Genomic DNA, 72089 nt, shown 5'->3' on the forward strand with positions numbered 1-72089 from the left:
GCATATTAATCTGGGACTGTATCCGACCTGCACCCAATCTCGGTTGGCCTAAACTGTTGACTTTGACTTAGGTGGCTCTTTTTGTTTTAAGCGGCTATTTAACAGTTTATTCTTTAAAAATGTTACTGATTGGATTTTAACTGTTTTGTTATTGTTTTAGTTAGTATATTCAGTTCTATTTTTCCAACCTAGTGTGGGTTCCTTTTTGTATGGCGTCTTCACTGTTTGACTGTGGTTTTACACAAAAAATGTGCACATTGCCTTTAAGGTAAGTATTGATGCTCTGTGCCAAGCTACCAGGGGCTTGAGCACAGGTTAATTTGGGGATTGCTTGTGCTGTGCCAAGAATTATGTTTGCTGCTTGACCAGGACCCAGTGAACCAGACACCCAATTTCTGATCCCCACCTAGTACAACCATCATTTTATGATTGTCCTAAGAGAGAAGCAGATGGATCCAAAGTGATAAAACACTTAACAAAAAAAGTAAATCATGAGTTCTGTGATGGATAAAATAGAGCAGGTAGCAGGCAATGAAACAAATACATCAAATAGATAGACACTCACATGACATAGATTTTTTCCCAACCTTGATTAATAGCCTAGCACAGGAAAATAATCTGCCACTCCACAGGATTAGGAGAAACCGTCTTTTTGGTAATCCTGGGTGGAGTTTGCAGAGTTCTGCTATGCGGAACTCCACGAAGTGCACAAAAAACTCTGCCGCACTACGCAGAACTCCATGAGCGGCAGAGTTTCTTTAGATTAATGCAGTTCACCGTGAGTGTCAGTGCCAAGTGCTTGTTTGCACTGTGCAATCATCGCAAACGGCATCATGCATAGCGCAAGCCGGCGCTGCTTCTTTTCTGCCGCTCAAGTACATTTTTACACGAGCTGCAGCTTTCTCAATGCGAGCGGGCTGTTTCTTTGAGATGTCATCAGTGATGTCATGAGTGATGTCACTGACCATGTCATGAGTGATGTAATATGTGACGTCATCAGCAGAGCATTGCGGGCGCGCAAGTTATAGTTAGCTGAACTAACTATAACGGGGGAATTTCAAAGGTTTTATATGAGTAAAATGACCAGCTAACTATAACTGGTGTGAAACCTATGTTTTTTTCGGTGCATTTCAAAGGTTTTTAAAATGCTAATTCCTAACTATAACATGTGTGAAACCTATGGTTTTTTCAGTGAATATATATATTGAAAATAGGATTTCCCCTCGATCAACAGCAAATCATCCAGCACTCCAAGGTAGGATTAAACACAGTCCGTTATTATTAAAAAAATGACGAATACATCGACGCGTTTCGGGAGTCGTGCTCCCTTGCTCACCATGTTCTACCATTGTTTGCACCTCGTTAAAATACACTCTACAGGGGTAGTAGATACAGAGAAGGGACTCATCACATATAACACAATTGTCTGGAATATGGCGGCCATCTTTAATTATGTTCCTAATAAATACTCACAACGACATTTCAATGTAGCGCAGCGATTCTCATAGTGTTTGCTACACAAATACTTGATATTGCGCTAACCTTTTTTCTCCCTCCCGATTATGTATATTATTAGTGAATGATCATTCCTCTAAAAACTCAATCCAGGAAGGTTTTTTTTATCATTGATTACCCACATGGGAGAAGCAAATAATTAACCTGCAAGTGCAATTGAAAGAGTTCATGCTTGAAGTCTTTCCATCAATGGGGGATGGCAAGTGCCTATTCCAATAATTTATCAGTTCTTGGAAAGAATAAAAAGAACACAACTACATCATTCCAATGAAACTTGCATTCAAATCAAGAAAAATAAATTCAGAACTCTGTACGGAATAAATAATTACTCCTTTTCAGATAATTATCTATTTCTAAAAAGAGATGGTACTCACTTCAAAAAAGTGCATGTGCGTATAGAAAAAAGTGCTAGTGCTCATGTAAACTTTGATTTTTTCTCAATGTAAACATTCCACGCATTTTCAATACAGTACCACATATAAAGTGCAAGTGCTTATTTACACTAGATTCATCTCTATTATAATAAACCTTTCCACTTAATAGCGGCATAATTTCTACTGATAAACCGTACTAGAATTCTGACCAAAAAGTGCAAATGCAAAAATATTTCAAAAATTGCAAGAACAATCCAAAACAAGATATTGCTTTTAGTCTCCATCTCATATATGTTAACACAAACCTACCCCTGTAAAAAAGGGAAACATTATTCCCAATTCAAAACACAATTCATTAATGGTTACAGATGTGCAGCTAAATTCAAACTCTACTTCATGTCGCCTTCACAGTTCTCTAAATCAGACATGTATATAGATCCTCGTCCACATTGAGCCCATACGGTTCTTTATAGTTGAAATCTAAGATGAAATTAGTTTCTAACTTACGGAGTTCCCTTTCTCTATCCCCCCCTCTCTTCCTCTTGGGGACTTCTGCTATACACGTGTACTGCAGACTCTCAGGATTACTCTGATGATGGGTCTCAAAATGTCTTGCGATGGGATAAGTTCTATCTTGGTTGACAATCGCTCGCCTGTGCTGCAGGATTCTTTAGTGGACGGGCACAGTTGTGATCCTAATATATATTTTGGGACATGAACATTGCAACAAATAAACAACAAAGCTACTTTTGCAAGTTATGAAGCTGCTGATGGTGCCAGTTTTATTAAAAAATGTTTTGAGGCTAGTTCTATTCATGCCATGTTGGCATGCCTTACATTTGGCAAATTTTTTAAAACCTGGTTCTGTTTTAACCAATCAGAGGAACTCTTCCTATTTTCCTGGAATTCACTACTTACAATTAGATCCTTTAAAGATTTAGATTTCCTATAGGTGATTTCGGGATTTTTCTGTATCTTAGGACCAAGCACCAGATCATTTTTAACCAGATACCAGTGCTTCTTTAAAATGGCTTGTACGTCTCTGTGTTTCACTTGAAGGTAGTGATAAATCTGGTGTTTATCTGGTTCCCCTGTAGTTTTTTCTGTGCTATATTTATAACAGCTCACTTCCACTCCATTACAGGTACCAGGATAGGAGGTCTCACTGAACATTTATCTACCTTCACTGATTCTTTTCTTTTCCCTTTGGTAAAGACTTTACCAGCATACATTAAAGACTCCCAGGACTTTATGATGCATGTAGAAAGCCAACAGCGGAATTCAGAGTATAAGCTAATTGTGTTGGACATCACCAGCTTATACACTAAGATCAGACATGAGCAGGGCCTAGAAGCTGTGGCACACTTCCTACGAAATAACCCTTTGCAGTTCATGGAACACAGTTCAATGATTCTTCAGTTCACCAAATTTTGTTTAAAAAATAACATCTTTGTATTTGACGACAATTATTACCACCAGATATCTGGAACAGTGATGGGCACCTGCTTCACCCCCAGCTACGCAAACTTGTTCGTGGGCTGGTGGGAGGAGCAGGTGTCCAAAGCGACGGGAGACATTGAGATGAGCAGGGTTATCTCCTGGTACCGTTATATTGATGATTTATGTATAATTTGGAATGATTCGTTAGAATCGGCCTCTAATTTCATCAATTGTCTTAATAACAATGTGGTAAACCTAGAATTTAGTGGTGCAATCAGCTCTGAAACCGTGAATAATTTATATCTCAAGGTTAGTGGGTCTGATAACCCCCTACATGTATCTCTCTACCACAAACCAACTGTGGGTAATTCTATTTTACACACGGCTAGCAACCACCTCTCAGGACTGGTCAAGAATATCCTCTACAGAGAATTCCTTAGACTAAAACGCAACAGTACCAGGGAGATTGATTTTGTGACAGCAGCTAAAGATAGTGTAGATAGATTTGCCAACAGTGGGTATAATAGAGAATTTTTACAGCAGACCCTAAACAAGGTTAAAAAGATACCTAGGGACACTTTGCTGAACCAAGAGAAGAAGAGAAGAGAATCAGACGATACTAACAAAAACAGTTTTAGAATGATTACAACTTTCTCAAAGAATGCCAATGAGTTTAGACAAATCATAAGACGAAATTGGCACATTCTTAAAACTGACAGTGTCATCGGTCCTGACATCCCTCCTGCCCCTTTGATTACATTTAGGAGGGCTAGATCATTGAGAGACAATTTGGTACGTAGCCATTTACACGCAGAGAATAAGAAACAGGGGACCCTAGGAGAGCTTAGGGGATTCTACCCTTGCAGTAAATGCAATGCGGGTGTAAGTAGCAAGCGAACACTGGCCTTCGTGATAACTGGTCTGTCCAAACCTAGATGATAACTAAGTTTCTCACATGTCATACCAGCTATTTGGTATATTGCCTTCAATGCCCATGTGTCTTGTACTACATAGGCAGTACTATTCATTCTGTCAAAATAAGAATTTTGGAACATATGAGGGCAATTGCAAAGGGGGTTGTTAATTACCCAGTTGCAAGACATTTTGCTGCGAAACACAATAGCAATAGGGATCTATTACGCTATTAAGGTCTGGACCATGTCCCACAGAATATAAGGGGAGGGGATAGAGTCAGGACACTTTGCAGAATGGAGTCACGATACATAATAGACCTGGGTACCAGAGCCCCCAATGGAAAGAACATGAGTGAAGAAAGTTTATTTAGGTGACCAGAGATCCAGGTGCTATTTGTAACTCTGTTTTCTAATATCTGTCAAATGTATGTAACAAAAAATGGATTAATTATGATTAGTTTGTAATTTGAACTTTTGTGTTTGGGGACCTGCCGATATATGGCTTAATATTTCTGTAAGAGTAAATGCTAACTGGTTAAGCCCATACACAGTGATAGCATCAGTGATGTCACTGACCATGCCATGAGTGATTTAATATGTGACGTCATGAGCAGTGCATTGCGGGGGCACAAGTTATAGTTAGCTGAATTAACTATAACGGCGAAATGTATATGGTTTTGTACGAGTGAAATGTCCAGCTAAATATAACACCCCTGAAATCCATGATTTTTTCAGTGAATTTCTAAGGTTTATTAAATGCTAATTTCTAACTATAACTGTCCTGAAACATATGTTTTTTTCAGTGCATTCCAAAGGTTTTTTAAATGCTAATTTCTAACTACAATATCCCTATAACCTATAATGTTTTTAAAGTAAATTTTAAAAACACTTGTGTACTTTTTATAATAAAAACAAACTTAACAGCCGTCTTTTATAACTTATAATTATGGCTCCTGGTTTTATGGTATTTATTATTTGGGCATTTCTGTCTGTATTTTTTTTAAATAATTGTATCTGTATTTACCCATATATATTTTGGGTTTTGTGAAAAAAATAATCTGAAATGAGTATAATTCCACATTTATTTGTCTGATACATATGCACTCACCGTTTTCAGTCTTATAAACACTCTTAGATGATAAACTATACACAACCTTGATATAAAAATGTGTTCATATCCCTAAATGAGCATATATATTGCTCTTTAACCCGTTTACGGCGGTGCGGGCGTTGTACACAGTGGGTGGGGCTGCGCCGGCCTTTGGTTGTGCGAGGCACGTTGGCTGATGCAAGCAAGGAACGGGTTAAGGCTCTAAAATTCTTTTTTTGTTTTATCCCTTTTACTTTTAGAACGACAGACCTATTAGCCTGGTACTCATTGACAGCATTTAGAATCACTCAAAAAATAACCCAATTTCCGTTTTTATCCACAATTTAAAATAAATACAGAGAGGAAAATAAATACTTTTCTGTCTGTATTTATCTGTAAAAATCAGTAAAAAACGGAAAAGAAGGAACCCTACTTATAATTCAACGATGTTTTCAACTTAATTAGCAGTAATTAACAAATAAGTGTAGTAAAAGTATGACGCAGCATCTATAATACCTTACTTCAAACAAAAGCGTTCAAAGTTCGATTCTCGACTCCAGCCAGCATCTTAGCCCACCACTATTTCACTGTGGGTAACACCTTCCTTAGTCTTCCCAACGCCCCCGAGCGCCGGTACACCTTTCTGGAGGTAGCTTTACGCTTTACAAATGCTGGTATTTTTTAATTTAACAGCAGAGGGATGACAAATATTAGCACGTTTTTTTCTTCTATTGTGAATGATATTTTTTTATGTCTTCTATTTAGATGTTTTTAATTATGAGAATGCAAATTACACAGTTTGCCGGGTAACAGTTTATAAACTCTCCAACGTATGTACATAAACGTTTTACGATTGAAATCGAAACCTTTACAGCTTCACAGTTTGTAACTTTTCCCAACACGTGCACAAGTTAAACAGTTAAAATGTGAGCATGTGTGAACTATAAAAGGTGACATCTAAATGGGCAGAGCCGCATCGTCCTTCCATAGACTACTCAATAACGAAAAACTATATAAACCACACCCACTGTGCGATTAGTTTCGTTTTCACAAGTTATTTCTCTGTCCCATTCTGTGATGCAGGTTCCATTTTCTAGCGTCGGATTCTTGTTTTGCGTCAACAAAACATATTCCAGAGTTGTAAGTTCTTTGATTATGGCATAGTAGATATTTATAATACGTAGCTATTTGTCAATATTTAAACATTTATATGCAGAAAAAAGTGTTTTTGCATGTTTTTGCCTTTTTTTCTGTAACGTCATCAGCTTGTTTTCAGAAATAGACAGATTACAGCAAACATTGCTCCTTTTCTGGCTCCTTTCAGCTCTTATACTGTGACTTTGTATATTATAATATTGACACTGTACTTGACCGGAGAGGTGTTGGTGACCCGTCAGCGCAAACCCATAATATTTACAATTCACGTCACCACCTTCCAGTTGTTAGTCTGTTTTCCCCTGGGGATAATAAACTGTCAATATGTATATTATAATATTAACAGTCATTGGGATCTCAGAGGAGTTCATGACCGGTTGGTGCAAAAAGTAAAGATATACAAGCAACGTGACCAGCTTCTAGTTTTTAGTATGTTCCCCCCTGTTGATCATATACTGTGAATATGTATATTATTATTTTCACAGTTTAATGATCTCAGAGGAGTTTATGACATGTTGCCACGAAGATCAAACTTTTCGACGTCCCGGAGAAAAGCAGCTCAGAAAATAATTACTGCTCGAAAGTATTTCGTTATAGATCTTCTGTTCTATGGATAACTTTATTTTCCTTTTCTTGTTTCTGTAAGAATGGTGTCATTCGTTATATTGTATTATATTGTCCTATTGTTACAGAAGAGGAATTGGAGATTTGTCGGCGCCATCTGTAACACAGCTTACGAAACATTATAATATACTTAATCAGATATTTTTTCAGTGACGATACTTTACAAAATTGCAGTATAAAAAATATAGCTTTCATACATGCTTTGTTACTTACAAATTTCTGAATGTTATTTTCTAATTTCTATTCATCTCAGTTGCGGTTCCTATTCACGATCTCCCTATAGAATATATTGGGCGAGTACTGTATTTATAATAGTACTATCCTATATATTCTTAAATGAGTATGTGATTTGTTAGCGGAACAGTGTGCGACCTCTCAACACTGTGACAGAACGTTCCCGAATTCTACAAAATATCAATTTGAAAAATGATAATGCATACCTTTCTATCTAATATGAAGTCATTTGTGTTTAGCTGTGTTTTACTTGTTCTTCTGACCTCAGATCATGAAGTGCGGGAGTGTTTGTTGTAGCACTTCTTTTCTACTTTATCTAAAAGTAACTGATGCCCTCTTATATTATCAGGAATATGGTCCAACACTTTTACAAACTACAGCAGAAAAAAGTAGGGTATTGCCACGCTTAACTGATATTTTATGAAATTCCATTTTTATTTGTCACCCCTTTGATAAATACAGCGTCAGTTTGCAAAGAAAGTTTATTTGTAATTGCTAAAAAAAAAAGTTTCAAACCTAGACTGACATTTTTGCTGCACAACCACACCTCCCCATCAGAAAAGTAAACACCACATTATAAGTAAATAGTGCTCCTTGGAAGTATCCCACCCATACACTTGATAAAAAGAAGACCGCAAGACAATGTTATTATTCTGCTGTGATTTGTACACCCCACGGCAATTATATAAATGGCCCTTAAAATATATCAAAAACAATTTTTCCCTTCACAATCCCTGTCCACCACCTTGTGAGCACTTGTAAGAGTTAATAGTGTTCCTACCCTCCCCTCTACTACTTTGTTTTCCTCTACTCTTTTGGAAGTGCGTCACAAAATGACTGACAACAGCGAACAGTTCCCACCCAATGAGGAGCAAACATGTGCTCGGAACACTTTAGCCAATAAAATGTCCATGTTGGTCCGCGGAGGAGGAGGGAATGGCTGCCAACACTTCTACTTTTAATGCTTCACAGCCAATAAACATTAAGCTTTGGAAGGTCCCACTTGGAACACGTTACCCAATGAAATGTCAGTAATACTCAGCGGAGAGGGAAGGAATCGCTGACAACTCTTCTATTTTCAATGGTTTACAGCCAATCAACATTAAGCTTGGGAAAGTCCGCCTTGGAACACATCAGCCAATCAGATGTCCCTCCTACTCCGCAGAGCAGAAGTGAATAGTGGCCAACACTTCTACTTTCAATAGTTCCCAACCAATCAACATTAAGCTCTGGAATCTCCTCCTTAGAACACGTCAGCCAATCAGATGTCCCTCCTACTCCACGGAGAGCAAGTGAATGGCTGGCAACACTTCTACTTTCAGTAGTTCCCAACCAACCAACATGAAGCTCTGGAAGCTCCTCCCTAGAACACGTCAGCCAATCAGATGTCCCTCCTACTCCGCAGAGGAGAAGGGAATACCTAGCAACACTTCTCCTTTCAATAGTTCGCAACCAATCAACATAAAGCCCAGGAAGGTCCTCCTTAGAACATGTGAGCCTATTAGATGTCCTTGCTACTCTGCGGAGAAGTGAATGGCAGGAAACACTTCTACTTCGATGGTTCGCACCCAATGAACATTAAGCTTGTTGATGGAGCACCTCATCCAATTAAATGTTCATTTTGTTCTGGGCACACATACAGAACACACCCTCCCACATATTAAGACATTTCCTGTAACAAAGTGACTCTATTCATAACAAAAGTGAACACTGCATAATAAATAAACATTATTCCACATTATATAATTAGGAAAGGCTGCAATACGGCGCATTGTTGTTTTCCCAATATAATTTCCACAGCCTACTGCACAACCCTCCCAACATGAGTGAAGCCCCGGGACTGCAGGGGCCCCAGCGAGCCCCCGCTATTATTTTTTTTTTAAATATCCCCGAGACCTATTTCCACAGCCTACTGAACACCATCTCCCAACTTAAGTGAAGCCCTGTGACAGCGGGGGCCTCAGCGAGCCCCTGCTTTCATTTTTTTAACAAATACCCCCAAGACCTAACCCACCCAGGGGCCTCATCAAAATAAAATGCAGGAACCAGCAACCCCTGCGCCAGTTGCAGCATTTTTTTTTTAATTTTTTTTTTTTGCCCTGGTGGTCCTTCTGGGACCCCCTGAGCAGACTTAGGGGATCAGGGAGTTTCTACCCTGCCCCCTACTCTTATTTTATACCTTTGTTTCTCAGTTTTCTGGTGTTCTCGCTTCTACCGAGCCACAAGATGGCTGCCAACACTTCCTGGTTTGGTGTGCTGGCAGCCAATCACAGTGAAGCTCGCGCAGATATCAAAACTTGTATTTTTTCTTATTTCTCAGCAACTACTGAACCGATTTAGACAATTTTTAAGAAGGTCGCATTCTGACCCAAGCACTACCTTTCTGCTAAATTTGGAGTAATTCCGTTTAGTAGTTTCGGCTGTAGCCTTGCCCAAAATTTCCAATGGGAAATTGATTTTTTCACTCTTATTTTTTGAACTTCTCAAAAACTACTGAACAGATTTACACCATTTACAAGACAGGTCGCTTTCTGAAACAAGCTCTACCATTCTGCCGAATTTGGGGTAATTCCGTTCAGCAGTTTGGGCTGTAGTTGGTCACAAAATTTTCTATGGAAATTAACATGGGGAAAATGCATTTTGGGACCCTCCATTTTTCTCAGACCCCACTTGACGAATCACCCCCAAACTTTCAGTATAGGAGTTGACCTGGATAGGCCTTTTTTGGGGGGGAATTTCACAAAGATTTGTGAAACGACGCCACAGTATTAGCAAACCAGAAAATGATTTTCCTATGGAAATTAGGTTCTAACTATAACTATCTACAGGCGACCGCCAGTAGGTTATATATATATATATGTGTGAGGAACGCGGGTCATGTGACCAAGAAAAACCAGGTTTGTTCGAAACGCGTTATCCTCGTCTGTTTGCTGTGCCGAAATAAATAATTGAAGAAAGGATTACGGGCTCGTCTGGATTCTTTTTCATTAGAATTCTGATATATATATATATATATATATATATATATATATATATATATATATATATATATATATATATATATATATATATATATATATATATATATATATATATATATATATATCAACAAGATCCCGGCTTCCACAGATCACTGCTGCAGCTTCCAAGGTACGGACCACTCCACGCAAGTTTAGAGTTCAGAAAGTGCTTTAATCAGGCAAAGTTTCATCAATGGAACAAACTAACAAGGCAATTGCCGTCCATGATGAGTTTCAACCGCCTTCTCACAGTCTTGATCGCACACACACACACACACACATATATTATATATATATTCACTGAAAAAACATAGGTTTCACACATGTTATAGTTAGGAATTAGCATTTAAAAAACCTTGGAAATTCACTAAAAAACCATAGGTTTTACACATGATATAGTTAGCTGGACATTTCACTCATACAAAACCATTGAAAATCCCCCGTTATAGTTAGTTCAGCTAACTATAACTCGCGCGCCCACAAAGCACTGCTGATGACGTCACATATTACATCACTCAAGACATGGTCAGTGACATCACTCATGACATCACTGATGACTTTCAGTTAAGGAGCGGAGCAGAGCAGGACATTTTCTTGGAGAAATTCGTGAAGATTCGTCCACCGGTGCCAAAGTTATTCCAAATAGAATGTTGCGGATTTCCTATGGAAACTAGGTCCTAACTATAACTACCTACTGGCGACTGTGAAATTTTACATTTTCTGAGTAAAGGCATGCGTGGTAAAGGCAGAGTTGTTGTAAAATTAGGCATAGTAAATTCATGAGTGGTCAAGAGGCATGCATTGGTTCAGCTGTTGTTGTAAAAGCTATTTCCTTGTCAAAACTGGCACACATTTAGAGCTACTAGGAAGCCCTACATTTGTTAGATTCACAAATAAATGAAGATCCTTTTGTGTTCTTGAATCCAGGTTCTTTTATTGTGCCTCAGCATTATGTCACAGCCCCAGCACTCAAGAAAGACTGACTGCCAGATGCATCATTTGTCTACTGTGATACAGGTGTTCCTACAATACTACACTTCCCTCCACAATGTGTAAAGTGCATCCCCTTTCTGTTCAGCTACAGATGTGCTGTTGTTACTCCACTGTGCTTTAACAATTATTCTTTTTATCTGAGAACCAGGCAGCCTCCTGACAGAAGGAACATATTCTGCCCCTTTTAGCCGTCCAACTGGAATGAATGAAAACATCTGAAAAGGGAACACAAATAAGCCTGTCTGTGAACAGTGCAGCTTTTTTTGGTTTCATGTTGACTTGAATGGCATGACTGCAGTAGGAGATCACAGCTTCGTATCAGAGGAAGCCTAATTAGAAAGGAAAAGCGAACTAATTTCTTGAAAAGAAGACAGAATATGGAGAGGAAAAAGCCGAAATGATGATAAAATAGAATGTTAGATTGAGAGCGAGTTTTAAAAATACAGCATGCTCTAATATGTGTAGGGGCTTCTTATTTATTTTTCTTTGCAGTTCGATAAAGCGCGAACTCGACCTGAAGGTATTGGAACGATTTACAAGACCACTCGTTACATTATACAAGCTCACATACATTTTTAGGCACGGAAAGATTAAATGATTTGATAAGAACCACAGAATGTTGAGCGGATGCCAAACTCGAACCTCGATACCCAATTTCAAAAGCTCTAGCTGTAATGCCACATCCTCTGTTGCTCAACATTTTTTCAATTTTTTTTAAAGATAAGCAATATTATGATCACTTTTACGTCTTGATATTATTATATTCTTTCATTGCTTTGTATTGAGCCTGAAACCAATAGCCGATTTACTGAGCAAAAACAGTCTCTATGCTATTATATGTGCACATTTTTCTGCGACTAAGTGATGGAACAAATTCCTACAGCTTGTTTAGCTTTACCTTAAACAATGTATTACTTTTTTACAGACATTGGACCGATGTGTTAGTGAAAGAATATACGTTCTTCTTAAAAATATTGCACACTTTTTGTGAGTAATCATCTTGCTCTGGCAAAACAGATACATTTAAAGATGGCCTAGAGACATGTATTATTTGTGCACACTTTCATTCCAAATAACGTCTATATATAAAACCTGCATAGAGTTTATAATTTTCACTGCCCGTCAAAGGTAATTCACCAGATGCATTTGTAGGTAAATTTTAAAGACCTTGAAAACGTATAGGAGTGTTGTTTTGAAGGGCGTAGGAGTGTTGAGTGGAAGGATTTGGCAGCACAGATTGACAGCTGCAAATCATTAAGCCTCCTATCGGATCACCCCGTGATTTTTCTACCAACCACAGTTAGTTGTGGGGAAACCACCTCCTTTCCAAACATGGGACCTCAGCTAGCTTCAACTTCAGAAACATTTGACCACTGGCCAACATATTCCAATTCCACTAGCTGCTGTGCCTTGCTTTGTCCACAGTATTTAAAACCGGCTTTCCGAAGTAGGTTTTACCTACCCATGACCAACATGTGATAAATGGATCACCTGGCAGGAAAAAGTATGGCCAGACAAGCTCAGAGAAATCGCCATGCGAAATAGAGCAGTTTTGTACTTCAAAAACAAACTCCCGTGTTGGTGGTTTGTTACTGATATACAAAAAATGCTGACCAGTACCGCACAGGAGGAAGCTATTGCAGCAAAATGATTGCAATGGAGATTAATTTTACTTTACGATTGTTTCTTGGTTTCACAATTTGAAGATAAAGGGGTCTAGTGATAAGCTTATTCTTACATGTTAAAGGAAGGGGACACAAGACTGAAGCATGACCCTCGTGACCAGCATCTGGTCTTATTATGTCATCATTAAAAGTTCATATGACAGTATTAATAGCATCATGGATTACATTATGCATTTTATTATTCTGGAAACAAGATTTGTATTTAACTTTGAATACATCCTTTTAACATATCTTTTTGCCCTGTTGCAGAATTCATTAAAGGCTCAAATTTAGAATTTGTTCACCCAAACTGGTGCTGGAAACTTGTACTCAAGGGGGCTTATTTACAAGGAACAGACATTTCTGTATATTGGCTTCAGTTTCCCTGCGCCTGCGTGCGAAACCCTTGCCCCACTATGGATTTGCCGTATTTACAATACGGTGCACCTTGGCGCAAGGAATAAAAGACGCGTCCTCATTTTGATGCATCTGTTGGCGCAAACGTCACACATTGCAGGAGTTGAGTCGCAAGCACAACACAACTTTATTGGGGAGGCCTATTCCAAATACACTGCATCACTCCTTACGCCTGCTCCAAGCAAGGGTTTTGATGCAGTGGTGTCCTAGAAGTTGTGCAGTGAAATCTTGTAGATTTCCCTGCGTCACTTATACAAAGCTTTCCCACGTGGGAAGGCCTACCCTGCATACATTACTCCTGACACAGGTATAATGTGGCACAGGGCTCTACAAAGAGACGCATTTCCCTAGATGCGTCACATTGTAAATGGGCCCCAATGTGGCGCATTGTTTAAGCCGCTGCTGCATCACAAAAAGTGACACAACAGCAGGGCAAAAGTGTCACAAGGGACTTGTAAATCGACCCCAAGGTTTATTGCAACTTCATTTATCTTTTCTTGACCCAACATATATCTCAGTAGAATAGTCCCTACTCTCTTGGCTTGAGAGTTGGGGGGCTTGATAGACATAATAAGTATGTCCTAAATTTGCCTCTTTCCCACCTCTCGTAATTGGTCACTTTTCTTTCACCAATGGGCTTCGATGAAGGGTTTATGATAGCAGAATTTGGAGATGGAGCATAAGTTCCATCCTTTCAACCACTAACAAAACAAGTCATATAATACATCTTTTCTCCTGCTTTTATGAATATCTAAGTGACAGTCTGTGAATATGTAAGGGCTGTGCATGTGCACACAATAGTACCTACCTCAAGTTTTGCTGATGACATACATGCTACTTATTTTCACCACAAGATATTCCCTTGGAAAATCACAACTGGTACTGCATAATTCAAAAAAGACCAAAGGCAATGGAAATCCATCCCGAACTAAAGTATGCGCACCATTAGGTAGCCAAACTTCACAATAAAAGTAAAGGAAAAATACAAAAAACTCTTCATTTGAGAAACCAAAATTTAAACAGGCATTTTCTTTCAATAGCATCTCCACCGTGTCCCAAATATATCATCAGAATGGATATCACCATAGTGACATGGCCCAGTCACTTGTATTAAAGGTGGTCAAGCTAACTCATCCAGTTGCACCCGCAAGTATGGAATTTGGATCCTCCTCCAAAAGAACTAGGGGCATATTCACAAGGAGCTATCCCCGAATTAACGGCACTTTTGCCCAGCCAAAGTCATGATAAATTTACCCCACCATTCACAAGCTGGTGCTAACAGCCCGTAACGCCAGTTTTCCTGCGATAACAGCCACAAAAAACATCGCCAAAGAGGTCCCGCAGCAACTATTGCTAATGAGATGCAGTGTAGGCGTTCCCGTGACAAAACCTGCAACAACACCAACCCCCAACATTCACAACGACCAGACAGATCGACGATAAACACAAAACACGCAATAAGGCGCATTAGCAGCGAGGATTTTACACCGGCTCTGACCTGGTGTAATGTCGGACGGCAGCCTGCACCACAACAGGGGGCCCTGCCCAGGCTGCCGTCATCGGAAGGGCAACAGATGCCATGGAGCAACTGAACATGCAGCATGGACACCTAAGATGGCCACAACACCCACCTGGCACACCCCCTCTCGCCTGGACTACCACAGAGGCAGCGCAGACAAAGACAGCATCCCCCAGGAAACGCACCCGCCTCACAGGCACAACACCTGACAATGTCACTGTCCACTACAGGCTGAAAGTGACAACCATCCTTGCATCCTGGCTGTCATCGCCCAACAGGCTAACGGCACCAATACAGCGGACAACCAACATCTCATCCCTTATCAAGCAGCTGGCCGTGCTGTACCTTCCGGTTCATTTACGGAGAGATGAAGCTTTGAGTGATGCAGAACACGAGGACCACTCCTTCCATTGCATAAAATAAATACGAGACGTGCAGCATGAAGGCGCTGAAGCAAAAAGAGTAATCGTAAATATTCCAAAATAAAAAATCGATAAGGGTGCAAACACGAAGACAAAGATCGTAAAAGATAAAGAAACACACGATCTAGAAAGTGAATACTAGAGCATACGACCAGCAACGATTAAGATAAATAAAAGAGACAGAGCCCTGATGAGAACCCATAAAGTGACAGGAATGGGTTCGAAACGCGTCGGCTTTTGAATCAGGAATGCATTAATTTGCAGTACATTTATTGACTTTGACAAATTTAATATGCACTAATTTGCTACTTGTTGAATAATAGTATCTAAATGTTCACTTTTTCCTTTGTTTAGTTAGATATCATTTATGTTAGTCTAATTGTTGATCAAAATGAATATGGTGTCTATATATGTAATGTAATTTATGTGGTGTTTATATATGCAATGTGGAATGTAATTTGCTTCGATAATTTATGTTGGAATTGTTGAATGTATTTAAGTGTCTTTTTTGTACCTAAACTTTTTTGAATATAATGAAATAAAAAGCAAAAAGGTATTAAGTAAATATACCAAACAGACCATATAGTAATACTGGTTTGTTTTCCTCAATTGGGAGGTGTCAAGTAAGGTGAAGTTGGCAATTTTTTTGTACACACGTACCTGTTGGCCCTGGCACACCCCAACCAACACTCGCCAGAGTCGGCAGAGTTTCACAGTCAACCACATCCAAGTCCACCACACATGTCATGGACATTACCATCACCCTTGGCACCGTACGGCCAATACAATGCGCTGGAATCTCTGGGGGCCATAGGCGGATGCATGCACGTGTTGAGCGCAATCCACTGCACACACGTTCCACCTGTGCCCACTGGTGACACAGCACACAATCAGGAAGCACAAGTCACACATCTATGTGCAGGTAACATCAGAACACTGTGGGACCTACACTAATGTCGCATAGAAATACACAGCCAGTGTACATGATCCCTTTACCTTCCGACATACCATCAGCAATTAGCCTTCGCAGGATGGCACCCAGGGAAATGCACAGCTCCTTGGCAAGTTTCCAATTAACACCCCACTCACCTCAACTCCCCACCATGCAATCCACATATCAGGCAATGCATACGTCACAAGTTCACTACCAACATGCACAACAACATGCCCTCCAACCAGACACGATTGAACAACTTATAATGGTAACCTGGGCAAGCTGTGAACATAACCAATCAACGTCATGGCAACTCAGCCACGGAATAGACGAATGTGGGGAGAAGAGGTAAGCAGGCATTTGTGAAGGATGCAGTAGAACCATGATTAGGAAAGTTCAGAATGCCAAGAGTGGCGCCGAAGTGCTGGACAGACCGCAGTATGCAGAACACACCTGTATCCTCTGGTGTATGGATTTTAATGGACAATGGACAGAACCATGTCACTGCTGAATACACCACACTACCTGGGCCAGTGGAGGGCCAGCCAGAGTATATCCGCGAAAGACAAGTACTGCGAAAGAGAAGGGTGTTGCACAGAGACCTAGGACATTAGTGAATTTTGGTGTACCAGAAACTCACCTCAGTACCTAGAAAACCCCAACCAGCTAGCATCAGTGTCACATTAGCTCTTCGTCCTATAGCAAAGTAACCAATGATTAGACAACCTAGAACATGCGACTTAGGACCATCTCAGGAATGGTGGGAAGTGAGAACATTCTTTTGTTCATTCGCTCCACAACACTATTACCCTCAGGCCGGTATGGAGCTGAAAATTTGACCTGGACCCCCAATGAAGCCATGGCATCCTTGTACGCTGGACCCTGGTCCTAATGGAAGGTACCACACGCAAAAATTCCCACAAAGACACGCAAATCCCTTACGACAGTTCCAGAATCAGCACTCCTTTGAGGCCACAACAAGACAAAGCACCTGCAAGAGTCAACTGCTACTAAGATGTACTTATACGCAGTATCAGAGGAGAAAGGACCGCAGCGATCTATATAAACACACACAAGTGGTTTATTAGATGTGTACAACTGAGTTTGGGGTGGGCGTGCAGCATAAGAAGTTTTAATTTGCTGACAAATGCCATATTAAAGGACAAATTCACGTGTCTGTTTGTACAAACCCCGCCACCAATATTGTTGCTGGAGAAGAGATACGGTAGCTGACACGCCGGCGTGCACCGAAGCCATCCTGACACGAGCTGCTGTAATCAAAGACTGTCTGCCGTCCTCGTTGAGAATCAACCTGTCACCAACATTGTTAATTCTCACATAAGGAACTTTATCAGGACTTAAATGATGAGAATATTTAGAAGGAAAACCTCTAGGGTAATTACCTCCCTTCTCTGTTGCAGCAATAGCTGCCAAGATGTCATCATCAATCTTACTTTTGGAGCGTGTAACTGCTGCTACTGAGTATGCTGCAACAGCGGTCTTAGTGGCCTCATCCGCAAGACAATTGCCAACGGCGTGAACTCCAACACGCTGGTGACCCAGAGTATGAATTACAAACACGAGAGGCAGCCATTCTTTAAGCTCAGCCACTCATACCCAGATCATTTTATGTTTTATTGTGTGACTCTTGGAGTCATGATAATCATTTTGAGTCCAAAAGGCTAGATTGTAATTGTATGTTTGAACACAGTAGTAAGAGTCACTTACGATAAGAATCGTCACACTGGGAACAGAGTACTCCAATGCAAGCATCCGAGCATGAAGCTCTGCCAATTGGGGGTTACAGTTGCCTAATGTCTGTGTATGCACAACATCGGACTTGAACTCACCATCCACCATAGTACCAACAACAATTGCGCAGGCCGAAGAATATGCATGCTTTGAACCCGTAGCCGCTTACGCGCTTCCGTCAGTGTATATGATACAACGGAAATCTTCAAGTGGGCACATAGTCAGAGGAACAGGATGAACAAATTAATACTGCAAGTACTCTTGAGTCTTCAGAGAGGAATCAAAAATGAACGTGACATCCGGGGATGTCAAGAATGTGGCCCGTTGTATCCACCAAGGTTGCAAAGTTTTGTAATTCGGTACACTGGCTTTCGTCACTGCCTCCAAGGCAGGATACAGAGTACCAACCAAAATGTGTTTTCCCTGCGACAGTGCGCGTTCCTTAAGAATCACCATTTGCACTGCTGTCAAAACTTTTTCCACAGTGGAAAACCACAACTCATCTGAAGTGTGCAAGTGGGACTTGTAAGCGATAGGGACTGTGTTACCCTCATTAAAGGTCAGGTAAGTGAAACCAACTGCCCCTGGCACAGTTCTTATCACCAGAGTCGACAAGAATTTAGATTCTATAAGATCAGCCTGCAAAGATTGCAAAATGGCTGAATGTTCTGGTAGCCAGCACGATTTGGAAAAAGTAGATTGTATCAATGCATAAAGCGGTTTGATACTCTGGGCATATTCGGGAATGTAGGTACGAAAACATTTCAAAAAGCCCAGTAAAGATTGTAGCTTTTTCAGTGTTGTGGGAGCTTGCAAAAGTGGGCATTCCTCCAAGAAGTGAGGAGCTAAACCTCGACCTTCATTGTTGAGCTCGTAGCCCAGGAACAACACTGTGTACTCAGCAATGTGTGATTTTGCAAAGTTAAATTTATAGCCTATGTCAGCCAAATGGCAAATCATGCAGTCAACGCGGCACAGATGCAGCCATAACTCTTCGTCTGTGAGATATATATCAACCACATATGAACATGCATCTGCGTCGAGTCTCTCCAGGAGAGAGACAATGCAGGTGGCAAAAATGCCTGGACTATTCTTGTAGCCCATTGCCAAACAAAGAAAGTGACGCTGTTTGCCACCACCAGTAAAAGCTGTCCATTGACTACTAAGTGAGGACAGATTGTGGGCAAAAAAAACATTGGATATGTCAAGTGTGGTTTTGAACCGTTTACGCATGAGACTATCCACTAGAGCAGAACTGTGAGTATTCTGCACCCCGCACGTATGACAATGTGAGTTTAAGTGGCGGTAATCCAATACCAAGCGGTACGAGCCATCTGGTGGCCAGTGGCTTGGTCACAGTAAAATGTGGGTTATTCATCGGAGACACAGAAGTTTCAATTACACCTTGATATAGCAAATGTTCAAGGATATCTGCAACGGAAGCTTACGCTTCACGTCGCATGGAGTATTGGGGTTGAGGCTGTGGCATTGACCGCAAGGGAATGTCATTTGGAGGGGAAAATGTGTTGCATCCACAATGAGTACAGTACAATGCCGGCGCAAGCGTCTTAGCCCAATCTTCTGCAAAGTGCAGAGCCTGCTCCTTCGGGACTGTGTGCGCGAAAGCAGGGAGGGTTACCTCCTCCCCTTGCGGAGCAGCTAAGACAAAGGGTGGGGGCCAGTCGACCTCCACCAACAAAATATCATAGGTAGTAGTTAGATTTTTCCAAAAGACCCCTTTTATGGTACATTCTATGTCACCTTCAATTATTAGGACTTTTTCATAGAGCCTGTCAGGGGGAGCCACTCTAGTGTCAGCAGTCTCAACTACAACGAAGGTGTCAGTTGCTGTCACCTTCAGTAGTGGACGCAACACCTCTCTAATGATGGTAATCTCCACTGCGCTGTCCAGCAGCATCAGCGCCCATGTCAGATTCTGAAACTGGTTTTTACTATCTGTGGCATATCTCGTTGTTACTGCAGCAACTTTCTTCTTCTAAAACTGGGGCCTTTGACGCAGTGTCATGTCCTGCTTGTTGGGCACCTTGACCTCTGCCTCGCCTCCTCCACTGGTGGCTGTTACTGATGTTTCCTGCAAAGAGCGAGGAGAACGTTGTTCAGGAACTTGAAACCTATCAGGTGACTTAATAGTACTGGTGTCTCACAACTCATATGTACCCTCAGCAGGGGCAGGTATAGGTGAAGCAGGACGGGACCCCTGTTTCTTTTGCTGTTTCCCCTGTTTCTTGTTCTTACTCTAATTTTGTTTCTAAACTTTTGGGCGGTCACCCTTATCAGATCACGCTTGTTGAGTTTGCTGCTGTTTTTCTTTCTGAGCGAAAGGCTCAACACCCAAACTATTACGGCCACCAGTCTTATAAGCCTCCATAATAATTTTCGGTAATTGATGGGGTTTTCTGCATCAGGGACATCGCGTAAAGCACTAGAGACCTGGAAACTTACTGCATCCCCCTTGACATTTGCAAGGACGAGACCGCGTACCATGTCAAAGGCTCCCACGAACCGCATCTCCAACTCCACAGCCGCTTCTGGTCCGTGTTCATTCTGAACACGCTTGATCACAGAGGGCAGGACAAAGCACCTATTATAGACTGCTGCAAAAATCACACCTTAAGTTGTACACTCATTTACATCTAGACAACCTAGAACATGTGACTTAGGACCATCTCAGGAATGGTGGGAAGTGAGAACACTCTTTTGTTATACTCTGATACCAGTCCACAACTGTAGTTAAATAAGAGACACAGTAAGGTTAAAATAGTTATTTTAATGACGTGAACTAATTTGCAGTATTTTAGTCAACATAAGCAGACATATGATTAAGAATAATGTGGTTAGCATGGTTACAATTCCATAAAATACAAAAGAAGGAATCATATTACAATGATAGTGCAAACAGGTTATATAGCGCCTGGTTTTAACACCCTCCCTATATAGGAACTATGTACTATAAATTAAAGTAGGTCTTTTGGGCTCGTTTTGGGGGACCTCATTACCTTTCCGCTCAGCAAGAGTAAATTACATCTGGATCAGCAAGGCCCTCTGCATCCCTGGAATCTTCCAAGTGTGTGAAATGATGGCAAGTGTGCTATGATAAAGGCACCAGAATCTTACTTGGCTCGCAGCTGCCAAAATGTTGTGTCTAGATTGTGTTACACGGACATGCCGATAAACAGGCTCACATGTTATGATAACCTTGATGGCTCAGCACTCACTGTGCAGACTAGAGGCACAATGTATGTCTAGAGATGTTGAAAAACAAACCTTTTCTCATGTGTAGACCTTTGTGAAGGCTACCGTATAAAAACAGCTAAACAGTGTTGTGTGCAAAAGCAGCAAAAAATAAAATGCCCATGCTAACATAACACGCATGCAAAAGTAGGCCCTAAATCATACTACAAGGGGTGCAGTCCGCAGTATTGTCGCCGTGTCATTGGTCATCAAACAGGATGTGCCGGTCCATGTCGCTGTCCAAAGTGAGTGCATCTAAGTGAATAGGGGGTCAGTGGAAGGTCATGAGGCCACATGCGGGACCAACCAGGAACAGGCTAGGTGGCGGAAATGAATGCCACTGAGCCCTTCTGATCACAAGCCCCTCCACGTCCTCATCCCCGGATATGTGCCCTCCCCCACCTGGGGTTGTTGCTGTACTGGCTGCGGCACACCTCAGGTGCCGGAGTTGATCTATCTGCCATACTGTGTGGCACTGACACCTCAGATGCCGGAGATGGTCTATCTGCCACACAGTGTGGCCCTGACACGAAAGGTGCCGGAGTGCTTAGGCCTGCCGCAGAGGGAGGCATGGCCACACCACGGGGCGGAGATGTGAATGGTGTGGGGGCAGCAGCATTCAACATCGCCATGCCTTCTGGCAGCCATGCCATGATGAACTCTGCAGGGCATGGTAGATCCCAGCAACATTCTGCTGATGTTCAGCAGTGGCTGCCATTCTTTCCGCCTCCATCCGCACCATGTCCTCCATGAGCCTCCGCATCTGTGGCAGCTCACAGCTGGTATCGCTAGAGCCACTCTGAGCAGAAAGGTGTTCTTCTCTCCACGTCATGTCTCTAGCGATGTCAGTCAGGGCTCGTTGGAGACCATTTAGCGAAAATACACACCCAAGGATGGCATCAAGTTTGGTTGCCATGTTGCCGAGGCCCAACTGCACCTGCTCTGCGGTCTCCCTCTGGCACTGCAGCACACGGAGTTGAAAGTTCTGGGGGTCTTGAGGGGATACCGGGGCTGTGGATGCCTCCTTCTAGGTGGTTTGAGTAGTGGGTGGGGTCTCCCTGATGCATCTGGGCTGCCCTGATCCTGGAGGTGAATTGCAGATGTGGTCCATGATGTCTTGGATGGCTTGGGTGTCCATGCTAGTGTTGTCATCCTCGTCATCAGTGAAGAGTGGCTGGGACTGCTCTGCAGGAGGTGTTGACAGTGCCCCTGTGATGTGAAGGGGAGATGATGTATTACGATGTGTCCACATGTATGTAATACAAAAGGAGTATAAAGTTCCTCAGTGAATACATGTATGTAGCTACATGGTACATTTTGACATTCAGACAGCATGGCATTGTGCATTGCGAAAGCCTGTAGATCTCGCAAGGACCCAGAGTTATTGTGGGTATGCACTGTGCTCTGCTTGATTTTGCATGTGTGCCATTGTGCACATCTCCACCCGCCCCACCCCAGTACCTGGTGGTCACACAACATGTTGTGGTTGTGTTGTGTCCTGTCGAGCAGTGTCTAATCCCCCGACTGCAGCCACAGTCTCCACACTGATGACTGTCAACACCAGCTCCTCCATGTCATCCAGCTCAAGCTGTGGCGCTGGGCCCTCACCTCCATTCTGCGTTGCTGCCTTCCGGATGGCGGAGAGTTTCTCCGTGGTCTGCCGGTTGATGTCATTCCATTGCCTCTTGACCTCGTCCACTGTCCTCTTGTGCTCCCTGACAGCATTCACATTCTCCACGATGTCCCACCATAATCCGGTTTTGGTGCCCAATGACACGGAATTGACGAACAGTTGTTGATGGTGTTCCATCACCTCCATGACTATGATCCTGTTCGGCTGCAGACTGAACTTTATCTTCCTCTTCTTCTTGTGCTTGCCCTTACCTGTCCCTGAGGTCCCAGGCTAGTCGTCCGGGGTGATTGTGGGGTTGCGCTCATCCTCTGCCCCTGCTCCGGCTGCCTCCATGGTGCTTGGGTTTTGGTCAGTTTGTGTTTGGGTATTTTTTGTATTTTTATGGTGATTTTTCCCACCTGTCAGGTGTGTGTTGCAGGCCTGGCACTGCTTATCACTGGTTTCCTCAACGTGCTTCTGCCCATCACAGGTTTTTTGGTTTTATGGTTTGTGTTTTTGTCTCCATCGAGGTGGTTGTATCGTGAATATTGTCTGTGTTTTCGGCAGACTATTGCATGCTACCTCCGTGTTGTGAATTCCACGTTGACACGGGTTATTTTCCCGTGATGGGCTGAGATGTTGAAAGTTGTGTTACACTACTCTTGCGGTAGTTCACACGTTCTTTTGAATATACCCCCTAGAGTCTGCATGCAATTGTTTTGCAGTAAATAAAAAAGCTGTCTTTTTAAAGCCAGCAGAAATAATTTGTTTAGCAAAAGCCAACAGGTAATTCACATAAAGCTGTGTACTCCTCAATACGATATCTGATAAACAACGGCTGTAATTGCAGAAATAGATTCCCCCTTTTTACTTATCTCTGACCATTTTCAGAGGTCAGCTTTTGGATATTCTGTATGATCTCCATTTTTTCCTTCCCATATTGACCACTGCCTTACATAATATTTATGTTCAGTTCCTGGATTGTTCTTTCTTCATCACCATGATTATCCCTGCATACAATCCTATCAATTTTGTGAGTTACTTTTTAAATGAAATCTGTTTTATCAAACCACCTAGTTGTGGTACACTACTCATATCTCGTTTAGAAAAGGTTTTGTCATGTTGATATTGTATGAGACTTGTCAAATTCTTCGGGTTAACCAGCTTTTATGGAAGTGTAACTTCTGTCTATTGGACTAAGCTAATACTCGTGTAGGAAGCAAATTGTCAACTAACTGAGTATGCACATGCAAATGAGCATTTGTTTTTTCTTAAAAACTGAAATATAATGTACTCCCTCCAATCTCTTCGGAGATCCCCGGTTTAGGATTGCATTCAAATACTTATTGAAACATTGTCTTAGCTTAACCCCTTCAAGGCTAATGACGAGCTGGGCTCGTCATGGCGCTTACCTGTCGTGCGCGGATGACAAGGCCAGCTCGTCATGAAACAATGGTAATTTCATATCTGCAGCGCACAGCGGGAAAAGCCGCCGCAGCGATGCGGTTAAGGTTATCAGGGGACCCTGTGTCATTAGGGTCAGCATGCTCCAGTCGCTGATACTCGTTCAGCAAACTAATGCTTACAATTACTTGTAGGTCTGTTTAACCTTACTTAAGCCAATATGAAACCATGATTAGTGAATATAAAACTCTATGCTTATTATGGTTCCTCTGATGATATGGGGTCATCAACCTATCATATCTATGTATAAGGCAGGCAGTCTTCACATTTAGGGTTTCCAGCATGTGTTTCGCATTTTACTTTAACGCCTCGAATAAACAACAAACTTGAAAAGAGAAGCCAGCTCTGTAGTTAGATAATAAATGCAGTGGTTTAATGTAATACAAAATATAGACTCACCAATTTGACACCCCTATCAAGAAATTTAGCCAAGATATACATGGGAGATGTTGAGAAAATATAAGCATGTACCATAAGGCTTACTGTAAAAATTCCAAAGAGATACATATTATTTACTGTATTGACAGATTTGCGGTTCCTGTGTTAATATAATACCGGAAAGTCAAATACATATTGCTGTGACTATGCAGAATATAATCAGCTTACAATTTAAGAGGGATTTATTATGTATTGTTTATTTGCTAACATGTGTAATCTGAGGGAATACATGTTGCTGATCTGCTGGGACAACAATATTAAATTGATAAGTAAGATCTTGTAGCTGAAGCAATGAGCTGTTATTAAATACATTACCAGATTTATTTAGCATGGTGTATACATTATATGAACTTAAAATCAATGGCTTGAGTTAGTGAAATCATATTTGACAAGGGTTCAGCCTTCTTTGACTCATTCCTACTGCACGAAATAATTAAATGCAAAATAATAAAACTAATCGGCTTGGCACTTTTATGATAAGAATCAATTTTCTGCCTGGCTGGAATACATATTTGATGTACCATTTTCTACGATTATTTTCGGATACAGTAGTCATGCACTGGCTAAGAGTGTGGTAGTCATGAACCTAAATGTCATCAGTGTATAGTGTACAAACAGATCCTGTGTGGAAAATAAAATAGGCATAATTTGTATCCCCTCGACATGAGTTAACTTTTAAAAAGTGAAAGGAATCCAAACTGAGCCTAAAAGAGGGAGGAATGGTCCTATGCAATGTGTTCGTGTTGATTAGCCATATTTTAAGCTGACAATGTCGCAATAGTTATTTAGGTATGCTTGATGCGTATGACGCTGACGCCTTCACACTGTTTCTAAACATCCCACCAGGTAGCGGTGATTTCCTGCTTTACTGACTTCTTTCTGCATATCTGATACACTTATTCTTCATGCTGCCACATTGTTTTTGTATGCCGGTGCATTGAAAACATACCATTACTTACGTTGAGGTACGTTTTACAGAACATAAATTACTTTCATCTAGATCGTTACAAGAAATATTATGGTTACATCCGTTCTGTGCATGACTACGAATCCCAAAATAGTAGCAGTTGTTCATTAGGGTGCTCTGTATATATTGTCAGAGTGAGGATGTCACCTGTAGCTGCTTGTTCACAATGTTCTGTCACGATCCCAAGGCTTTTAGTTGGTAGTTTTGAGGAAGTCCCCATGACTGGGGTGCTACCAGTTCCCCTTTTCTCCATTACGAGGATCTCACACATGCAGTTATCTCTTTCCCTCAAATGCTCACTTCCCCATCATGTTTTCATCGGCCTCCATACTTTTCTTGCACTCTGAGTTCCAGTAGAACTACCATGGCCTCTCTCTACATAGTGATTCTGTTTTCTCCACATGCTTCCTCTGACGGGGAATATTCTCGCATACACTAGTGATCTATAGTGCTCCTCCCTATGCCACCCCACCCCCATATGTGTTATGTTAAAAATATTTCTACCGCGCACGGTCACCTGTCGGTTTCATGGCGCTCACAGACAAAAGCAGGGAGGGTAGGCGGTGAGGATTATTCGTATGCTAGCTGGAAGAGATGCGTTTTAAGTAGTTTACGGAAACAGGTGTAACTGGGACAGATTCGGACAGTAATGGGGAGGGAGTTCCAAGTTGCAGGGGCAAGGAAGGAGAAGAAGGAGCCTCCATTCTTGTCTCTCTGTATCTTTTGTCTTGGAGACCTCCAAGATTTCCTGTTTCTTTGCCTGCAAGCGGGTATTCCAAGTACTAGAGCCACACTCCTGGTCTGAGGCAGCACACTAGCAGTTTCTCTGAGACAGCTCTTTTGCTTTAGCACTTTTGCAAGTCAGCATACTGCTACATTTTCCCTGACTTCTATCTCTGAAATGTCCTGGTGAGAGCCATACAAGCCTTTTATTTCACCTGGCGTTTCCCCAGGGAGCTTCAGTCCATGGAGGCCATGTTTAAGGCAGGAGGCAACTTGTGGTTTCTCTGTCACTTTCCCCAGCGCACCGAGGAAATTGCAGCAGGCTTGGGGGACTTTAAAAGTCAGAGAAAGACAAGGAGGGGGGAGGTAGCTAGAAAGGGATCAGAGAGGGAGAAGAGAGAGAGGAGAGAAGGCAAGCAAAAACAGATGAATGGAAAGAGAGAGATTGTGCATGAGATGAAGGGAGCAGGGCTGGTTTGATCATTTTGGTTCCCCAGCCCAGATCTGGTCCCAGGTAATACCTTTATTTTAGGGGATGTGAGCACATGGGGTTGTAGAGAGAGAACACTTTTAAAAATATTGTTGCAGGACTATTTGCACCATTCTGATATTAAACTTGCTTTACTTATCTATTGCTTCATAGAGCACTTTAAAGCAATTCAAATACCAAGTGCTCCTTTTAGCTAAGTTAGAGTACTCAATTTACCAACTTCAGAAGGTTGGAAGGCTGGGTTGATTGTACGTGAACTGAAACTAATGAACTGCAAATCACAACCTGCCAGTGAAACACTGTAATTCACTAAGCACTTTTGCCATTTTTTTTTTCAAGGCAAAAAGTAGGAAAGGGAGTCAAAGTCAAAGAAAGCTTTATTCGATTGTGAACAAAAAATCATAAAAGTATAATAGCATGGTTTCATGTATAAGAAATCATATAAAATACATACATGCAATTATTTAAAATTAATTTAAAAAGTTAGAGTATCAAACACAACAGGCTTTCCTTGGACTGAACGACAATTTCGGAAAGAATCGTAAGTTTCCTTAACCCCTTCCACGCTGATGAAGAGCTGGGCTCGTCATGGCGTAGCCTCCTCGCACGCTGATGACGAGCCCAGCTCGTCATGTAAAGTGCGTTTTTAAAAATCTCAGCATGAGAGCAGAATTCCGCTAGCGCGCATAGTGTTAAACACAGAACTTTTTTAAAGAAAATTACCATCCTGTAGACACTATGCACATTATCTAATTTTCTTAAAGCCAACAAGGCAGGTCAGCATTGCCGGAGCCCAAACCATTTTAACACAGGAACTAAGCACATTTTACTGGCATCAGAATAAAATCAACAAACAATTATAACATGGTTCAGACATAGGTTGGGGGGGACATCACATATCTACAAATAAATGGTGTGTATGTCTATCTATGTATCCCATTAGAAACGAAAATCTTCAGATCCTGTGACATTCGTTACTGTAAAAGGGACGCCATTCTGGTGATTCCTCTCTAGTATCTCACTACATGTACTAAATCACTGGATAATGAAAGACAAAAACATTCGCCCTCCATGATTAGCAAACTTTGGGTCATTCAGGTGATACTTGGAATCCATACCTGCTGTCCTTTGCCTGATCCTGCAAGTGATCATTGTGAGGATAAAGTATTATTTGAAGAAGTAAACCTATCACCACCATTCTAAATGAATTAGGAGCAATGAGAACTACTTTACACATAATTTGATATTGCATCTTAGCTGTCCTTGGAATCATGGAACTGAAGAGAGCATCCATGTTTATGCTAATTTTAAGTAGAAATCTCAAGTTTGACATGCCTTCAGCAATGAAAATTAAGTTGGAGATCATCCTAAACAGCTACATCCAGAACCACTACATTGTCCTGCAGGAGTAAAACAGCAGAGTAAATATTTAGTTGAATATGATAGTAAGAAGGTGTTTTTTACTTTTGTGTATGAAGACCTGACCAGTCCTAACGTAGAACACCAAAGTTCATTGAAAAGCCTCTGCCCAACCTTGGTATTTATTGTATATGCATCTGGCCTCCCTTCATAGAAATGCATGATAAGTTCAAGCACTATTAAACAACATTACAGTAAAGAAAACATCAATAAAAAATTCCAAATCAATCTAGAAAAAGCAAATAAATATATACAAAAAATCACATAGAAATTGTTAAACATGGATGAGGGAAAGAAACGAAGATATGAATTTGTGAAGTTTTAAGAGAAAAAGTGCCAAGAAAATAATTCAAAGCTACTATTAAAGTCACTTTTTATGAAAGACCATGACCAGACTTAATTTCAGGCTTAATGCAGTGGAGCTAGGGACATGTAAGGTTGCAGATCTCAATGGCCCAAAATTGCCAAGGTATTTTCACATTTTCTGATTCCCAGACTTTTCCAGTGGTGAAAGGCAGGATGCACATTCTGATGAAGGTCCCCTTATGTCAAATATGTCGAGTCTCGGCTCTCACTGTAGCCTCCGTTTTTTACACAAAAACATCTGAGCAGGACAAAGTAGGATGCTGTAGCTGCTAAGGTCGATCCCAAGATTTGCCATTAAACTTGTTCTTTATGGCAAAAGCTTCCAAGTGAGATGGGTAAGCACAGCTGGTTGTTGTTCAACTTCGAGTGGGCATACACGTCTGCCCATTAAACATTTACCCCCGTCAATTTTCGTCAGTCCATCGATCATTGCACAATAAATGCAAGCATTTATCTGCCCTTTTTTTGCCACCGGTAAGCAGTTGTGAATTACACGAAATTCGCAGATTTGTGCTGCAATTCGCATCTGCATTAAGCAGGCACAAAAAACACCAATATAGAACACTAGATGCATCCCATACAAATATTACATTTTCAATCACAAAGAGGCTTCATACTAAATATATCCGTACTGCCAAGTGTCTTCGAATTGTTTTGGCAACAGTGTTTCAAATCACATTTTTGTGAAGCAAAAGAGAATGGTTCACTGGGTGCATTTTCCCCTTGGCTTTAGTATTACTGTCCCTTCTTACTCACACTTTGGTAACTATAGGAGTGGATATAACGTGTTCTTGTTTCTTCTTATAATATTAGTAATTAATCAGCATCTAATTCCATTGAAACTGTCTTGCATATAATTTTCGTTGTGCATATTCTCCTTTTTTTAAAGTATTCAGGAATGACTATTTTAAGCAGGCATTACTAGTTATTTAAATAAAAAAAACAAGAGAATAGAGGGGGAGTGGCACGGTTTTTAAATAGCGCTACTGATCTATACTGGATAATTTATTATAGAGTCAGACAGATTGCTGTGCCTAATATCCATAGGAAGGAGACATGATTGCGAAGGATGAGGTACCTTCTGTTAATACTGCAATGAATATGGCCTTATTTAAATCTAAACATTTCTTGATGCAGTTGATGTTGTTAGTAACTATTAAGTGTAAATGGCTTTTGATAGAAACGACTGGCTCTCCACAGCTATGTCTTGTTCATGTTGAAGATTTAGGGGACACGGTTTATGAGGATTCGAAACCTGAATCCTCTTCTTTATTTGTCTAAGCTAATGAATGGTTCAATGTCTTTCTCACAAGAGGCTCCTGGAGAGTTCTTTTTCTTTACTCAATTTCTCAGTAAGCCCTTAAAGTACACCACTCATGCAGACAGAAAACAATAAAAAATATCTTTGACATTTCAACAGCTTTGGGCAATGGCTGTCTGTTGCTAAAGATGTCAGTTGGAAAATAACAGATGCATTTGTTTGATATCTCAGAATACAAAAAATGGGTTTTGCCCTTGCAAGAGGTTTAATAAAGAAAAGATTCTTCCTTTGTCTTTATTCTTGGACCATAACAAAATAGTTATTCCAAAACCAATTGGTCTTGCTCATGAAGGGGGGGCATAAAGTTATTGGTTTTTCTAGTGCTTGCTTTTATCCCAGATGGCCTTCATATGTATGCATACCTGTACGCATGTGCAGCACATGCATGCTGTCTATGTTTGAATGATTTTTACTAATCAAACGAAACACAATTTGAGAATGATTGTCATGTTTGACAGTCTTCTCTGTATTTTGTTGTGTGCGTGCACTATGTTCACCTTGCAATGCTTTCTCTTTTGCATTTAAAAAAGAGAATTCCAAGCTGACCATCATGCAAATGCGCTTAGGCATGGTGATGATATTGGAATAGATTTTCTTATTGGATTAGAAAAATTATTGCCAAAGAGCTCCATTCTTGCGCAGGCATGGGCAACAGCCATCTAAGAATGTTTCTGTAAAATAATAGGAAAAATCAATTTACGGGAGCCAACAAAAATGTAGGTGCACATGCACACACAAGTAGAATCAGCTTTGAAATGTTCAAAAAACATTCGACCTCTCACTGACACAGATGCTGGTTGTGGGCAGAGTGTCGAGGGGGTAAGAGGGACCTGCAGGGCTTATTTGTTAAGAAAGAGAATGGGTTGGCAATGGCATAGCGGGGGTGCTGAAGAGACAGAATGAGGGAAAGAAAACAGTCCAACACGTGGTGCATTACATGCACTAGCGACCTCATATTCTGTCTATTTCGTTTCAACCTTCTGCGCACCGCATATGTAAATTGTGTACTTTATCTACACTGGGCTATGGGCTTATTCACAGCCTTATTGGTTACAGCACCTCACAAGTTGGTTTATTTTCCCTTCTGGTTTCACCTGGACTATTTCTGTTATTTTTTACTACCACTCTGATTTATTTGGAGCATGTTAGATAATTATGCTCGTGTGTGGACACTTTGGCAGATACTATCAACTTTGCATTTGTATTGTTTTCAGTTTACCCCTGATGAAGGACTTCTCCGGTCCGATAATGCATTGGGTTTTGTGATGAACTAAATGTATTACTTCTGGGAATGATATATGGATAAACAACTATCATGATCCTATGAACAAGCGAATATACATGTGAAAACAACATGGAATAAATCGTTGTGACAACTAACAAAATCACTCATTGAACTTTATTTACTCAAAGCTCAACAAACGTTTTCACCAGCTGTGCTCAGAGAGTCGATGCTTACTCTAAGTGCCGCAGACCTTATATTAAATGCATTACATGTTCTTCACATCAGCAGTGGAAAGATACAGGTCGTCCAATACAGTGAGATCGAAATGGTTCTCAGGTGGGACAAACAAGTGAAATTTAAAGAAAGTCATCAATTCAAGAGTAGGGAACAAAGACAGAAAAGAAAGAGAAAATCATCCAAGCACGAGCCAGGGATGGACATAAAGCCCTCTCTCAGACTATGTTGGAAATGACCGACTTTTGCAAATAAACAACTAAGCAGTAGGCAAGATCTAGAACATGTGGAGTATTGGAGGGATTGTGTGAGTTGAACAAGAATTCATCGTGAAAAGATGTCCCTTTTTGCATGGCCACCCCCACTTTTTGCTGAATTTTATCGCTCTTTTATTAACTCTGCACACTCAAGTACGGCTGTTCAGTGCCCAGTGTAAGTGCAATGAACACGAACACATGTTAAAATTAGGTAATCCCTGATTAGCGTATTTAACTCTCCAATAAGGCCATAGAATATGGTGTAGGTAATACACCCATGGATGGAATGTTGCAGTAGCACTTATTGTACCATCCAGTAGTTTGACAAGGAAAACTTTACTTCAGGCCTACCAATGTAGCCTGACAGATGCAGTTTGAACCTAAACCCTGGCCTATCTAAATAACCCTTTGTTTTGACCATGGAAAAAACTTTCTTTTACATATTAATGTCACCCCTTTGTAGGCCTGGTATCCCACAAGGTAAGGTGCATGGTATTTAAAGTGGAACATGCAGACATTTAAGGTTACCATGTCTCTTAAATTATAAGTCCCCCAAAATTATTTTCACTGTGGAAGGCTCCGGCCTTCTAGTGAGGAAAACTAGAGTATAGATTAAAATATAATTTCTGCTATCTTGGGTTTGAGAATAGCTGAAAACATTATTCAGCCACAGTTTTAAAATGTATTAAGATACCAATTATAAGGTGAAGCTAGATTATAGTGACTATATAGGAATAGTAACTTTCTTAAAGTTAACTTTTCTATACCTGAAGCTCCTGGACTAATTTACATTATCCTTCGAGCAGCTTCACTGTTGGTGCTTGACCTTAATGAGGTGTGACAATTGCTCCTAGAGCAGAAAAACGGCTTTGGCCTGATGACAGGGTGAGCTGGGTTTGGGACAAGTGATCCCTATCAGCTCAGGAAAAGTAGCTGAGGAGGTTCTAGGAACGTAATTAACTTGAAAGAGACAGAGATGAAGCCAGTTCATTCACACTTAAGTGTAAGGGAAAACTTAAGAAAGGAGACTTTTTTTTCCTTCAGGCCCATGGTAGCTAATTGGGTACCAGTCCAGTAGGAGGGGAAGCTGGTCCCAGAACAAGTTTGTGGTAGCCTACAAGGAAGGAACTGCTAATTCCCCAATGAACAGCCTTGCCTGGCACACAAGCTTCCTTCAAGGGCAGAAGGACAGTGCCAACCAGGGTTCCCCCTAAAACAGTGCATTCTGAGCTAGTTTTATGTAAAACAAACAGGATGTGTTGCAAAAATGGGTAGGGTTTCTCCTGGGAACTTTCTCCCCACTTTCTGGGCCTACATACAAACCGAAAAAAGGACTGCACCTTTTGTTTGAGACCAGTGAGGAGAAATGCTGGACTTTCTCTGACTTGTAATCAGGTCAAATAGGTAGACTTCAGGGTCAGTTGGCTGACCTCCTGTTGTGCTATGTGGACACAACAAGCTGCAAGAGGCCTTTCAGGAGTTAACAGTTACAACTCAGAGAGGTCTGGAAACTGCTGGTGGCCTCTGTTGGAGTAAGTCTCGACTGCAACATGATGACCCTGAGGTCCTGGAGGCCTTGGCTGTGCCCAGCTGGACTTTGACAACAATCTCTGTAAAAGTGGAACTTTTAGACTCCTGGAGAACTAGTACTAACCACCCACGTCATTCCGCCCCAGGTGTGAACCGTTGGGCAAGACAATCAGGTTGGTTCAGTTCAGAGCTTCTGTCATTCGAAAAACCCATACAGATGACACTCACAGCAAGCATATCTGACTTGTGTGTGACCTACCCATATTTAATGTGCAACCTTAGCCCACTAGTGGATTCTGAGCTCCAAAATAGAGACAAAGAGGCATAATTACAAGCCCTTAACACCACAGGAATGTTAATTTTATTGACGGTCCTATGGCTATAGGGGCTTTTCCTTATTCACAAGGAGGCGTCAAGCCACTTATCAGAGGCTTAAGGCCCCGTGTGAATACCGCACCCTTTCATGCGCTACTTAGCATGAAAGGGGCGGGAAATGGGAGTTGCGATGGGTGTTCCGTCACAACACCCATTGACTTTGATGCTCCCCCATATTTACAAGGGTGGCATAAATATGTGGCTGTGCTAAAATGAAGACTGGGTAATACTGGTCTTAAACAGGCGAAACAAGGAGCAATGCTTTATTTCTCCTCGGCTTTGCTGTTACACTGTGTACTGCATTGTGCAGCACATATAGAGATGACAAAACACCATGAATGATTGTTTAGGCACAGGAAGTTGTTCCTTCCTGCAAATAAACAATCATTTAAAAAATGACAAGTTGCAACTTCTATGTGTGGAGCACAACCAGCACACATAGAAGTTACAAATCGTCATTTATGATTGATATGTGCAGGAAAGGACACCTTCCTGTACATTAACAATCATTTCCAGCAACGCAGGCACCTTTGCACTATGGTGCAAGGGTGCCTGTTTTGGCACAAGGCCGCTAAATTTACCGCCTGTGCAGAAGGAAATGTTGTAAATACAAAGCAGGTCTGCATTTCTGAAGTGACAGAGCACAGTGTTAGCCTTCTTGGCTTAATGCCTCGCTCTGCCACTTTAGCAGTAAATAGGCCCCTGAGTCTGTACAAAGAATTATTAATTGGATGAAGGTAAGAAAGGTTTCAGACCACTTTCTTGAATGTGAAATTTGAAATGTTCCCGCTCAGAGCATTCTCTTTTGGAAACAATGGCTTTGCTATACAAACTTGCCCTGCTGATAGATTTCGTCTTCCATTTCAGATACTAACCACTATGGTAACATTTCTGCCGCTTCGAAACTGAGCTCAATCACAATCAGCCTGAAATTTGACAAGTTCTGGTCACCTGCGAACAGTGATTACTGATTGGGCCTTTGCTTTTTCTTGATGAATGTTCTCCTATATATTTTCCCACTGATATCTCCTGTTCCCCTTATTACATTTTTGTTGAACTGATGTGCTTTTACCTATCCATTTTTCCAGTCTTTATTCGAGTTTAATTTTTACTTGTGTTGTGTCTTTGACTATTTAATTGTTTTGGTACTTCTAAACGCTGTACACATTTCCCTCTGGTTTTATGTCACCTCATAACCCATCACCGTAATTCACTGTACTCATCTATAATGCCATATACTAATTGTGGTGGCCTAACATTCACCCTAATTAATAATTTGCTTTCTTACAATAATAAATGTGTCTTTTCTGCTGCACATAAAACTCAGGGGTTTTGTACTGTAAGGAGTCTGATGCATAGAATTTGACTGTTAAGCAGTAGTTTAATGGCTGAATACTTGACTAAAAATGGGGAGAAAAAATGCAGGGGCATAGTGAACATAATTGAGCGCTTCACATAGTTGGCCACATTTATGTGGCATACCATCAAATGTCAAAGACTGTGCACAAGAATTTTGCTATGGGGTGATGCGCTCTATTTACATAGTAAAGGTTTGCAAACAAAAAGGTACCAAATTAACTTTCCATCAACAAATAACCATTCAAACAACAATAATGTTCACTATATGTACATTTTGTATGTGGGATTCTGGAATTTATTCTCCATTGCTGTTTTTTATTCTCATAAGAATGAACAATAATCTGGTTAAGATTCCCAAAACTTCTGATTCAGTTCTTGTTTTATGCATAGTGTTGAACATATCAAACAAATAACGGATATTCACTAGACCTGGGCGGTAAATACCGTTCCGCTCACGGAATTTGCGGAATTTGGGAAATTTCACGTTTCACAGAGAACGCAACGTTGGCAAAATTCAGCGTTCCGCGACTTTGCGAAGTTTTTTGCTTGTTCGCGTTCTCAAAATGACTGTTCACAAGATATTACCCCCCCGAGCACGCAAACAGCAATTGTGAACAGGAAAAAAGCATTGCGAACAAGCAATTCCGCGTGTTCGCTGAATTTCTGCGTGCTCTCAATGCTTTTTTACTGTTTTGCGGAGATTTGCGTAACACGATTTCACAAATTCCGCCCACCCCTAATATTCACAAGATTACTCTTCAAATATTAACAAACAGAATATACCTATTGTTTTAATTTGCTACTTGTGGGCATGTTGAACACACATGACAAAATAATTCTTAGGTCTATAATGCCCGTAAGAAATGGGATTTCTGGTTGGCTAGGAATACACCTATGCCAGGCAGAACCCACCACTCTAGACAGGGTAAGGGAGTTACACACCCAAGATAACCCCTGCCCACCACCTTCGTAGCTTGGCAGAGCAGTCAGGTTTGACCCAGATACAATCGGTAAAGCGTCTGTGCAACACACACACACCAGTGACACACCAGGCACACCACTAAAAGAGACTCCACACAAGGTTATGTAAAATATCCTTTGTATTGTTCATAAACCATATTAGACCACAATCACATAAATTACTTCGCCCACTAGGCGATTGTTGTGACATCACAGTTAGTGCACTCACGTAAATACTTCTAAGTTGCACTTGTCATAAGAAGCACCACTACTGCACATATATTGTATACTCCGAAATAATATTCATTATCTTTTCATGGCAAGGCATAAAACGACCTATACCTAGGAACATGAAATGTAGAATGTACGGGAACATGAAAATGAATCACAACTACTGTACATGCAAACCAGCACTACAATACTGAACATTACATCAGGGCATAAAAGAAAAGGGAACAGTTGGGTGCAGAATGTAAACAGGTCAAGAAAACATCAGCATATGCATCTATAATACTGACAACTTCATAATCATATAGGGTATGTCGCTCCTTTGCTCCTATTATATACAATGCAGTAAGTTCTGGTTCACAGGGTAAAGTGCATGTGAAAAACTCAGCATCCTATAGGCACTAAACTACTAAGGGCCTACAGGGACCATGGACCACTTAAAACCTGCGTTTCAAACGGCAAGGTTCAGGTCCGTACTATAGTATAGGTTTGTAGCCCATGGGATGTGTTTCTGCCCACCTCGTAGGCCGCAGACACTCCTGCATGCCTATTCTGTCAGTTATGGTAAATTAAGAAAAAATCCCCGCCATCGGTGGCTGGGGACCTCTGTTGAGGCATTCCCCACCCTGCCTTCACCACAACCAGCGGGGCCACACAAATTGCCAAATTCGGCAGTGAGACCAAGCCTGGTCCCCCACGCATCAACAAATCCCTGCAGTCTTCCCCAGCCTGAAAACACTGCTCCAAGTCACAGCCTGTGTGAGATCCTCTGCGGCTTCTCAGACCGCTGCTAATACAATGGAGCTAGCAAAGGGGAGACCTGCCGGAGTCCCCTACTTCAGGGGGAAAGAGTGCCGGTATGCAGCTACCCACAATCGTGCTGCACAGCTGCAAGACATTAATAGGCTCAATCCTCCAAAGGTATGTGTCACCAGGACAGAGGCATGCCCACACCCCTTCGGACACAGCGGGGAGACCTTACTAGTCCCCCACCTCAAGCAGCACAAAATGGCTGCCCACAATCATGCAGTGTGGCTGCCACAAAGAAGGTGTCCCTCCAGCAGCACAATCACGAGACAATGTCGGCAGGACTCACTCACCGGGACCTCGGGGGTAGCAGGTCAGAGATGCAAGCTCTCCAATGGTTTTAACCACTGCAGCTCAGTGAAGACCTTGGCGCTGGCAGGTGATGAGGGGCTCCTCGAGCCGGGGGTTCCAGCGTGCCCTTTAGGAGCCACAACCCAATGGAGGAGAATCTTCCTGATCCTCAAGACCCCCTGGAGAAACAGGGAGGAGGCATGCACCAGTCCCTAGAGACAACTTGAGCAAGAGAGCAGTAGGCAGGCAGGCCAGCCCCGACTCACTTGGCAGACACCCAACAGGCAGCAGGTTAGTCCCCCAAAGTCAGCAGTCCAAAATGGCAGTTCTTCCTGCTGCAGAGCAGTGCTCTGGTGTAGAACCAGCAGGATCTGGTTATAAGTCCATGCAGTGTCTTTAAATACGGGTTCACAGCACATGTACTTATGCTGCAAAAGTCTTTGGGCCCGATTCACAGAACTAACTTAAGACAAATTGCTAAACTTACTACTTTTGGTATTAACAGAAGTTAGGATTTTGTCTTAAGACAGACTTAAGACAGACTTAAGACAGAATCCTCACTTAAGTCTGTCTTAAGTCTGTCTTAAGACAAACTCCTAACTTCTGTGAATACCAAAAGTAGTAAGTTTAGGATTTTGTCTTAAGTTAGTTCTGTAAATCGGGCCCTGAGTTCTGGGGGTACTTCAACTTTTTAAAAGTGCACAACACCCCCCATTCAATCCCAAGCCCTGGCTCCAGACAAACTACAGGGGGGGAGAGACAGCATTGTGTAATTCAGGCACAGCCCTATCCAGGTCCTGGTGCAACTTCTGCCACCACTCTAAATGCAGACCAGGCCTATTCAGGTGCAAGGGAATCTCCTCCCCTTACACTAAATGCAGCCGAGGTCTAGTCAGCCCAGTGCAGAGTCACACAGGAAAGGAAGCACATACCTCAACCCCCCTTGTGAATTTCTAGATGGAATGCACATTCCCTTCTCCTGTCAGTCTAAATCAGAGGATGAATACACAACCAGGCAGGGCACAAAGAATCATAAGCACACAGAAATGCCCACTACTAGAAGTGGCATTTCTAAAATAGTAATGACAAATCCACTTTCACCAATAAGCAGGATCTATTACTACTATTCCAAACATACATATCAGAAATTACCACTGAAGCACATATCAGGGAATTCCCAATGCAAACCAATGAGAGGAGCAGCCTCACAGCCGTGAGAAGCCAAATAGAGTTTTTTTACTACCAGGACATGCCACACAACGAAGGCACATGTCCTACCTTTTACCTACACAGTACCCAACCCATAGGGCTAGCTTGGGCATACTTTAGGGGTGACTTATACGTAGTTAAAGGGGAGTTTTGGATGTGGCAAACACTTTGAATGTCACGTCACTGCAGCAGTAAACTGCATGCACAGGCCTTGCAGAGGCCTGAGACAGGTTTGAAAGGCAACTTTCCGTGGGTGATGCAAGTAGCGCTGCAAACCCACTAGTAGCATTTAATTTGCAGGCCCTGTGTATATGGGGTACCAATGCACAAGGGACTTATAGGTAAATTAAATACAGCCAAACAGGTGTAGACAAATCTTACCAAGTTTACGAGAGAGAGCATATGCACTTTAGCACTGATCAGCAGCAGTAAAGTGTCCAGAGTCCTAAAACCAAGAAAAACAGGTCAGAGAAAATTGATGGGGTAGGCAAAATGTAGAGGATAACCCTGCAGAAAGGGCCATTTCCAACACTGCCATTCAACAAAATGTCTGATTCCTTCTAATACAGATTCAAGTGGCATGAAATCAGGTGAATTTAATTTACCTTTAAGAAACAGCTATAATGATCCTCGAACTATTGTACTTCAAGAATAAACGATGTAGACGGTTATAAAAGACTCTTTGTTTCACAATACATTACAAGGTCAATATTATTTCTTGTGATAACTGAGCTCAATTGAGGTATTAGAACTCACAAGGTTTTTTGAGGTTTAGTATTACCTTTTTGTGCCTTCATTGTGACTCAAGCACAAAACACAAACTGTACTCTCCTTAGAATATTCCAGTAGTTCGTTGTAACTCAGTGCACACCCTTTTGCCCATGAACAAAGTGCCCAACTTCATGTTGCAGTTTTCAAAATTTTCTTCTCACTATTTGGCAGGGATAATTTCGAAGGGAGTTACTTATTTATATAAATCTGTGCTGTAATCTGCAGCTGCCATAGGTCACTGCTGGGAACAGCATGCTCCCCTGGTGATGGTTAGAGTTAGGTATTCTATTGGGCTGTCACAGGATAACGCCCAATGCAAGTACGATATACAATTACCTCTGCTCATGAAGTACATGAGTGTGTCTATTTACATCTTCATCCCTCCATTCCCTTACATCATTCAGCCATGGAAGGCTGCCCCATGTCTGGATTGTCCATGTAAGGGAGCATGGCTTCTTCAACAAAATTAAATGGTTCAAGGGAACCAATTCATTACAGATCTGCAGGGGGGCAACTGTTTTGCTGTGCATGAAGGACCATGCAAAAATACGTGCTGGGCTAGCTACTACTGATCACTAGTCTTCCTCCAATATGCAGTGCATTTTCGATATCAATAGGTCTAAATTCCTGATCACAATCAGGACTTATGAGCACTGAAATCAGCCACGCATTGGTAAAGTGCAAAATAAACCTTGCGAATGTGCAGCCAATTATCAGTCAGGTGGTCAGCAAGTGATGGTAACTGGCTAAAGCGAAGTGTACCGGGGATGTGAGACCTAAGTAAGGAGCTGGTTTTTAGATTGTATTGTTATTAATCACCATCCAACCGTGTGATCTAAGGCTGAAGCTGTTTTTGTCTAGCAGCAGTGAATTAAGTGTTGCTGCTTTGCTTATGATCTGTTTAAAGGTTGCAAATGATGAATTCTAGTTCCACAGCGCAACTGTGGTGGTGGTTGTTAAAGCTTCGAGAAGATATTGACTGTACGTAGATTTTTGGGCTTTTTCGACTTCAGTCCATCGAGCCTTGTTGAGTTGATTGTTTGCTGAGTTTCGTTTTATTTTTCACCGGCATTTTATTGTGGAGTACATTCTCCCTACTGATTAGTTAATAAGACAGAATTCTAAGCGCACCTGTCCTGGCGAAGCAGACTGTATTGTGTACGGTGCAGTAAATTATTCTAATCGTCTCGCATCATTGCTCTGTGGTACAGGAATTTATTTTATTGTATTGCCATTTTTAGTTTTCTTGGAAAATCTAACAGTGTAATTTCCTCTATCTTTGGTAAAGTATGTTGGAGGAAATTCAGGTGTTTCGAATTATCCACTTCCATAAGAATTCCTAAGATTCTGGCATTTATATATATTTTTTTAATTATTATCACTGTCAACTGTGGGATACATAAGCACGTGTTCATAAATTCTGTATGTTTTTAAAAAGAGGATTTACCTTGGTGATCCTCAATGACTACTTGCATCTCTCACTTGGGCAAACAGCTTGCCCTGCCACTGCATCCCATAATTACTCAATACTGACTTCCTCCTCCCATAATGGGCTCCTGTCACAAACAGAGGCCGATGAGTGGATCAGGTATCCTGTCTGAGTGGTTTGAACTGTTTGCTTTTGCATGAGTTGCTGTCCTGTCATGCTCTGCTTTCTTTATTGTGCAATTGTGCATAACCCCTCCTTTGAGAAAAAAAATTAATACGTCGTCTGGTGCAGCTGTTCCGGTGTCACATATTGCCCTGGATGTTTCGTCTTCAGCTAGCTGGCATGATCTATGACAAACAGCTTTCAGAAATGAACACCACATTATTCTAACTTTGCCTCTCATGCAATTACCTTCCACGTTGTCTGCAGTTTCAGGTCAGCCTGGCGAACTCGGAACAGCAGCCCTGTGTTTACTGCCTCTTCCTGTCCTTCATCTTAGATGACATCTTATGCATGGATTCTGTGCACGTAACTGTTGTTCTGGAAATGCACACTCCCCTTTGTTCAGCACAGGAGTTAAGTGAATATTCAACAGAAATGCATATCTTAGGAACACAATCATTACCACACAATGGGGTGCCACGGTGCAGCCTAATTTCAGATGGGCACAAAATATGCAAAAAGATGTCCATGAATAAAAAGAAGATATAAAAACATATCTCCTCAAATTAGTGGATTTTCTGTTAAAAAGCGATAAAGGTCAGAAACACGATTTCATGTTTGTAAAAGTACTTCTATTTAGAAAGTTTAATCCATTTCGCGAACCTAAAAACAGAATAAAAGAACACAAGTCCCGCGATACATATATATCTAGCTTTTAGAAGCCCTTTGGCTAGCTATTCTTTCTACTACAATAACGTGTGTATTATAGATCTTCATTTTAGAAATCTTCACCCACAGTCAGCTGAGACTACATGTTCAGCAAAGTATAACCGAACAGCAATCCTCAACAAGTTGCACAGAGGGAATGTTCAAACACATACCGTCGGTTTAAATTAATGCCGTTGAATTACAGGTTTGAACTTCTACTGCTTTGGCATTGGCAAGCAGAAGGCAGTACTGGCCCTGTTAAATGTGTGTAAAGTTGTAAGAAAGAGGATTTGTCCAGGCCCTCTAAAAGCAGAAGGTACCTGGGTGGTCAATCAAATTCTATGTTTATCTCAATGTTACTTCAAAAACAAATCAGTGAAACTGTGCACAGGTACGGATGCAAATCCATATTGTCAATACATTAATGGAAATTGCATACCACCTACATGTCTACTGTTGAAGAAAGCACAATCATCAGTATTAAAGAATACCTGCCTGCAACTAAAGATACTCGTATACATATAAGCGCCTTTATATATAATGAACCCACAAACCAGCCACTCGAAAACCCCACTTCACCTTCAGCCCAGTCATGTTCTTTCACGGGTCAGTGAGTTCCTTCTGATTCCCTTGGAAAACACGTGACCCTATTCACAAAACTATTTTCCAGTACAAGTGTAAGGTACACGTAAAAATAGCTTACTTTAAAAGTTTATAACTACTTTCGACAGTCATACAAATTGGTTTTGCAAGGATTTACTCACAGCAATGCTTCCATGTGACATCTCATTTCGGAGGGGGGAAGTTAGTCATGAGGTAGAAATGCTGTGACGGCCGGCGCAGGTAAGCAAGGTTAGTCGGGGTGAGAGGGGGGAAGTCGACAGAGGACGAAAAAGGTATATTTAAATAAATACCTAACACCTATTCCGTCAGCTGTCAGCTTCCACCCCTGCTGAGCCCTGTCCCGCCCCATCGCTCTAACCTGTGCCGGCTGCCGCTGGAGGAGTGCCCTTGAAGTTTGTGGAGACCCATAATTTGCAGGCTTGTGGGAAGTCACAAACAATTCTCTGAACATTTTCCACCTTAAAATGATTCAGACATCCTGAGATTGTCTCCTTTTGAAGGCAAGATTAAGTACTAGGGATGATCAGAATTTTTAACTCAGCCGGTGGAATTGGAGGACTTTACTATTTCGCGTTACTGTTGTAACATGGAATTACTAAAGAATTCTGCTGCTCCAACAGCGAAATTAATAAACACTGTATTGATTTTTAAACAGGGCTAGAAAAGGGAGCAGTCCCTCTATGTCTTAAAACCACTACAGATTAAACTTTAATCTGCAGGGATTTTTAAATATAGAATGACAGCACCCTCTACCAGCCTTGTTTAAAATCCACTGAATGCACTGCTGTGCATACCCCTCAATTCCCCTAGGTACGCATAGTATAAAAGACTTATATTAAATACCAAATGCACTTACAGTGCATATCCCTTGGCACCCTCACATGCTAGGTAGTGATAACTGCAGAGTATGTAAGGACGCTGAGGGGTATGCACTACAACAGTGCCACATACCAAAGCAGAGTATGTAAGGGGATATGCACTGTGACTGCATTTGGTATATGCCAGCGCTATTTCTTAGCACAAAATCATCGCATCCATTTTTGGACGCAAGGGTGCATTTTGGGCAATGCCAAGTCTGCCCTGCTTTGGAATTCCTTGGTATCTTGTGGAATTGTAATGTAATTCTGTGAAATTCCAATGAATCCAATTCCACCCATCCCTTGTAAATACACATTTGCAGGATTTTAATTAGATGGGAAAATCCCCAAAAAGTACAGTTATATTTAGTATGTCCTTGTTTGTGTATTTTGATTGGTTAAGATTTAGTCCCATGTATTTATGGAACAGCAGAAGTGTAAGATGGTGACACAGCCTCGTTATTGTGGCACTATCCTTATTCTGTGATGTACTTGATGTACTTGGTGGCAGTCAGAAGAAGCAAGACGCGTGCTAGGGGAAGAAGCCAATCTAACTATTCTATTTCAGGTCAGAGCTAAGTAGATTTGCAGGTACATGGAGAAATTAATTACATGACTGCAAGTTTGTTGTAAAATAGTGGGCCCTAGGCCCACATACTGCTCAATAAGGCACACAGACACAGTTATGACGTACCGGTAACTGGCCACGAGCTTGTGCACCTGGGCCCTTTTAATTAGCAGGGTCAAGTCACTTGTGATGCCTGTGATGGATGGGTGTGGGGTGCATGTGTATCCACTCCCACGAGGGAGTGGCTGATTAACTAGGTGTCTGCTGAGACACTGGATCGTGTCCAGCATGACACTACACCCGTGCTGAAATTGTGCAACTGCAATAAGTGCGAATTCAGCATTTTCAAAAATGAATCAAACTTTTTGTACTCTTCACATCTGAGGACTAGCTTTGTCTGCTTGGGGCTCTTTTGGGGTCAGGTAGAGACCTACCTTTAACCCACCAGAGCCATTGCATACATTGCTCAAATTTTTCAGATAACTCACAGAGACATTAGAGAAAAAAATGTGCACATCACAATAGCAATATTATTCGCTTTGTGACGTGCCAGAGTACAGGTAATCTCTGGTGGCGTTGTTTTTATTTAAAGATATTATCTAGGCAGTAGGTTTTTTTTCTATTGAAGGTGATTTCCCTTCCTCCCGCTCTTATACTGTAGACTAACGCACACAAGCAGACAGATATTCTGTTGATTGGTGTACTGGCCAACGAACATGCAACATGCTTTTATCAGCTCTTGTATAATCACTAACGTTAGACAATGTTTCATATAAACTAGGCAGTTGCTAACCAAAACGTGTGTCCATGTCTTTTTTGTGAATTCGAATCTAAGGTATTGTTTCATGCTCTGCACAAAGCTGCACTGGTGATTTTTGTACTTTTCTGATTTGAATAGTTTATAACTTTGGGGCATATTACCAAGGGCAAGTATCGCTGCTTTTTTTGGCGAATTGTGCAGAGAAAGCGATAATACTGCTAGAGCCCTATTAACAAGGGCATTTTAAAGCCTGGCCCAAGCCCACTTTGCATGTCGGCGATAAACATCGCTAATGACATGCAAAGTGGGCATTCCCACGTCCAACCACATGAAAAATGTGGTTGGAGGTGGGAACCCCCTATTACCAAGGAAGGCGATGGGAGGAAAAGACCTGCGATAAACTCGTTTATCGCAGGTCTCCCAACGCCTGCTCTGACCAGGCGTTAGGCATTGATAACATGGGGGTGTGGATCATAAAGCTGAATCCACCCCCCAATATTATCAAGGCCCACATTAGCGCGTGAAAACAATGTTTGTTTTCATGCGCTGATGTGCCATATCGCCGACTATCGCTGGATACCTGATGCGCATTGATAATTGCGTGCTAAAAAGGTGATGAAATCCGGCAATAGCCGGCAATACGGGAATGTGCGTTGTGCGTTTTTTAAAGCACTCCTTGGTAATATGCCCCTATGTTTGCCATTACCTTTGCGTTACTCCCCTGCATTTAAAATGCCTAGCAAGACATTTCTGTCGCCTGCCTAAAAAGAATGTATTTTGCTGAACGTAATACGTCCTTGGGTGGCAGAGATGAGGCCAGTGTCTGCAAGCAGCATCCTGCTCAAAGCGATGTATTGGAATAAAAGCAACAGTTTACCGTCTTTTATTTGGGCATGTTTTAAAGCATGCCAGAGCTCATCCTTTTTTGTAAAGATAACTTGATATATGGGCGATAGAAAGACACTGTAGTTGAGCGTCGGAATATTTGAAAGTAGGTCATTGATTGCATTGGCATGCAGCAGCAGTTTTCTCCTTCCCACAAATCAAGCTCAGCATCTCAGCCCACAAGCATTGTGCAATCCATTTTCAATAACATTTCCTCCGAAAATTGCTGTTTTTGTCAAGGCAAGCATAGGTCCATGGAACATATTAATGATTGTGCATCCTGTGTTCCTTGAAAGCTAAAAGTGTCCTTGAATGAAGTCTTTCTAGCGCTAAGGATGCCTCACTAACAAGATGTATCGTACCACATTGTAATTGCAGTCATGTAGTTCTTCATATGGCTGATGAGACACCAAACACACTGGTGACAGGAAGCACACCTTAGTTCGTACTTTGTACTTGGTTGTATAGATAGTGGCTGTGGGAAGTATTTTGTTGTTGTGCATGTTAACAAGAGCGGTGCTATTACCCTGTCATTTGTGGCTGCACTTATGGTGTAGTGGAATGAAGAAATGTAAAGGAAATTTTGCATGAGCATTTTATTATTGCTGTATTTGTGTTCAAAGATGTAGGTTGAGAGAGTGGTACACCTTTTGGTGTTCTATGTGATGAGTAGCAAATTGTTCTTCTGGTCTCAATGCAATCATGTTGCTGCACTTCTATTTGGAGGTAAATGAAGTAGAATGCGATAAAATTGTGCATGTCAATTTACCTAACAGTTTTATGAGTGAATAGCTTTTGGATTTCTTTGGATGTCAGGGTCCTTTAGAACAGGCTTCTCCAACAAGCAGCTTGTGAACTACTGGTAGCTCTACATCTACTTCTCAGTAGCTCTCTTGTATGCAATCCAGCCATCTCAATTTAAACTTTTTGCTTGCCTGTAAGAAGTACCCTGCAAGAATAGGCAAGAGTATGGCAACCATGGATCCAGAGTAACTATACCAACTCTTTAACTGGCAAGCTTACTGGTAGAAAACCCAGTGTGGAAATCATCACACAGCCCATCTAAGCCAAACAAGATGTAACCACACTGTTAACCATACTGACAATGCCGAGATGGAAACTGCCATCCCGCAAAAGGGAGCTGATGTAGGTCGCATTTCTGCTGTCTTAGCTCTCTGACCTCAACATCTCTCCTGTCCTTGAGGCCACGGACCAGTCAGAAATGAGGTAGTATTCCAGCAGCCCCAGCTCCTTGTGACATCCCCCGTAACGATCAGGCAATATTTCCTCAAATCTACTGGTAACAACTCAGAAACAACCTCAGATGGGGTACGACTGTGCACTGGACTAAATGGTTCAGGTCTTATGCCCAATCCATCCAGAAGTCTCCATAATATCAAACAATCTTTAAACCTTAAAGCAGTGACGATAGTTGGGTCAAAAATATGCAAGTTGCAACCATACACGCTAATAAAATCTCCGGCCAGTAGGCATGGTAGCACCAAGGCGGCACTGGTAGGCACTCATTACAAGCCCCTAAACATCGACGATCAAGGGTGGGAGAAAAGCCGAAGAACAAAAGCAATGTAGCATTAGAGTTGATGCCCAAGTGCATCGGTGATAATACAGAATGTAAATCTGAATTCCGGAGCTATCCCATCAACTGTTATGTTATGTTATGTTATCCAGATTTATATAGCACACAGCTGCCCCAGCAAAGGGGCGTCCCTACCCCCTACCACACCAATTATGTCCACGAGGGAGAATCTAACTGATCAGGGACAAGACAACCTGTCAGCTTGCTTCCTAGCCATCATAAAGGCCCACATAAATGAGAATCTCAGTCAAACCCTGATAGTGGGACGGTCATGTGCAGAAAGGACTTTGACCTAGACCCAGACACATAGTTTGCACCTAATGCCCACTCGTTGACTGCAATAACTGCCTCACAGGACACAATAGCCAGGGCTCTACTCCGGCACTCAGACAAGATGGAACTACAGGTTGATCAGATAGAGTTTATGGCAACTCACTCATCTGGCAGAATTTGAGAAGAAACTAAGTAGTCTGGAGGTGCTCATGCAAGCACCCAGGAAGGGCTCACCCTGCCTGTGTTCCCCTATCATCTATAAGTTAAGCATTCTACCTGATATATTAGGAGCTTTGGTGGGCACCGCTAAGGCCGATGCAGCAAGCCAATGTCTCAGGATATAAGTTTGAATATGGGTGAACTATTTGGCTCACTTAACTCCGGACCAGGCATGCCCGAGAGAACAACACCCTTCACCTCATAGATCGCAGCTGAGACACTCGATAGACTGGTCTTCGCAAATGGCAGTGTGCTCATTTCTGTCACCATGGAATGTCAGGTGGAACCCAAGAGGAGAAGAATCCAGCCTGCTACAGAGTCAGCAGACGCAAGAGGGTAGCATGAGAGCTCTGCTACACTGACAGCACCAGACCACCCCCTCCCCCCACTAACATCTAGCTCATCGAGGAGGGCAAAAAAAATATTAAAAGAGCAATCATAGAAGCAACACTTAAATAAGTGTGATGACACATAAGCCATCTGAAGTTACCAACATACTGGTGGGATCTTATTCAGCAAATTACTTCCCTGTATTTGTCCAACTGAATATTTCTACACCTCAGCTGATAGTGACCAGTGATAAACTTGATGATGCAGGGCTCCAGTTCATATGGAAGTTGAGGAAAAACTTTGACCAGGGACAGATGAAGGACAGATGCCGCAGAATGCAGCAGCTTCTACTATTGAACATCTTTGAGATGCAGCAGCTCGGCTGCAGATTCCCACCACAATACAGGGAGAATAGAAGATCCGTTTAACACATCTTCAAGGAACATGTAGAGATGCTGTAGTCAAAAGCACACAGTCTGACTGGAAGTGCCCAGACCTACCATCAGATTACACTCTTGGAGGAGTAAAAAGCAATTGTTGCTGATTGGGGGATTGACCTTCACAAACCTTCATTGGTGAAATATCCTTATGTACACTTAAACCAATACCACGACAATCTATCATGAGCGTCCTGAAGGGCACAACAGGAAAAAAACAAGGTTGGGTCATGGAAGAAGTTGAGAATTGACGCACCATAACAATTGTACACACCCACAACCAGAGAGAAGTATACTCTGACATCGCAAGGAATATACACGTGGCTCAGGGGAAGTTGGAATCCTTCACAACCAGGAAAATGGCTAAACATCCCTAGCCCCAAGAGAGGCTCACAACATCATCCACAGGGTTTAAACACCACCCTCTTAGGGGTCTCAGGGAACATGGCCAGCCACAAATTGTTAGTGTGAGTAGGGTAACAATGTTCTACCTAGAGTCAAGTGGCATGCTTTGTCTCTAGGAGACCTGGGCTCTTGACCTGACGATTGTGGTAGGTTTCCATGGGATCTTCACACCAGTGCTCCACACAACCCTTTTTGAGCACCTGATGACGGGCTTGCCTATCTTTATCAAGCACTGAAGCCACTTGGTGGCCACCACACTGGATCTTAGCTGCACAGCGGCCCAAGCAGTTACATCAGAGGCCTGAATCTCAACAAGAAAGCATTTGGCCCGATACTTGTGAAATTTTTTCCTAATGCACCAAAAGAAAATATGTCAATGACGGCAAGCAACCTGTTTGACAGCCTGGTGTCACACCTACTGGATCACCCTTGACACAAAATTATTATTGTAGGTTTGGGGTTCCCATCGAAAGTAACACTTGGTCAAGAGTGGAGTCTGATATGCAGGATTTCCTGTCAACTCTTAAACTGATGTGGGCACTGCTAGAAACTGAGGTGAAAGGAAAGAAACGGTCCTATCGACCATTGATTATGTCTTTCTCTCCATGTGACTAGTAGCTCAGCTGGCAGACTTTGAAATTGCAGTTAGAACAGAAAGTGATCATAACCCTCTAAAGTGCACACTGAATTTACCATCACAACCATCGGACAAGTGCACTCATGTGTGACCTTAAACGGGGAAAGAAACATGAACTTAGGCCCCCATTAGGATGACGGGCGGATATCTCCCAAACTTTGGGAGATATCAGAACAAAAAGAATGTGTGCTGCCACTTGGGCAGCAAGGAAGTTAATACAACAAAGAAAGTGCAATTACCTCAGTGTGTGGTTCAGCGAAAATGCCACACCTGCGGAACTAGTTTGAGTTCTTAAAAGAAATGTGCTGCATTACTTATGGGGTTGGTCAGCTAAATGGACTATTAAGCAGCACCTTGATGGACCCCATCCTAAAGGTAATGTATGTAGGCTACACTTCCCCCAGGGTTACAATGTGGCCACCATGCTTACCCAGGGGTTCTAGACTGAGCCTTGAAGCATATTATACATGTTGCTTACTGCTAGATCTGGGCCTCATGAATCAATCATTGGATAGCAAAATCTCATTGCTAAAATGTTATATAAGGTCAAGGAAGGCCACAACAAACTCATTAAAGTGTCACATGAAATTCCTATTTGAAGCTCCAGGTAATCCTTGGATCAACCAAGTAAGGAGTGCTATTATGTCCCTCCAAGATTGATGAAGCAGCCCTATAAGTTGGGGACATACTATATACCGCTCAGACAAAAGCAATCAAGTAGGAAACGTAGTGATGGTGCAGTCCCTGCATGACACCTACCTTGTTGGGTAGCCGCAACCATTTTTTTAAAGCCATTAATGCGAAAAGTGCAGACAAATATTATACATGAGATTACTAGTGCTTCCAATAAAAGTCTTTAATCCAGCTTGGACTGGCCAAGGAGGTAAAAGGGACTGCAGGTTATGTAATAACAACATTATACACAATGGTAGTGTGGAGGAATGGATATCCAAATACTACCCATAGAGTACATCAAATTACCCTATTCAAGGTCAATTGTCCCGTCCCCCAATTTTTAATGTTTCAAAAATAACATCCCACTACTACTTCCCTATTGAAAAAATTCTTCATTGCATTTTATAGAAAAATTTAATCTAGACAAAAAACCTTTTACACAAATATATACATGTATTCTCTTGAACAGAAAAGTATATATCAACAATTCATTAAACAAGTCATCATATGTATATTGTCGCCTAACCTCCGATTTTTTTATGTCAATGTTCGCGCCCTCATTAATAGCAATACACTGCGAGGTAATCCTATATACACAAGGGGTATCCACTAACCCCCAACACATTTTGCACATGTGTATTTCCACTTGAATACAATTATTATTCTTGGCCTACCTTATTCATACGCACTGACTTGTAGTGTGAAAGTGATTGGAAATCCATGGCGGCTGCTGGACGCATGCGTGAGATAGCTGTCTGTTTTGCATGTGTTCTGGACAGGTCAGGCAAAATAGAGTGCAAACTCACCCAGCCAATCCCAGGACAAAACAAGCATTTAACACCTTGGCTGCTAGAGCTTTTCCCCTCATGTGCTGCATATGCATGATCCTCATTGTTCATGACGAGCTCAGCTCGTCATAAGCACACGACCAGTGTACTGCATGACGAGCTGAGCTCGTCATGAGCAGCGAAAGGGTTAAAATGCAATAGGACTTGTATTTACACGAGACCTATTGCATTTGAAATGGAAGTGTGGACGTTGAAGAAGGCACAAACCGGAGGTTGGACCAGAAGTCACAGACTGCAAGAGGGAACGAGGCGAGGCAGGGGAAAAAAACGTTTTTAAAGTAAAAGGGCCGATAGCCATGTAAGGAGGAAAATGACGACATGCCCATCAGGAGGCGGGACTAACTTGGCGAAAACCAATCAGAAAGCAGCGTTTACAATTTCGGCCAATCAAAAAAATAGGTGGAAAGTGGGCAGAGCTTCCCTCGCTATACTGTATACAGCATCTCTCGACGAGACAGCGCATGCGCTGCCTAGGCGAGACCTAAAAATCAGGGGTTAGGCGACAATATACATATGATGACTTGTTTAATGAATTGTTGATATGCTCTTTTTCTGTTCAAGAGAATATATGTATATATTTGTGTAAATTTTTTTTGTCTATGTTCAATTTTTCTATAAAATGTAATGAAGAATTTCTTTAGTAAGGAAGTAGTAGTGGTATGTGGTTTTTGAAACATTAAAAAATGGGACGGAATGATTTACCTTGAATAGGGTAATTTGATGTACCCTATGGGTAGTATTTAGATATCCATTCCTCCACACTACCATTGTGTATAATGTTTTGTTTCTTAGCCCAGGTAGTGGAGGGTGATTTGGGCAACCCGCTATGACTTAGCAATTTTGGTTATGTAACTACATGCATGAAACTTGCATACATCTACTATGCTGCTGCCCCTTTTTAGACCATAAAAATAGGTTGTTGCTTAAACCGGTCTTACTGCTCCTAGGGGCACGCACATGCCAAGAAGCTTCTTCAACCTGCTTTAAGAACTCTGGGGCATATTATCAAGGAGGTTTATCTCCGCTTTTTTGGCTTTAAAAGCCAAGAAAGCGAAGATAATTTTATCTCCCTATTACCTAGCTGTCGCTAACACCAGTCAGCGACAGCTAGTAGGAGATAGCGACCATCTTGGGACCCGCTTTGCATGTCAGTGATATTTATCACTAATGACATGCAAAGTCGGCGTGCCAAGATATTAGCGACTGGAAACAGTCGCTAACATCGCTATCTCCTATTACCAACTTTTGGAAATATTCGCACTAAGCACAAATATCTCCAAAAGCTAACACCTGCCCCTGAGCAGTTCTTTGCCATGTTATCCAATGGTAGGTGGATAACATGGCTAAGAGCATTTGCTCAATAATGCATGAATATCGCTGACTTTACAGCGATATTCATGCATTTCGGCCAATTTTTATTGCTTAGGAGATAAACCTTGATAATATCAAGGCTCCTAAGCGATAAAAATCGTCGATGCTCGGCGATATAATTTCGGCCGCTAACCAAGCTGAGCGATATTTTTCACTCATGCTTGGTAATATGCCACTCTGTTCCTTCGGCGTTGACGATATGTGCCAAATTCATTAAAATACTAAGCCAACAGCTGTTCTCAACCACCGCAGCCCCACCATGCAATACCCGAGCGCAAAACCTAATAACAAAGTTCGCAGTCCATGTCGGGAAAGACAAGATATTAAGGGTGACTCCGACAGTAGGAACCAAATGATCTCAATGCATTTTTACATGCACTGGCCACATCTCAGCATGTCAGGTTGGGTCCTATCACATGATCCTGGTTCTTAGTGACTGGTTCACTATTTTTTAGCCCCCGACTGTCTTAGTAAAACACTGAATGCCCTCTGTAACTGAAAACTGGTCCTTTGCACATTGCACTTTGAATAGTTTTAACTGTCCTTTAGCCTGGGGGGCAAAGGGGCTCAATGCATTTTTACACTAACTGGCCACAACCCATCCAGTCATGGTGGGTCCTACAGTCTGACCCTGGTTCTTGTTGGCTGGTTCGCTACTTTTTTTAGCTGCTTTAGTACAGCACTGGCAGTCTATTGTAACTGCACATTGGCTTATTGTATATGCACTCTGAATATTTTAGCTTTTTTAGCTGATTTTAGTTAATTGTAATAGTTTTCCGTAACTAAGCAATAAAGCTTTGAATACCTGAATACGCTTTTTTTCTTTTTTTAATTATTTTATCATCATTTTGAATTTGAGATGGTCATGTAGTAATGTGACAAGGACAGACAGCTGAAATATTGGCGTCCAATTACTTTCCCTAATATGTAACATTTGAATTCACAAAGTTATCATTGGAGATATGAGAAAGTAGGAGCCATTTTCATCTTTATGAAAAAAGAAATATACTATGTGGCAGATTTAAAAGCCCTGTGCATCACTTTTACGCCGCAGTTGCGTCACTTTTGTGACGCAGCAGCGCACAAAAGTTGCGACCCATTGACAACGTGACGCATCTACGGAGATGTATCATGTTGTAATGCCCTGCATCACATTATACCTGCACCTGGTGTAATGTATGCAGGGTAGGCGATTCCATGAAAAAAGCCACATAGAACTGGTGCAGTGAAATTTACAAGATTTTGATGCGTCACTCTACGCCTTCACTGTGTCAAAATCCCTATGCCTGCTCAGACCAGGCATAAGGATTGGATTGACGCACGGCATTTTACATGCGACCTACCTATGTTTTCTGGCGCATTGTTGGAGTAGCGTCAAACAATGCGTCACTTTTTCTCCAAAAGATGCCTCAGAATTTCTGACGCATCTGTAATTTCTTGTGCCATGCTGCACTGTAATGTAAATACAGCGAATCCATGGTGGCGCAAGGACATTTGGGGGTGACGCAAGGAAATTGACGCATCTATGCGGATGCGTCAGTTCCTTGTAAATCTTTTACATTGTCATGCTTCTTAAAGGAATACATAAGGAAAAGAAACGCTGTGTACTTTATGTGCTTGATAACATATCTGGCTAACCTTATAAGTCCGTTTTAAAATCAGAAGAGAATTTTCATTTAATAAATGGTTATGAAACAGAATATTATACAAATAAGTCAAAGAGAAAGGCGTGCGTTTCATGATAAAAGATGAATGCCTCTTCATTTATTATTATGACACCGTGTTGCCATTTCTGCAGCTTCACTGCACTGAATTAAACTGATGTTCACATGAGCATTTGAATAATTTTCGTTTCCGCTGTTTTGCAGTACAGTATGTTCTTTGATGTACTGCTGATGCAAAAAGTCTGAACCCCGATAACCACTAATGAGGATACAGGGGGAAAAAAGCATACACTTAGAATGGAGCAGAGATGGTTTAATCTGTGTTTGCTTACATGGCTAAACTTTCTGTAAACTAACATTTTAGTTTTCCTTTTCTGTACCGTCTCCATAGACATTAGGGAGGTGTAGAAAAGGTTGCTCCTGTTGACAAAACGCTCTTTGCCTCCCTCTCAGTAGAATTTTGGATGAGAAGGAGGTGAGATGAGATTAGACCGTGAGGGAAAGTTGGGGTTGGCAGATATTTCAAATTGGACAAGAAGAGAGGTGGGATGATGACAGAAGGTCAAAGATTTTGTGAATAGTGACAATAGGATTTGACACCTTTCCTCATCCCATATTGTGATTGGTCTTCATCACAGCTAGAGGGAGGAGGGTTGAGGATTATATTTGTGCAATAAATAACATCGACTTGTACATGGGCAGGTTTCAACAGGGACTTATTTCCACTTTAGGGTTCTGTATGCCATTACAGAGAATTTCACAATACCGTGGTAAAAGCACCGACTTAACTTTCCATGAAGGACATGAATCATTGCCGGTTAAACATATTTTGTGACTCAGCCCTGAAGGCTCTCCATACTATATTTTAGTACCACTAAACATTATTTATTTTTATTCCTAGTCCCTGGGTATAAGTACTGCATTTAAGTGTTTACCATTGAGTACAGATTTTCAAACTCTATCGTTGACCTACTTATATTGATTGAAAGAAAAATCTATACAGCTTGGAAACTAACACTACAAAGGCTATGTCTATATAATTTACTCATGTATTTGTACGCAGTGCTTCATGTTGCATATGTATACAGGCCAAAGAACACTTGGAGGCGAACTGAGCAAACACAAATGGTGACCCTGAACCACAGCTAGGGCACCGTACAGAAATGTGCTAAAGACAAACCGAAGTGGAGTTCCTTCTTTGCTGCCCAACTTGCCAGTTGGCATAACGGGCAGTAAGTAAGTAAGAAAAATAAGTATTTGTGTAGAAGTAGAACAAGACAGACTAAAATAGATGAGGAAAGACAGATGAACACAGAGGATTAATAAAGGGAGAAACATTTGAAATTTGAAAGAGGGTTAGTGGAAGCAATGTATAAAAGGAAGAGTGTGCATTTGAAGGAAAGCAATAAATGAGCTGTAAACCTTCTACATGACCACAGACTACTTTGAAGACTAACAGTCCCAAGTTCCTCCTTTCATTTTCTGATTGCCAACTCATAACTCTTATCTTGTTTGAACAGTGAGTGTCTCTGACACAGTGTATAATACCATCCTAAATCACATGGAGAAAAGGACATGGGTTTCATGAAGAGATACTAAGCAGATGTGTTATTTCTTTTCTTACCATAGGCATCCGACTAGACACAACCAATATTCTCAGTAAAAAGGATCACATGTACTGCTGTTGTAGAACTCATACAGCCATGGTACAGTTTAATTAACATCGGCCCTAGTTCTATTTTATTTTATTTTAAAATTTATTTTAAAATCTTATATAGCGCGCAGCTACCCTAGGGCGTCCCGGCGCTTGTACCCTGATCATACTCGGGCTGTTCTCATATGACTAGGTAGCCAGAGGACAGCTGTGTGATGACTGAGTGCCTGAGTCATCTTTATTTTGGAATGAGGGAGAGCTGTCTGTGTTAAGCATCCACAAAGTGAAATTGCTGTACTTTGTGATAGTCTACAAAAAACACAATTTCACTTCATGTGCCACAAAACTTTGCAGCTATCTTTTCATCAGCACAGAAAAGAGAGAATCTATGAACTGGCTTTGTTAGAACTAGGGGTCTCTAGTTAGCAGAGGTAGGGACCACTGTCCAAATAGGGACCCTTGCTTCTAGTCAGGGTAAGAAGGATACACACTTCAGATAACCCCTGCTCAACCCCTTGGTAGCTTAGCACGAGCAGTCAGGCTTATCGAAGGCAATGTGCAAAGTTTTTGTACCAACACTCACAGTAACTCAGGGAAAACACCACAAACTGACTCCACAACAGAGTAAGTAAGTAAGTAAAGTTTTTATTGCACAATTAATTAAAATCATACACAGGGACAGTAGTAAAAACATTCGTGGCTGTTAAAAACTCAAACAATGAATGGGTGGGAAAGAAAAGTAAAAAGACAAGGAAAGTCAAAAATCAGTTACTTGGAGGGAATTAAATTCAGGCTTGCACAGAGGGAAAAGTCATGGAATTAATTTCAGTAATGAATTTGGTAAAGCGGGTCGCCATTTGAGGCGAATCCCCCCTCTTACATTCCTCAAGTGCTTCTTGGCATGTCCTAATGCCTAGAATGAGCCAGATTGGTTTCAGCCAGAATGTTCTTTGTGGCCACAGTTAATGGCAAATGCACAAAATGTGGATTAGGTTTTCCTCTCCCCGTTTGCAAAACCAGCATTGGGAGGAGGTTCCTGTCTTATATCCTTGCCCAAACTTGAAGCTTTCAGCGGGATTAGGCCAAATCGAAATCTCATTAGCTGATGTTTAATATACGGTTGCATTGCTGATGCAAGGTAGGATGGGAGGGTTTTCGGTGCATATAATTTGGTGGCCCAGGTACCGTGTGAAAGCTTACGTACCAGTTGTGTGTCCGATTGGTTTGAAAGGATTTTTGCTTGCTTGATTAAGAGATTACCTTTCGTTTCGTTGGGCAGAGAAGAAAGCCATATATCCTCCGCTTCAAGCAATTTGAGGCAGAACGTTAGGTATTTGTTCCATGATGTAGCAGGGTTGTTGAGGACCAGCAATATACAGCTCTTAAGCGTGTGGGAATTTGCTTGTTTCGCTTTTAAGCAATATGTAACGAATCTTGCAGCCATAATCCAACGCATGGAGGATAGAAACAATTCTTTCCGTATTTGGGCATGGGAAGTCGAATTTGGTAGTCGAAAGACTCGGCGGTAACATGATGATTGCGCTCTATCGAGCCAGTTATTCAGTTTGTCCTTGAAGATGATTGCTCCAAAGGCAATTGTGGGCAAAAGTTCTGCGTTAATCAATTTTATTAATGGAACAAAATCCTGGGAGTGTAGAGCGTTCTTTGTTCTCATAAAGACCCCCTCAAGACGGCGAGCCACTGTCAGCATCTCAGTTGTATGCACCGAGCATCTACCTTTGTGGTCAATCCAGACGCCTAGATATTTATATGTAGACACAGTCTCCAGTTGTTTCCCCTCTATGAAACACAGGGGCTTTTTTTTGTTCGTAGATGAGACTGCCATCACCTTGGTTTTACCTACATTTATCTCGAGCATATTGTTTATACAATACTGGGCGAGAGAGTTGAACAGCCGTTGGAGGCCCACCTGAGTTTGGTCTAACAGAATCGTGTCATCCGCATACTGCAGGATTTGGATTTTGCTTTGACCGATTCCAGGGGGGAAGGCTCTTGATCCAGTTAATCATTCGGGAAGGTCAGCGAGGTACAAATTGAAAAGTAATGGTGCGAGAGTGCACCCTTGTTTAAGGCCTCTGTTTGTATACATTTTATTAGAGGTGATCCATTTTGATGTTACTCTGACCTTAACCCATGTGTCCGTATGAAGGGCTATTAGCGCATTTAGTAGAGCCTGCGGGATTCCCCATTTTGACAGTTTTTCCCATAGTTTGGGACGGCTAACACTGTCGAATGCTTGGCGGAAATCAATAAATCCCATATACTGGGATTTGCCTTTTGCAGCTATGGTAGTCTCCATCAAGTGGACTATCGAAATCAGGTTGTCTTCGATGTGGCAGCCTTTTCGGAAACCGGTTTGGGTGAAGGGGATTAGATTTTTCGATTCCACCCATTTTGTAAGTTCTTTCAACAATATGCTTGCGTAGGCTTTCCCGTCCACATCGAGTAGAGCTATCATCCGATAGTTATCGGGATCGGAGCGCGAACCTTTTTTATGATCCTTGCCATGTATGTGGGATGGTACATACCAGTATTGCACCTTCAAATGATGGAGTCAGCAGCAAAGCCCATTTTTGTGCAGCGGCTTTAAAGACCTGCGTTGGAATTCCATTGGGGCCTGGAGCACCACCAGTGCGCATTTTCCTTATTACCGCAGCTATTTCTTCTGTGGCTATCTTGATAGGACAGGACGTATCTTCCTCCTCGACTTGCTGATCTGGTGTTAGTTGAACACCCCTACCGCCAATTGGGACGCCCGATGTTGTATACAGTTCTTTGACATACTTCTCCCAATCAGCGGGGGAGATATTAGTTGCAGTCGGAGGTTTGGCAGCTTTGGATGCCTCATTCACCCAATTCCAAAATTTCCTTTGGTCTTTGGTTTTAATTATCTCGAAGGCTGCCGCCCAGTGAAGCTCTTCTTCCTGTGTTAATAAGGCAAATCTGGCCTTCCTGTAGACTTTTCTAGCCGCTGATATATCGCTCTTCAGGGATTTGTATTGGCTTTCGCTGTACGTATGGGCTCGTTGCAACTTATTTAGTTTACTCTTTGAAAGAATTACAGCTTGTTTTTGCTCCAGCAAATTAGACGAGGCCGGCAGCACCTGCGGAGGGCTACTTGTTATTTTTAATGCCAACTGGTCTCTGAATTTACTCAGTCTTGTTTCCCATGAGAGACCTGCCTAATAGTCAGCCCCATCATGACAGTGTTTGAAAAGAAGATTATCAATCTCTGCTTCAAGGACTTCACAATTCTCCTCAGACCATCTCAGTTTTTTTTACCTTCTGAAGGTTTGATTCCCGTCCAATCAGGAGAATTGTTGGGCGATGTTGAGGCCAGAGGGCGATGTTACATACTAAGATGGCATGGTCGCTGTCTATAGAAGGCATTACCGAGAAGTGGCGCACCAGATGGAAGGCGAGAAGAGATATCCAGATGTAATCTAGAGTAGCCATGCGGGAAGGGGATATATGAGTATAAGCTGCAGGATTGTCGGTGGGAAACCTTCCATTAAGAGCACGCAGACCAGATTGGTTTAGTTTTGTTGCAAGCTTCATTCCGCTAAATTCCTTACGTTGGTATTGAGACTTTATCTCCGGAATTGCCCACTCTTCTTTTCCTGGAGCTATTTGGAAGGCTTGGGTTGGGTCCAGGTCCATTAGGTTGCAGTTGAAGTCTCCCATTATCAGCCGCAAATCATTTGGGAATAGAGCTTCCAGGTCCTCTATTATAGGAATCAAAGTATTTAAAGTTGCCTCCCGGCGGATTTTTACAGGATGGAGATAAACGCAACCAAGGATGATTTTTTGCCTTATTTTCCCCTTATCGTGGCTCTTGGTTTCTATACTGAGAAAGATATAATCGCCCTTCCCGTTGTAGAGTGGCACTAATTTTGCGTCCAGTGTATTCTTTACGGCGATCAACACGCCCCCGGCTGCATGGCCACCTACTGCAGAGGGAATAGCAAAGGATTCGACTGTAGTGAAATCTTCCCAGATGGTATTTTCTAAGGCCCAAGTCTCTTGAATCGCAAAGATGTTGTTTAGCTCCTGGAGGTCCTTAATTGTGCGACACATTTTCTCTTTGGTTAGGCCCCTGATGTTCCATGAGCAAATGTTTAAGCATCGAACTGTTTCATACTTTGGTTTGCTTTCTGGCTGGCTTGCCTGTGTACTACCCTAAGGCCTTGGAAAGCCAGGACCAATCATAGGATTTGTTTAATTCAAATGTGCACTTGTGTGGACCGCCTGCAGCTGTGGCGATTACTTGCAGTGGGCGGTGCAGCTTTTAGTTCCTGTCTGGGGCCCCGTAACATCGACTGTTGCTGCTCTCTTCTCCCTTCCACATTTAAGTTAGAGCCCGTATTGTTAGACAACGGGATTTCAACGTTTTTTTTTAAAAAGGGCGGGTAGTTGAGTGACATGTAGAAACTGGCTCGGATGCCCCATTCACTCAGTTGTTTTGAGTTTTTAGCTAATATTACCGCAAGCTCTGGGTTGGTAAAAGTTACCAGAGTTGACTCATTTTTTTGACCTCAGGCGGGGTCAATAAAAGCCACTCTTTCAATGTCTGCTGAGTTGATGTTTTCTAAGCCTGGTAGATTCTGACAAAGTTTTAGAACATTTCCCCTGTTGAGGATGTCCCATTGACCCTGCGATTCATATTCGGGATAGAGTAGTACTTTTTTATTCTGTCGCTGTAAAAGGCTAGGTTCCTGGATATTAGTGGTAGCTTTATGCAGTTGTGGTCGATTGGGGCTGCAATTAGGAGGATCTATTTGGGACTTTTCTTTGAGGCGATGTTCTGAATTTTCTAGAGCAGTTTGCTTTGAAGACAAGGAGTGAGCACTTGTTAACTGAGCACTTGCAGCGGATTCTTGATAGGGAGGTGTTTTGTTATTAGGTCCGATCTCCTCTTGTGCGGCCCCTATGCTGGTTTGACTTTTATCTTCCCTTAATGTTGGAGTTTCTGTACTAGAGACTCTTTTTATTTGCCACAGGCCTTCAGCAGTGGGCATATTTATTCCGCTGGTAACGGCTGAAGAGTTTTTAATGGCAGGCTTAATGGGCTTTTCACTTTGAGTCGGATGATTGCTACAAGGCATTTTCATATTGCTGTTATGTTTAGGTGCTTTTTCCTCTTTTAGGTCTGTTATTTTCTGTTTAGGATTTTGAGTTGGTTTTGATTTTTCAACAACAACAACAATGTCTTTGTGAAGGTCCGTTGATTCGTCTAGCTCCTCCACCTGGTTTAACGTGGGATTCCTCCCATTTGTTCTGAGCCATTGTACTAGTGCAGTGTTCTTTTTATTAGCTTTACTTAGTTTCTTCAGTTTTTTCTTATTTTCCTTCAGGGCTTGCTTGGGCTCACTTGAGGGCATGGAAGAATTTATTGTGGCAAGGGGCTGATCCGGGGGGAGACTTATTGCAGTATTTAATTGCTGCTGATCCTGGTTTGAGATAATGTTATTATTGCTGGGGCTAACTAAGATGTTAGGGGTTGATGCAGGTTGCAGTGGTGTTTCATGGATTTGGGGATTGAACACGTGGCTAGTTTTCTGTTGAATTGAAGTGCATGCTTTCTGCGATTTATTTTGTGGCCTTGTCCTTAAATCTTCAATTAACTCGGACATTATTTCAGGCAGGGTCTCGAGTTTTTTTATCAGAGGCTCACAGATGCAGTTGGTATGCATTTTGTTTGAATGTGGGGTGATGTTTGCTAGCAGATCCTGATTTAAGTTTGCTGCGAAGGTGTAATTTTCACCCACGTTATTTTGAACCCTTCGGATCAGTGAGTTTAACTGTTCAAGTTTTTTGTCAATGCCCATTATAGAATCTGCTAGGATTTGGAGAATAGCTATCTGCATCTCGAGTTTATCGGCATGCATATGGGCAGCAGTAGCCATAGAGTTCAGGGCCTGGTTGGTGGCTGCAAGTAGCATTTCAACTTTAGACGTTCCTGGGCTTGCTTGAGGAGACCTTTGTATAGTATTTGCCGACTGGAAATTTTTCCCATTGGTGTACTTGTAGGGAGGCGACGAGTTGAGAAGTGAATTTGTGACATCTCTTTGAGGATTTTTATTAGAATCGTAGTTGAAACACTTGTCTTTGTCTTTATTTAAAGTTTTACTGTTGGTGGGTTTTGCAGACGTAACTTTGGGCAGTGCCTCAGATAAATCGATATTGCTAAAAGGCAGGAAATGGGGGGCTCCATTTGAAGTTGGGGTGGATGTGTGAGATAGGAAGAGAGGACTACATTTTTGAGTGTAGTCGATTGGCACGCCCTCTGTCATGTTTATCAATTTTTCATGTGGTAGCACTTCTTGCTGAGATAGTATTTTTGGTGATTGATTCAGGGGGCAAGACGATGAAATCCAGATTATTGAATCGTCTGAATCGGCTTGGGAGGGCGCCGTTGTTTTATCATTGACTATCTCTTTTCCCCGCTGGATATATGTAGTTTCTTTCTCAGGGTCGTTTGCGATGGCGAGGCTATTAGCATACGATGTAACAAAGACAACAGACGATGACATGGGTGATAGCGCAAGTGGTAGCGCAGGTGGTGATTTAGTTATACTTGACTGCACCCAATGCTCGTCTGGGATAGGGAGGGGAATGGGTAGTAATGGGGTAGAGAGGGGGGGCTGTCCTGCACGTTTGCTAGTTTGATGTCGGGGACTGAGGCAGTGGTATGACGGTTAACAATTATTTCTGGGTAGAGAGACGTTAGGTTAGAAGGATCAGACGAGTTTATAAATTGCTGCTGTAGTTTCATGGTCTTATTGCGCGCTAATTGGAGTGTTGCGCTGTTTCCTTGGCCAATCTTATAGAAATGACTTCGAATATCAGTCATTCCGCTAGTTTTCACTTTTGGTGTGTGCGGAAGGCGGGCCGGTAGCGCTGTTTGCGCAAAGCCTCTGCTAGGGCTGTTTTTGTCCTTTTTATCCCCGAGGATTCCCACTGGAGCGCTAGGAAGAATATCTGCAGCCTCTTCCATTTGTTCCGCTTGCTTTGGGCAGAATCGAGACGGAGATTGGCGACTGCAACCTGTCGCCTGAGGATACAGCAGTTTTGATTTCTGGCGCTTGGCCGACTTGTGGGGACGGTGTGTTGGTTGCAGTAGTAGGCAGCTCCTAGTGCGCATTTTAGTCGGAGCGTGAATGAGTTATATATATAGAGGCGTCAGTGAGTCCAGCAAGATGGCTTCCAGCAGGATGGATTCAAATGCAAGATTTGTTGACAGCTTAAGGCTAAACACCTTAAGAGATGCAGGTTTAAGGGCAGGACCCCTCAGGTTGGGAGGCTGTTACCTTTATTAGAGTCAGCTAGAGAGGGCCAAAGGCTGATGCGAGAGTGAGCGGATCACACAGGGGGGGGCCACCAGCGTGGTCAGACCTAGTCGGAACAGCCTGGCCTCCCACCCCGGGCTCTTACTTTACTGCTGCCTCTAATGGCAGCTGAGCTCACTGTCTCTCACCAGTGCACCAGCACCCCAGAGAGAAGAAGTACAGGTCACCTATCTGTCAGGGCTCTGCGACTCTTGACTTGCAGATTCCTATCGCCCTATCGCCCTGTCGCCCTATCCATGCATTGCATTCGGTGTTTCAGTCAGCTAGTAGCTAGTAGCGCGACTAACCTCAGATTGCGGGCTTGGCAATTCCAGCAGGAGTGGGAAAAGTGAGGAGGGAGCGCAATGACACCAGCGCTAACACAGCCTGCAGCCTGCAGTGCCTGCCCCTTGATTATGGCTCCTCACAAAACGCTGCGACCGTAGTAGTCATAGTGGTCGGTACTATACTGGGTCCCACAGTCCCACAGCCTCGGGCAGTAACCGCGGCAAGCAGTGGTTGAAGCAGTTGAGGCAATAGTTGGAGTCCGCTTTTGCCGCCTACGCCGCTTTTGCCTTTCTTGTGCTTTTTTCTCCTGCTCCGCTTTCTCTCTTCCCCGGGGGGGAGGCAGCAACAGCAACAGAAGCCACGTCCGGCAATTCTGCTTCCTCCCCACTTTCACTACCGCCCGGGAGGGCAGCTAGGGCAACGGGAACAGCAGTGAAAGTAAAAGCAACCGCGAAAGCAACAGTGGGAGGAACAGCGGGAGCACCAACGGCCGCGTCCGATGGTGGCGGCGGTTCTGGCGTTTCTGGCGTCCGACAGATTCACAGCTCACAGGTGCCCTCTAGCGTCCAAACAATTTAGAAAAATAAAGGTATTTTAATCTAAACTACGCAAGGCCAAACGACAAAAATCCAACATGCACAGTTCAAGAATGTGGTTTCAAAAGAGTTCTTGAGGTTGATTTAAAATAATCAACAGTTGCGTCACGTTTTAGCCAACAGTACCTTTAGATGTTACAAAAGTTCAAAGTGAAAGCTGCAGCGTTGAAAAGCAAGCGACGCGTCACTCCTGAGACCCTGGGGTGGTGATGCGACAACCCCGCTGGATGCAGCGGGCGTGTTGCGATGACTCCGGTCTGTATGGGGAGGCATGCATTACCTTGCGTGGATTCCGGTGCGCATGTTTCGTAGGAAGCATCTCGCAAAAGGTACGATGCCACGATCTTCAGGATGGCGACAATCTCAGGTGCGGCGACGATGAGCGGCGCAGAGTTGATCTTCTCCTCTCGCGGCCCCTCGATGCGATGGCTCTGCGACGACTCTCGCAGTGACGTGATGCGGTCTGCAAGCAAATGGTGCGACGATCTCACCCAGTGACGACAGGCTCTGCAACGATACTGGCAGCGATGGTACTTTTCCCGCACCGGAGTGATGTGTTCCGCAAGTGAAGGATGCGTCAGGTCTTGCAGTGGCAACAGGCGCTGCGACGCCCTTGACCTTCGCGGCGGTGAGAAATTCCACGCACTGACGGGGATGCGCTCCGCAAGCGAGCGATGCGTGAAACTTTGCAGAAAGTCTTTAGTGTCTTCTTTTCCAGCTTCCCAAACACAGGTACAACTTCCAGAGGCACCACAACTGGCCCAAGCACTCTAGGAAGGACAGAACACTCTCAATAGAGTTCAGGGAAGCTGGGGGTGAAGTCCTTTTGTTCCTGGGACTTCTTAACAGGGAGCCAGCTCAACTCTTGGAGATCTCTTCAAGCAAGGGGACACAGCATAAAGCAAAGTCCTTCCCCTCTCCTTGGCAGCAAAGCAACTGCAGGTCAGCCCACAAACACACAGCAGGACAGTCCTTCCTCATCAGTCTTCCAGCTTTCCACTTGGCAGAGATTCCTTCTTGCTTCCAGGATGATCTCATTTTCTGTAAGTCTGGGGTCCTGTACTTATACCCCAAAAAGTCTTTGTTCCCTTTGTGCAGGAGGGCGCTGAGCCCGGTCTGAACCAGTTCTGGGTGTTCCTTGAGCACTTTGTTTTCCTGGCCTCTCCTTTCCTTTCAGAGAGAGGGGCAGGGTCGTCAGCCACCCAGCAGTAGGTGGAGCCAGCATTGTGGAGGGAAAGCACAGCCCTGGAGCACTTTGTTGACATGATTCCTTCTCTCCGTTCACAGTGCAGGGCAAAGACATCAGACAAACCAGAGGGGGTGGAGCCAGCACTGTGGGGGGCAGGCACAGTCCTATTCAGGTTCCAGGTGCAACTCCTCCCTCCCATCTAGATGCAGATCTCTCTATACACCACTGGGCAGACTCATTCTGTCTCCTGGAATACCCCAGCCCTGTCAGTCACAAACCAGGCAGTCAATTCACAAACAGGCCAAGGCACACAGAAAGGTCAGACAAGAGAACAGCAACTTTCTAAAAGTGCTGTTCTCAAGCACAGGATTTAAAAACCACTTTTTCTAAAAGATGTATTAAATTCTGAGTTCAGGGATACCCAACTTTTATGTCCTATCTTGCTCCTATGGGAAGATATGCAGGTAACCACTGTACACAGCATTCCCCATGATAGCCTATGGGCAAGATAGCCTTACAATAGTGAGAAAGGAAAATGGCTGTAATTCACTACCAGAGCATGACACCTGCACTAGTACATGCTCTACCTTTCACATACAATGCACCCTGCCCAAGGGACTACCTTGGACCTTCCATAGGGGTGACCAATGTGTACAGAAAGGGAAGGGTTAGGCCTGGTCAGTAGGGACACTGACCAGGTTGACATGGCAGTTCACAGACTGCACACAGACACTGCGGTTGCAGGCCTGAGACACCATTTTAGGGCCACTCATGTGGGTGGCACAATCAGTGCTGCAGGCCCACTAGTAGCATTTGTATCACCAGCCCTGGCACGTTACTAGGGACTTCTTGGTGATACAAATATGCCAATCATGGATAACCAATCACAATAACAATTTACACAGAGCGCATATGCACTTTAGCACTGATCAACAGTGGTAAAGCGCCCAGAGTCTATTGCCAACAACCACAGGTCAAGAAAAATAAAGGAGGAAGAAGCAAAAAGTTTGGGGATAAACCTGCAAAAAGGGCCATTTCCAACAGGCTTCAATTCAGATTTCTCTGTCATTGGAGGCACCGTTATCATCAGATGCGGCCATTCCCACTGTGCACAGAAAGGTGCCACAGTTACTCCAGAATATGTCCATTCTATCTAGAACACTTCAATTGTTTTCTATTGTCACCTTCAAAAGGAAGTAGAGACACTCCAGTGACTTCTTTATCAAGTAGGTAAACTTTTCTTGAACTGAAAAAGACCATGATACTTGCTAGGCTTGGGCATTTTGACAGGTTTATCCCCAAACGTTTTGCCTTTTGCCTCCTATTTTTCTGCCCCAGTTGGCTATAGGATTTTAGACACATTACCACTGATGTTCAGTGCTGAAGTGCATATGCTCTCTGTATAAATTATGACAATTATTGGTTATCCATAATTGGTATATTTGATTTACTGATAAGTCCCTATTAAAATGCACGATGTGTGCCAGGACCTGTAAATCAAATGCTACTAGTGGGCTTGTCAATCAATCAATCAACAAAATGTGTATAGCGCGCTGCTCACCCGTAAGAGTCTCAAGGCGCTGGGGGGGGGGGGGTCGCTACTGCTCGAACAGCCAGGTCTTGAGTTGTTTCCTGAAGGAGAGATGGTCCAGGGTCAGCTGTTGGTGAGTGGGGAGGGAATTCCATGTCTTGGCTGGCAGGTAGGAGAAGGATTTGCGAATACGTGGGACGGAGGCGAGGGCGAGGCTGGCGGATCGGAGCTGGCGGGTGGGTTTGTAGAATGTGAGGCGGCTGTTGAGGTATTTCGGGCCTGTGTCATGGAGAGCCTTGTGTGCGTGGGTGAGGAGTCTGAACGTGATCCTCTTGTTGACGGGGATCCCGTGCAGGTCTATCAGGTGGGCGGAGATGTGGTTGTGGCGAGGGATGTTCTGGATGAGTCGTGCTGAGACGTTCTGAATGCCCTGGAGTTTTTTCTGGAGTTTGGCTGTGGTTCCAGCATAGAGGGTGTTCCCGTAGTCCAGACGGCTGGTGACGAGGGCCTGGGTGACTGATTGTGCCACCCACATGGGTAGCCATGTAAATGTGTCTCAAGCCTACCACTGTACTGTCTGTGCATGCAGTTGTAAACTGCCATGTTGCCCTGACAAGTGCACCCACACGTTCGGCCCAAACCTTCCCTTTCTTTTCATATAAGGCACTCCTAAGGTAGGCCCAAGGTACCCCTATGGGCAGTGTGCAGTGTATGTAAAATGTAGGACATGTTCTGGTGTGTGTGACATGTCCCGATAGTGAAATGTAGAGTATTTTTTTTTTCACTATTGAAAGGCTATTTGTCCCATAGGCTTATTATTGGGGCTGCGCTGTAACATTTTACATGTGAAGCTTGCAATAGAGACAAGTTAGGAAAATGTAGTTTAGATCCTCTCAACTTAGAATTCATTAACTTACAATTTGATGAAGTTGGTTTTTAAAATCTGTGTTTGAAAATGACACTTTTACAAAGTGGACCTTTTCTTACGTTACCATTCTGTGTGCCTCTGGCTGTTTGTGTATTTAGCTTTTGGTATTTGAGTAACAGGAGCTGGGATTTGCATTCACTCTAGACAATCACTGGGGGGGGGGGGAGTGATTCCTGCCTTGCCTTGGTGACTGATCGGTAAGCTGATTAGAACTGGTCTTCATTTAGAGTGGTAGTAGGCGTCTCGCAAACCCCCTGAATGGGCTGTGTCTCCTTTTTTTCACAATGCTGTCTATGCCAACTGTGGTCAGACTGCACCAGAGAGGGCATGACTGGTTCGACTGGGTTCAGAGACCCTTACAGCAAAGAGAACAATGGCAAAATGGGGTATACGTATTGCACCTAAAACCCCAGGACTTTTGATTACTTTACAAACAAGAGGACCCTGCAAAGAAGAAGTGCAGAAGGACTGTGTGAAGAGCGCTGCCTTTTCTGAGTGAGGGGTGGGTTGGCCTACAGATGCAGCTTCTGTCTATGGTGGAGGAAAAGGACTAATTATTTTTGCCCTGCTGTGGTATCCTGCTTGAGAACGAAAATGTCTAAGGGCTTGTGTGTACTAGCCTCCTGTTGTGGAAGACTCCGTCACATCAAAGTCTACCTTCTGCACGGTTTCCATTCGCTTTGGGAAAGTTCTAGTGCAGGCATTCTGTTTCTCAAGAGCCCTGTGCTCCCACTTTGTTTTACAACGTATGTGTGCTTTTTGTGATTACTGAAACTTCCTGTGCATACTGAAAGTTCAGGATGAGGAGAGGAAGTATGTGGGCTTCGCGTCGCTGCAAAACGCCTCTGTCTGTCAACTGGGGAGGAACGCTGGTACTCCCTGGAATGCTAAGAGCCATGGGTGCTGCTTGCTTCTCCGCCATAGGCCTTAGTTCGAAGCTGAGTACCCATCTGTTGTATCACAAGAGATCTGGGCAAGGCGAGAGCTGCCACTCACCTTCCAAGTGAGCTCCACAGGAGTACAGGCACTGCCTGGCAACCAAGCGCCCAGCCATAGAGGTGGCCAGAGGATGAGTGCATGTCACAGCCCCATCTACTCTATGATGGCCGACTATGGTGTGCAGCTCCCTGAGGGAAGGAGAGCCGGAATAAGGCAACCGCGCCAGGTCTGTGTGCTACAGCCACACAGCCCACAGGACAGGCTGTTCAAGACCAGAGGAGGTATCAACAACTGATACCCTCAGCAGCTGAGGGCTGACAAGCACCAGGTGATGGGAACTGCACCATGTGTTTACGGGCAGGCCCCTTTGGTGATTTCTGCTTGCAGAGGACCCCATGAGGTCTCCCAGTAGACGCGGCAGGGTCTTGAGCTCAAATGTCCAGGGACTCGATAATTCTCGCTTCGGTGCCTGACCTAATCATGGGTTCACACTCTGCAACTCTGGGCATTAAGCTTGCTTAATCTCCACAACGGCCCCCCCACGGCGGGATGCCTGGCTTTCACCTTGGGGATGCCCTGTAGGGGCTATCTCACAGGGAAAAGCCAGGACGGGTTCCCAAGGCAAGCGCGGAGATACCCCTTCGGGGTCGATTATGGCGCTATATAAGAAACATAATAATAATAATAATAATAATAATAATAATAATAATAATGTCTGTCCCACACCCTAGTCTGCATAGTGGAAGCCTGAAGTGGTTGGTGCCTGCATCATGTGGTGGCAGACAGCTGCGGGGCAGCGATTCCACTCATGGAGGACCCAATGAGGTCACTTGGCCAATGGGGGAATTTTTGTTTAGGAGTAAATACCACCTTGGTATTGCTGGCATTATCGGGGCATGGCTGGACTCATTGGCCTGAGCAGAGTGGCTTGGTCCCCACACTGCATTTCTCTCAGCAGCTATGCGACAGAGTGGGCAGCTGCCACGAATTTGGGGGCATTGCGTGTGCCCTGGACGGGGTCCCCGATTAGGAACTCTCTGCCTTTGGGAGGAGCACAAAGAGTAATACCACAATCCCCTGAGAAGGCACACAGGAATTCTGGTGCCCTAAGGTTCTAGTTGGGGTCGCCATATAAATTGTTGTAGAGGAGCAGGGCCGCTGCAACACTCTAGATTCACTTTTATAACAGTGATATCTGGTGATGTATGTGTAATGAATCTATAGCCGTTTTATGTTCTCAGGTTATATTTTATGTGCTGTATGCATTGTACAAAGTGATTTATGTACAAGGTGCGGGTCTGGTTCAGTACACCGGAGGGGATGATATGTTTGCCTGATTGAAAATGCTCATGTTTACACAGCAATTTATGTGCAAGGTGTTTGCCTGGCAGTAACATCCTAATAAGTAGTGTGTTCAGAGACTGGATGTTTTTACATACAGGCAGGGTGTAAAATGGTGTGTTCATAATGTTTGATGATGTGTGCAACTTATAAGTATTTACTTAAGTGCAGTCATGCTGTGTAAGGGCCATTGCCTAGTGGCAAAGTGATTTATGTGATTGTGGTCTAATGTGTTTTATGTAAATTAAAAAGGATATTTTTATATAACCTTGTGTGTGTCTTACACAAAAGCTTTACAAATCACCTCTGGAATAAGCCTGGCTGCTCAGTTAAGCTACCAAGGGGGTGAGCAGGGGTTATCTTATGTGTGTAGCTCCCTTAGTCTGACTAGAGTGGTGGGTTCTGCCTGGCTTAGGTGCATAACCTAGCTAAGCAGAAACCCCATTTCTAGCAAAACTCTAGCATGGAAAAAAAAGTTATTTGTTAATGGCGGACTAGGCAGCAAATTGCCTGGTTACTTCTGATTGAATAACATTGTGAATATCCTTAAGACCACAGGCAAAGCAAATTGTTTTTTCTTATGTGAGTGTTGGACCCTGTCTTTTTAGTTTACTGGACTTTAGACTCTGCTCAACCAGCAAAAATTCAAAGGGAATCTGCAAATTATCATGTTCCAGAAATTGCTCCCTCCTTCACCCATCTGTTGAAGTACCATACAAAAATAGACATATACGCACACTGGTAAAGCTTTTTCATAATTAAATGCTTTGACATTAAAATGTTACTGACATTAACATGCAACCCCAAAATGTATGGAAGGTGTATTTTCCACGGTTCAAGTGATTATAGTCAATGTAGGCCTGTATTTTAAAGGGTTCATGTTGGTTGGAATGTGGAATGTGAACAAATATTTTCTGGTCAAAAAGCTGGAGTGCTTATTTTTTCTCTATTTTCATGTAGAAGAGAATGCTTTGTTCTTTGAGAGTGTGGTGGAATTTCTTAATTGAATGGAGGCTTTTTAGCTGCACATTCAAGTGCAAACAGACCATTTATCTTTTATGCTACTGTGAAGGTTACTGTGGAAGCTTGCTAGTGAGAAAGTCTTGTATATTTTAATGAGAGTGAAACTGTATCATTTCTTTCTTCACTTGATTGGTTGGTTGTTTGAGAATGATGGGTTTTTGATAATGTTAGAATTGTGTTTGCAGTGTTTGGATTCAGATTTTCTTCAGATTTCCTTCAGACTCTCTCTCATACACACATTAGAAATGTAGGTGCCCTTTCGTTTTCATTTAGATGTTGTTCCTTTTCTATCTTCCTTTAGAGCCAGATGCTTTTGTGCCTGCCCTTCGATGAAGATTCCTTTTTCCCTCATTTAGAGCAGATGTTTGCTACAACCTTTCATAGGATTTCTGGCAGAACTCTGCTATTTTGTCTTCTCCTCAGGTTTCTCTAGCATTCCCCTTTCTTACCATTGTATGGAGGTTCTCTTTCTGGGAGAATAGATTTGCTACATTCTGTTTACAACAACTTCTAATGTTTATCTTTGTTCTTATGATTTTTAATTGCTTTAGATATATTGAAATATGCATTAATATAGTGGCTATTAAATTAAAAATATTCCTGTATATTTGAGTTTGTCACTATGCAAATCCTTTTTTAAACCTTTATGGTTTTTAACATAAACATTCTTTGACTTCCTTGTGTGCGTCGCAATATTGAAATGTAGCAAGTGTGATGCCTGCCTCAGTTAGAACTAAAGATTTATCAGGGGGCTCTTACAGATGTAGAATTTGCACCAGAATATGCATGGAGCAGATGTATGTATTTATTCATTTTTCATTCTTTATGTAGCGCAATCTTGGCCTGAGTGCATCAAAGTGCTTTACAGAGTTCCATATATAGCGATTACAGGAGATGTAAAACAGTAGGATGCATACAGGAAATATAATACAAATAGGAAGCATACGGTAATGTGGAATATAAGCTGAGGCTGAATATACAATGGGGAAGGTAAGGATTGTCAATGCAGTTCTGAGGCAGTTACAGAAGATTGTGGCACAGGCTGTGGCATCGTATGTCGGGATGAAGCTAGTCCTGGGCGGTAAATTCCGTTCTGTTTGCAGAATTTGCCGAATTTGGGTAATTTCGCGTTCCGTGGAGAGCGCGAAATTGCCCAAAATTCTGCGTTCGGCGAATTCGCAACATTTTTTGGTTGTTCGCATTCTCAAATGCGTGTTTGCAAGATTTTTTCCCCCAAGCACACAAACAGCGATTGCGAACAGTAAAAAAGCATCGAGGACAGGCAATTCCGCGTGTTTGCAGAATTTCTGCGTGTTCGCAGAGATTTTTTACCATTTCGCGGAGATTTGCATAACGCGATTACGCAAATTCCGCCCACCCCTATGCAATATGTTCTGAGGTCAGGAGGTGTAGCTTGTTTGACTACAGAGGCTTGAC

This window comes from Lissotriton vulgaris, chromosome 6, assembly GCF_964263255.1.
Source record: "Lissotriton vulgaris chromosome 6, aLisVul1.2, whole genome shotgun sequence".
In the NCBI taxonomy this organism is placed as follows: Eukaryota; Metazoa; Chordata; class Amphibia; order Caudata; family Salamandridae; genus Lissotriton; species Lissotriton vulgaris.